This window comes from Schistocerca cancellata, chromosome 4 (genome assembly GCF_023864275.1).
Source record: "Schistocerca cancellata isolate TAMUIC-IGC-003103 chromosome 4, iqSchCanc2.1, whole genome shotgun sequence".
Lineage (NCBI taxonomy): Eukaryota > Metazoa > Arthropoda > Insecta > Orthoptera > Acrididae > Schistocerca > Schistocerca cancellata.
In genome coordinates, this window is record NC_064629.1 from 517,595,026 (window position 1) to 517,667,114 (window position 72,089).

The following is a 72,089-nucleotide window of genomic DNA, read 5'->3' on the forward strand; positions in this document are numbered from 1 at the left end:
AAAAAAATTAGCACAGGCGGTTATGAGGTACCAGGCATCGACCTGTGTTAAAGCACCCATATTAGTACGTTTAGCCGCCACAGGCGGCAATGCAGGCGCTGACTCTGGCCTCCAGTCGACCGACCTTACAGATTGCGAAAACTGTCGTGGGATACGTTATGCCAAGCGTGCTCGGCCTGTTCACGTAGATATGTAAGAACTGTTGGTTGACGAGTCTCACCAGTCACATCTCCTCACATCATACCCCACACATGCTCGACTCAAGACAAGTCAGGAGATCGCGCTGGCCAGGGAAATTGCTACACGTCTTGTAGGGCACGTCGTGTTTCACGGGCAGTGTATGGGCGAGCATTATCCTGTTGGAAGAACACAAAAGCTTCCTGTTGCAAGAACTTCAAAAGAACGGGTCTAACTACATTCTGCACGTACCGAGCGCTGGTTAGCCTCCCCTCTAGAAACACCAAAGGTGAACGAGAGTTGTAGCTTACTGTAGCACAGAGCAGAGGGCCTGGAATGGGGCCAAAGTGTGTTGGACGAATGCACTCTACGAGACAACGTACACCAGGTCTACGTTGTACCGCAAACGACTATCACTTCTGTACAGGCAGAATCTGCTTTCATCGCTGGAGACTACAGTGTGTCATTCCATCTTCCAAGTGATCCTCTGACAGCACCAGTCAGGCTGTACACGTGGATACTGTGGCGTGAGTGGAAGATGGGCTAGATGTATCCATATCCGTAGTCGACTGCTACTAACCAGTTCGCAACACTTCGTATTGAGACGTCTGTGCTCACAAGCCCTCTAATCCGTGCTGTGGTAGCTGTACGGTCTGCGACTACTGCCCTTACAATAAGACGATCCTGGCGCCCGCCTGTGCTGTGTGAAAATCCAGAATTTTGTCTACAGGTGTGAGAATGCTCACGTGACCACTGATACTAGCATTGTTGCAAAACTATTGCACCACGTCCAACTTGTCTGGCAATTCTGCAAAAAGGCCATCCCACCACTCGGAAGGCTACAATTTTGCCCCTTTCAAACACGCTCAGTTGACTATAGGAAACATGAGTGTGTCTCTGTGGCATTGTTGCCTGGTTGCTTCAGACGTTTGCACCACACTGAGCCTTCTGTCTGTGAGCAATCCCTATTAAGGGGTACACACAGGTGGCACTCTGGAAGCTATGCCGCTACACTGTACGATGACGGACAATGTTAAAACCATTATTAGTATACCTACTGTCCCCCAAGTGACACATGCCAACATCTGATCAAAATCGATGCTATTTTTCCAGGTGTAGTAATTTTTTTCCGGCAGTGTATTAGATAATGAAGATTTTGGGGAAAGAAAAGATAGTCAAGCGTAAGTCTGACGGAAAATTCTGTATGCAGGAGACAGGCAGAGGCGAGTATGAACTAAGTATAGATTGAATGTATGGAGAATTACGATGAGGTGCTATTTAGTAGCCATAAGTTTAATTATGTAGCTGTAGGGTCTGAATCAGAGGCTGAGACGGTTCTGCGACCGTGTGGGCTGCAGATTCCTAGACTTGCGCCATAGGGTGGTGGGGTTTCGGGTTCCGCTGGATAGGTCAGGAGTCCACTACACACAGTAGGTGGCTACACGGGTAGCAGGGGTTGTGTGGCGGGGACTGGGCGGTTTTTTAGGTTATATGGTCTCGGGCAAGTACAGAAACGGCAACAGCCTCAGAGGGTGCGGGGCAAATTCAGGACATGTGGGGACCAAGCAGCAATCGGTATTGTAATTGTAAACTGTCGAAGCTGCATTGGTAAAGTACCGGAACTTCAAGCGCTGATAGAAAGCACCGAAGCTGAAATCGTTATAGGTACAGAAAGCTGACTGAAGCCAGAGATAAATTCTGCCGAAATTTTTACAAAGGCACAGACGGTCTTTAGAAAGGATAGATTGCATGCAACCGGTGGTGGCGTGTTTGTCGCTGTTAGTAGTAGTTTATCCTGTAGTGAAGTAGAAGTGGATAGTTCCTGTGAATTATTATGGGTGGAGGTTACACTCAACAACCGAGCTAGGTATATAATTGGCTCCTTTTACCGACCTCCCGACTCAGTAGCATTAGTGGCAGAACAACTGAGAGAAAATCTGGAATATGTTTCACGTAAATTTCCTCAGCATGTTATAGCCTTACTTGGAGATTTCAATTTACCAGATATAGACTGGGACACTCAGATGTTTAGGACGGGTGGTAGGGACAGAGCATCGAGTGACATTATACTGAGTGCACAATTAGAAAATTACCTCGAACAATTAAACAGAGAACCGACTCGTGGAGATAACATCTTGGACCTACTGATAACAAACAGACCCGAACTTTTCGACTCTGTAAGCGCAGAACAAGGAATCAGTGATCATAAGGCCGTTGCAGCATCCCTGAATATGGAAGTTAATAGGAATATAAAAAAAGGGAGGAAGGTTTATCCGTTTAGTAAGAGTAATAGAAGGCAGATTTCAGACTACCTAACAGGTCAAAACGAACATTTCTGTTCCGACACTGACAATGTTGAGTGTTTATGGAAAAAGGTTCAAGGCAATCGTAAAATGCGTTTTAGACAGGTACCTGCCGAGTAAAACTGTGAGGGACGGAAAAAACCCACCGTGGTTCAACAACAAAGTTAGGAAGCTACTGCGGAAGCAAAGAGAGCTTCACTGGAAGTTTAAACGCAGCCAAAACTTCTCAGACAAACAGAAGCTAAACGATCTCAAAGTTAGCGTAAGGAGGGTTATGCGTGAAGCGTTCAGTGAATTCGAAAGTAAAATTCTGCCTAGCGACTTGACAGAAAATCCTAGGAAGTTCTGGTCTTACGTTAAATCAGTAAGTGGCTCGAAACAGCATATCCAGACACTCCGGGATGATGATGAAACAGAGGGTGACACGCATAAAGCTGAAATATTAAACACCTTTCTCCAAAACTGTTTCACAGAGGAAGACCGCACTGCAGTTCCTTTTCTAAATCCTCGCACAAACGAAAAAATGGCTGACATTGAAATAAGCGTCCAAGGAATAGAAAAGCAACTGGAATCACTCAACAGAGGAAAGTCCACTGGACCTGATTGGATACCAGTTAGATTCTACACAGAGTACCCCAAAGATCTTGCCCCCTTCTAACAGCCGTATACCGCAAGTCCCTAGAGGAACGGAAGGTTCCAAATGATTGGAAAAGAGCACAGGTAGTCCCAGTCTTCAAGAAGGGTCGTCAGGCAGATGCACAAAACTATAGACCTATATCTATGACATCGATCTGTTGTAGAATTTTAGAGCATGTTTTTTGCTCGCGTGTCATGTCGTTTCTGGAAACCCAGAATCTACTCTGTAGGAATCAACATGGATTCCGGAAACAGCGATCGTGTGAGACCTGACTCGCTTTATTTGTTCATGAGACCCAGAAAATGTTAGATACATGCTCCCAGGTAGATGCCATTTTCCTTGACTTGCGGAAGGCGTACGACACAGTTCCGCACTGTCGCCTGATAAATAAAGTAAGAGCCTACGGAATATCAGACCAGAAGTGTGGCTGGATTGAAGAGTTTTTAACAAACAGAACACAGCATGTTGTTCCCAATGGAGAGACGTCTACAGACGTTAAAGTAACCTCTGGCGTGCCACAGGGGAGTGTTATGGGACCATTGCTTTTCACAACATATATAAATGACCTAGTAGATAGTGTCGGAAGTTCCATGCGGCGTTTCGCAGATGATGCTGTAGTATACAGAGAAGTTGCAGCATTAGAAAATTTTAGCGAAATGCAGGAAGATCTGCAGTGGATAGGCACTTGGTGCAGGAAATGGCAACTGACCCTTAACATGTACAAATGTAATGTACTGCGAATACATAGAAAGAAGGATCCTTTATTGTATAATTATATGATAGCGGAACAAACACTGGTAGCAGTTACTTCTGTAAAATATCTGGAAGTATGCGTGCGGAACGATTTGAAGTGGAATGATCATATAAAATTAATTGTTGGTAAGGTGGGTACCAGGTTGGGATTCATTGGGAGAGTCCTTAGAAAATGTAGTCCATCAACAAAGCAGGTGGCTTACAAAACAGTATTCGACCTATACTTGGGTATTGCTCATCAGTGTGGGATCCGTACCCGGTCGGGTTGATAGAGGAGATAGAGAAGATCCAAAGAAGAGCAGCGCGTTTTGTCACATGGTTATTTGGTAAGCTTGATAGCGTTACAGAGATGTTTAGCAAACTCAAGTGGCAGACTCTGCAAGAGAGGCGCTCTGCATCGCGGTGTAGCTTGCGGCCCAGGTTTCGAGACAGGGCGTTTCTGGATGAGGTATCGAATATATTGTTTCCCCCTACTTATACCTCCCGAGGAGGTCACGAATGTAAAATTAGAGAGATTCGAGCGGGCACGGAGGCCTTCTGACAGTCGTTCTTCCTGCAAATCATACGTGACTGGAATACGAAAGGGAGGTAATGACAGTGGCACGTAAAGTGCCTTCCGCCACACACCGTTGGGTGGCTTGCGGAGTATAAATGTAAATGTAGATGTAGATGTAGATGTAAATATTAAGTGAAGATACCCCTGAAACTTTTTAGCGATAGTCCCGACAGCTGAAGATGGCTTTTATTTAGTATCAGCGGAAGTACGTGGATGCATCTGTGAAACCTTAATCGTGATCTCATCAGCTGGAGATAAAGTTTGTGAACGGTGGAAACTGGCGATTTAGTACTAAAAGAAGGTGAAAATTAAGTTTTAGATGATGAAATTGCGTAGAATGAAGCTACTAATATAGATATTTTGGCGAAAGGAATATGAGTGTTTACCTCTGAAAGACATGAGTATATGGTGGCTCTTCATTAGTTGATGTTTTTGAAAACTGTAGAAAAAACTTGTATAAAGTTCATAACTTAGACCCTTCTTGTTGTTTTACAGCTTCAGGCTCATCCCTCGTTTCCATGATAAAATAACAGGAAAATCACTTGAATTATTAGGTATTTATGCTATAATTTTAATGGTTGAAAAAGGTATAAGTGATGGTATATCAGAATGTCATAAAAGATACCTTGAAACAAAAATAAATATATGAAACATTGTTATAAAGCTATGATTCCGAAATTATTAAAATATTAAGCAGCAAGTAATTTGTATAGTTACACTGTGTGACAATATTTGCCTTATCAAGGTTTCGAATGCATTAAACCAAATTCGATTGATTCTAAAAAAATACCCATAATTTCATACACTTCTTCCATAGGCTCCACATTCTTTAAGTAGATATAGAATACCCAACAAATTTACATGATCCACATACAGATCTACTTCTTACTCCCAGAAACAAATTAGTGTTGAAATTTTGAAATGAAATTATTAACTACTTTAGATAGCAAATAAGATATGTTCTCACTATAGAAATCTTAAGCAATATTTATCTCAATGGATGAAATTAACAAAATATGTAAAGTTTTTAAAATTTAAAAAAATTGATTGGTTGAGAAGTATAAAAATGTAAATTCAGAAATGAGAACTAAGGCAAAAAAAGATTCTTAGAAAGATTTGTACAAACTGATGAATAATTTTGATTTTGGGAAAACAAAGGAAAATATAAGAATCAGAGTAGATGGAAAATTAGTTTCAAAATGAGATAAATGTGATAAATTAGTAGCGAAAGAGAATATAAAGGAATAACAATATTTAATGAAAATTTACTTGCTCTCTATATGAATAAATCTAAAATTCTATTTAGTTAACCTATTTATATTGGAATTGGTATAACTGATTCATCGAAAACAGATGGTATAGATTTCACTGTGATGTTATTCAAACAAAATATGGCGAAAATATTGAGCTTTGTATCAAGATACTGATAGTTATATGTATAAATTTAAAACTAAAGGTTATTTTGAAGCTATGAAATCAATGATTGATAAATTTGATAGTTATGCTTATTCAGCAGATAATATTTGTAATATACCTCAAGTAAATAGTAAAAAGTATTCGAAAAATGAAGGACCAATGTAATGGAAAAACAAGGAAGCATTTTGTGGTACAAGAACATATATGTACGATTATAAAGTTGATAAAAAGGAAGAAAAAAATCTAAACCAGTTAAGAAATATCATATTAAAATTTTTATATGTTTACAATATTATAAAACGTTGTTGGTTTAACACTAAAGAACAATATAGAACTAAGAAATTAGTAAGCAGCTTTAAAAAGAAAATTTATTTTATGAAGATTAGTAAAATGACTTTAAGTCCTCATGATAATAGTAGATACAATGTAGAAAATGAAATACATATATTACATATGGACATTATAAAAATCAGTTATCTGTCACTGATAGAATTTTTAATTTTATGACTTGTATAAAAATAAAAAAAATATAATTACAGATTATTATAATTTTCTTATTTTTGCTATTCAATTGGAATTCACTTTTTACATTTAAAGGAATATTTGTCGTTAGATGTTAGATTCTTATAACAACAATTTAAATATTTAATTCCTTGACAGTTTATATGTTGTTTGAATTTGTGTTTTACTCATTTTTGAATTGATGTTATCAACATTTTTAATTTATAATAATATTTTGAGTCTTTCTCAGTCATACTTCGTCTTAAATGTTCTTACTAGTAATACTTAATAACATATTTCCCATACTAAGAACACCTCTGTATCTTGTTATGTAGTTTCCTTTATGATTTTCATATAAACATGACCTACACATATTTCTGTAAAGTAAAATTATGATTTGACTCCTCAGCCCCATACTGTTTCCAAATGTTAGCTTCCATTTATACACAAAAATTTAATAGAAAAAAATAGAAGTGAAATTATAAAAAAAGACCTATATAATTAAAAAACAAGAACAAAAAAATAAAAAATTCAAATTAAAACTTTTCTAATTAATAAAAAAATTAAGGGCAATAAAATGCATTTAATAGTACAGAGTCCTTTTTAATTGAGGAAAAATTATCCTTGGTTTAAATCTAAACATTTTGCTGAAAAATTAGAGTATAAAACCACAAACCAAGCGATTACAAAAAGATTATTGATAAATATGAAATAGATATTTATAAAAATGAAATGGCATGTGTCAGGTGGGATTAAAGGTAATTAAACTAGTTGATACTGTTTAATTTTATCTTCTAAAAAAAGAGAAACTAAACAATTTATAACTGGCTTACTAAAGATAAGTCAACAATGTGAAAATAAAATTAGAAAGCAAGTTACAAATTCCACAGAAACCAAGTAGACCACAAAATTATTGTATAAACAACTTCCACAATTTAACATAAAAGCAGTAGTAAATAAAAATTATGAAGAAATAATGAAAGTGGAGAGAGCTGAACAGAAAATTTATGAGAAACAGTCAGTGTTGATTCAGATATAAGTAATGGAAAAATTATGAAAAAAGTAAGATAATATCACATACAATTGCTTGAAAAAATAATGAAGAATTAAGTTCAGCATTGCCAAAATTTGTTATTTTAAGATTGTATGATGACAACTTTTGAACACAGAAAAGACAAGAAAAACAATTACATGAAATTAGCAAGAGATATCCTAACTGTGAAAAAGTGTTAGAACTTGATTATTGCGCCTGTTCAATAACTTTTTTATCAAGTAACACAAAGAAATTTGAGCAATAAATATCATTGCAATTATTTTAATATATTAGGTTCTCCAGCACAGTATATTAATTATACTGTAAATCACTTCGTTTATAGTATTTACTTTTAGTTTTAGTAACTGTGGAAAATCAATTTTAAATTTTTTTATAGTATAATGTTATCTTTCCTCAAAACCAAACCAGTTAACAGAAGTTTTATTACCTGGAAAATTTGTTATCTGTAGTCCTTGTTAATAAAATTTTAATTTTGTATCTTTTGATTTATATGTAGCTAGATCTAAATATATAACATCTTCCAAATGAAACGTTTTTCTTGATAAGTAAGCAATACTTTTTATTTCAAAATTTCCTTTTTAATTACTGATTTCAGCTTTGTCACCCTTTTTATGTAATGGGTCATTATTATATACAGTGAGAAATTTCTACAATTTTTTAATTAACTTTTAGTTACTTTCAAACATAATTTTAATTTTTTTATATTGTAAAGATTTTTCCCCAAAACCAAGTCACTTAATAAAAATTGACTTCATCTTTATTGTTCAATGTTTTGTTTTTTAGCATTCATGTAATACTTGTTTAACTAAAACAGCTCATTTATAATTACCCTGAAGTGCAAATTCTTTCCACATTTTTCTGTTAGTGTTGCATTAACTCCTTCAATAACTGAAAGCTTTCATACTGAAAAAGTTGAGTAATAATTCATATTATATTTTTAATACAGACTTGCAAATCATAATTATAAAATTCTTTATGATTAACAGTCTGTAAATTTCTTTCGTGTCTAAGCATTAAAAGTTTTTCAAGAGTTTCACAACGTTCAGAAAACTAACAACCACAACCACCATTATTCACAACCTATCAAACCACCCATTGACACATAAGCAAGCAAAGATGAGTTTCATGCTACACAGATTAAACAGAACACCCATGAACAAACAGAACTACACACAAGAACTAAACAGAATACAACAAATAGCAGTAGAAAATGGTTATGGTACCCATATGACAGACAAGTTAAATCAAAATATATGTAAACAGTAGAAAAATGAACATACCACACACACACAGATCCTCATGCAAGACAAAACAACACAAAACACAAACAATGACCACACACAAGACACAACAGAGCAAAAATACACACACAAAAGGAAATGGCTCATACTCACTTACAGTGACAAGATTTTTCGCAGAATAGGCAACATATTAAAGAAACAGGGACTCCAAATAGGATACAGGATGGAGAACACAACACAGAAAAATATCAGAACACCATATCAAACCTGCACAGATGAACTCACATCCAACACTTGCCTGTCAGGGTACATAGGACCAACATACAGAAACTTCAAAACCAGGTATTCAGAGCATCTCAGAGCTTTATAAAGCACCAGCTGCTATAGTACATTTGCTAACCACCTTATAGCCCACGATCGCCATCCAACTATGATAGAAATAGAATGAAGAATACTAAAACCCAGCCACAGCCTTTACAGCAAACTCACAACTCAGGAAAACTTCCACATAAAGAACACAATAGCAGAAGTAAAATCGGTCATAAATGAATACACTACACTCTACAAGGGCACACCATTTGACACATTAAAGGAACATTACAAAAAAGACAACACAGATTTTACACACAAAAGGAACACCATGTAAAACATGGTTCAGATGGCTCTGTGCACTATGGGACTTAATTGCTGATGTCATCAGTCCCCTAGAACTTAGAACTACTTAAACCTAACTGACCTAAGTACAACACACACATCTATGCCCCAAGCAGGATTCGAACCTGTGACCATAGCGGTCGTGCGGTTCCAGATGAACACCATGTAAAAGACAACACAAACAGCTAAGAAGCGTACAGAAAACACTCATACAACAACACACATACACACACACACGAGATAAAATGTAAACAAAATTCAAATTTGGCACTGAACTCTCTGGTGAACTAATGAAAACTGACTACACTGCAACACACAACAACCACAATTCACTGTGTTTTGGTGAAGTGCAAAGTGCTTTTATGACCCTATTTGTGTTATATTTCCTTGTTCATCACGACACCTCATGACGATGCTGAGAATAAAACAGCTTGCTTGCCACATGGAAATGTAAGTAAAAACGAATAAAGGCGCGAAATATCGCAGCAAACTAAATTACGGATAGATGATAGGTTAACTTCCAGCAAAACTTCTCATCAACATCGTTTAGTTGCAGATCACATGCTCCATGTACTAAATAATACACAAGTAGTCCTGAAAAATCATGCACACCAAGAGTAAAGGTATTAACAAAAAAACCAATTAAATATCCACATAATTTTGTAAACATTCAGCAAAAATGTTCACATTACAGACTGAATAAAACAGAAACCTACTGATGATGGCACAGTGGTGCTGAAACATGTTTGGGTACTTGGAAGAAAATGGTGTTTTGCGAAACTGGTGAACCCACATCATACAGTTTTAACTGAAAACACAGTAAATACAAGGAGCTGCAATTTAAAATGATGAAGAAATAGTTTTATTAGTTTTATCTTTAACTGGGATAGCCAGAGGAAATTATAAAAAAGACATCAATAGTAGTTAATAAATGTTTTTATCATTTATTTATTCCTGAGCTACATTTCAAGTTCCCAGAATAGATTTCTACTAAATCTCCTTGCAATACATTGTATATACCAAAAGAAATAATATGTCCTCTTTTTAAATTTTTGCTTTGCACTTCTTATAGTTTGTTATTATTTCTTTGTAACATCTACAATTTTTTACCGATTTACTTTTTTATTTTTAGAAACTGTACAAATACCATCAATTCTTTATCTTCCACTTTTTGTTGTTAACATTTGTTATACACTTCAGACACCAAAAATGTCCATTCATTTTTTTTAAGATTAAATCTTACCAAATGATATTATATTTACATCTGCTGAAAAATTTTTAATTTTATCTTTTCATTTAGAGTTAGAAAATTTGATTTTTACCGATTGGTTAACAGTAATTATCTTACAAAATTAAAATAATATCTATATCTTTATTGCTTATAATATCTTCCTCAAGGATAAATTGATATTCAGATTTGTGTATTTTCAGGTACAAATCAAAATTCCTTTGTTTTTTATATACCTTACGTTTAAATCCATGAAACTCACCTACATCGTATTTATGTGTTGAATTGATGATATTTTTATGGTAATCTTCAATATCCTATGTTGATTAAAAATGATTAATTCTTATACAAAAATCTCAAAATGCCTGATTTAATAAATGTAATCCCTAACCACTTTCAGCAAGCACCACACCTTTTTGAAATCAAACATTATTCAAAAACTGCTGCTCCTCCTGCTGTAAATTATTCTCACAATGTTTAATCTTCAGAAAACATTTCTTTAGCAATTATTTGGAGCTCTTTAACTGATTCATGATTTTTTTTATAATTCTTTTGTTGTTTCTAAAAAATATTACGTTTTTACAAGCTTCAGCTAATTTGTTTATTTCTTGATCACCTCTAGCTAATCTTCAACCTGTTTTTGTTTGTGCACCCCAATAATTATAACCTGGGTAACGCTTTTCAAGTGGGTGTTTGTTAATTAACGTATTTATCAAACCTTCAACTTCTTTTTTCTGATTTTTATTCCAATATATTCATAATAGTAATTTTGAAATCCAGCTAGAAGATTTGATGGGTAGATTACATAACTAATGAAGATGTATTGAATAGATTTGGGGAGAAGAGGAGTTTGTGGCACAACTTGACTAAAAGAAGGAATCGCTTGGTAGGATATGTTATGAGGCATCAAGGGATCACCAATTTAGTATTGGAGGGCAGCATGGAGGGTAAAAATCGTAGAGGGAGACCAAGAGATGAATAAACTAAGCAGATTCAGAAGGATGTAGGCTGCAGTACGTACTGGGAGATGAAGCAGCTTGCACAGGATAGAGTAGCATGGAGAGCTGCATCAAACCAGTCTCAGGACTGAAGATCACAACAACAACAACAAATCCAGCTAATTCTTCTCTATGAGCAATAGTTTATATATCGATTAAAACTCTTACATCATTTGTAAAAATTTATTCAGTTGGACTTCTGTATTATTTTTGTATTAAGGCTTCTTGTGTTTTGTAATCTACACTTGAGTCTAAATCTATTTTGGGAAACATACATCAACAGTACTTTTACTAAATTATTGTATTTAATACAACTACTTGATTTGATTTTATTTAAAAAATTTTCAGAATATAATGCTCCTGACCGAAGTAATACATCCACATAATTTGATAAATTGGCACTATTAAATTTTGTACCCTTTACTTCCATTATAATCTGTTTCATAATTAAGGACTCACAAAACGATCTGTGCCCTAGTATGTCGTAATATGAAGTGTTATTTTATCTCCAAAAATTTCACTGGTATTTTAGCTCAGATTTAAATGTACCAACAGGCCATAATCCAAAACTTGATCTTCACAATGGTTGACATATTCCAGCTGTCTGTCACTTATGTTTATTTTTATAAGATTCTGTTCATTATTCACTTTTATCCTATTTTTAACCTCAACTTCACATTTATATTTTGCATCTTGTATTACTGCTCCACGTAATATACCATCATAGTGTGTAATTGGTGTATGTATAACATAGGATTCTTATAGATATTTATGATGAATATAAGGAACTATTTTTTCTACTTCTGTATTTTCGTCTATAGTTTTCTCTACATCATCACCTAAACCTTGAAATCGTTCTTTAAGTGTTTCTGTTGCATAAATAACAGATTGATCTTTTTTATATTTTCCACCATCAGTTCGAGGAAGTTTTTTCATTTTTTGAATTCCCCTTTTAATTCTTCCTTTACCTTTATATTTCGTTTAGCTTTTTGAACAACTTCAGAGTCAAAAAATTCAATAAATATAGCAAAATATTAATAATTTGTTTCTAATATTTTATGTATATTTTATATTTTTATATTTTTCAACTTTTAGAATTAAATACTTTTATGTTTTTATATTTAAATGTTTTTATAGATTTATGTTTTTATATTTTTATTTTTGTGGTTTAATGTTTTGGCTTTTCAATTTTTTATTTTTCTGTCTTACACTTTATATTATTAAAAATCTGTAACTTTTTTATAGTTACCGTCACTATTCCAACAGTTGCTACACATTTCTTTAAGATGATCAAATTTCAAATCATTGCCACAAACGTATGGTATATACCATTTAAATTCGTATCATCTCATCTAAAAAGTTTTACAAAGTTAGATTATTGATAACAAATTTTTTTGATGATATTGAAAATTTTAGGACTAAATGAAAGCATTTTGTTCCCTTATTTCTACCACTTTAAATATATTTAATAACTATAACTTGATTTGGAAGAATACATTCATCAATCAAAAGTACTGAATTACTTTCACATTCATATAATGGTTTAGTTTTTTCATAATTTTCATAAAAGTAGCAAATTCAAAGACCATATCTCTACTTTTTTATATTTTTTTCAAATTTTCGTTTATTATTGATGTTGTGTTTTATCTAAAATTTTATGATAATAATTTAAATATTAATATAATCTCTGTTTAACCACACTGGAGATACATTACAATTATCAATCATTTATGTTGCTTTACTACATCCACTTCGTCCTGTTATATTACATCAAATAGAATTTGATGAAAAGTTACTGTGTTTATTCTTTAATGCATTTTATGGTACTCTTACTTTTGGTACCCATTCAGTTTTCATTTAATTAAAAATTTTTAAATGGTTGAATAATTTTTATTAAATTAAATTAGTCACTTATTCCAACTGAAAAGTAATTCATCAGTTATCAAAGATACAGTATCTGCTCTTACAAGAGACAGTTATAAAAATGTGAGACCTTAACTTTTCCTGGCGAACTGAATGTTCATATAACTGATGGATTTGCTGCCGGGTGACATCGTCGAACACCGCCGATATTTCGACAGGAGCCACCCTGCCATTCTCAAGGCACAAACGCAAGGAAGAAGAAATGTGCAAGGAAATTTAATACCTTGGTTCACAGAGGAGAAGCAATGAAGACAGCACACACAGAACAGGTTTCAACACAAACAAAGATAACCAACATCAGAAATATCGATAGTTACTATTAATCAACAGGTGAGGTTGCACTAATTCTGTCCCTCTGTTTTTTGATGAGAGACAGAGCCGGATTCCAAGCAGCTTATAAACAAAATCCACCCTCTCCGTTAATAAGGTTGCTTGATAGTTTGATTCCAACAGCTTCCTTAATAACACTATCCCAATAGCTGGACGTGCAAGCCAGAATCTCCGTGTCGTTGTATTCCATAGGATGACTGGTGTCAAGGCAATGTTCTGTAATAGCGGATTTGCTCAGCTGTTGTAAGCGTGTGTGATGCTTATGTTCAATACACCGGTATCCACAGTCCAGATTGTCTGACCAATATATGACATGTCACAACTGGAAAGAACACGATAGACCCCAGCCTTACACAAACCGAGATCATCTTTTAAGGACGCCAGCAGGGCCTTAACCTTAGAAGGTGGTCGAAAAACACATTTCACATCATATTTCCGCAAAATACGGCCAATCCTGTTGGAAATGCTTCCTGCATAAGGCAAAAAGTGCCACTTCCTTGCTATCGTCACTCACCGGTTCCACAGAAGGCTGATGGCGCAACACACGTATGATCTGCCTCTCACTATAACCATTCTGACGAAAGGTGACTTCGAGATGTGATAGCTCAGGTGCCAAACTTTCAGGGTCTGAGATAACGTGGGCCCTGTGAACCAAGGTGCGAAGCACTCCTTCACGCTGAGCTGGATGGTGACAACTGGCAGCTTGCAAATACAAGTCAGTGTGGGTAGGCTTCCTATAAACAGAATGTCCCAACGAACCATCAGTCTTCCTTTTGACCAACACATCAAGAAAGGGAAGGCATCCATTCTTTTTCACCTATAAATATATATTTTAATTTAGCTGATAGGATGTTTGTAGAAAAAAATAAATTTTTTCATCGAGAAAGTAATATTAACTCTTCTTTTAAACCTGATTTTAGGATTTAGTGCTTCTATACTCTATGAACCTAAACATTTGTTCCAGTTCATGATACAAGAATTCAGGATTCTGAACTATATATTACTGATTAAAATAAAAATTTGTCAGATTGCAATGGTGCTGGCATAGCAGTTAATTTAGAAATTAAACTAAAAATTTAGTTTTTTAAAAAGTTTCAAATTTTAACCTTCTTAATTCAATAACATTGAAAACTGTTACTTTTAATCACTTCTAGTGAATGAGAAAAGTAGAAATAATTTAAATATTCCTAATAACAGTAGTGAAATTAATATGAACATTAGTGATGTCTGGGTTCATCCAAATCATGCTCAGTTATATATGGGTAGCAAAATTATTAAGGTTGATGGTTCAGATTACCCTAGATATGATAGAAACTCTAGGAAAAAACTGATTGATAGTTATGTTGCAAAAGTAATTTGATTTTGTAATTATAGAAAAGGCAATAATATTTTATCAATAGTACCACATGTCTTTATTTCTTCCTCAGTTTTGTTAAATTTAACGTTGTCTTTTTCTGATAAATTTATATGGGTGAACATTTACTTAATAGTGGTAAAATAAAATTTGAAACTATCAATGCTTTAGAACAGTGGTTCCCAACAGGTGGTCTGCTGACCCCCAGGGTTCCACGAGCTATGCCAGAGGGGTCCGCAAGATGCTATTAGAATAAAAAATATATGAAATATATTTCATATGATAACTGAGTTTTTATTTTGGCTGCTTCCTGCATGAACAGAGCTTTAGAAACCGCTAACTTCTGCGTCTAGTGTGTTCCTAGAGCCAACTGGCACTAGCACACTCTAGCACAAAAATAGAATTAGATAGAGCAAATAGTTCTACTGTATGCCATTAGACTGCACACGCTGCCTCTTTGCAGCTGACAACTGACAGTCACTTTGCACAGAAACTCGCATTCCAGACGACAACCGGCCACTGTTAATTTATTGCCGGTGCTTCCACAGACTGTTTTGTTTACATATTCAATATTTAGAGCGTTGTTTTTCGCAGAAGCTATAGTTTGCGTCGTTAAAAATGGACCGTTGGTTAGAAAGTTGTTCGTTTAAACGAGAAAGGCCTACAGATGAAGAAGAAGTTAATGCATCTGATGTTCAACGAATTAAGTCAGTGACTCTCGAACCAAAGTTGTCAGTGTCCATTGAACCTAACTCGTCAGCATTCCTTGAAACTAACCCTTCCAGGATCAATGTTCAGCTTACTGGAAAAGTTAGAAAATATAACTCTGATTACTTGGAAATCGGTTTTACGTTCACTGGACCTGAGCAACGGCTTAAACCTCAATATGTAATTTGCTATGAAAGTCTTTCGAATGAATGAATGAAACCAGCAAAACTCCAGCGCCATCTTGAAACAAAGCACCCAGAGTACAAAAAAAATTCATTAGGATTTTCGAAAAAATGTTAGGAGAGTTGAAAACATCTCGTACAACAATTATCAAACACTGTGGTGCAAATGTAAATGAAAATGCAACTCTTGCATCTTACGAGGTGGCTCAGCTTGTGGGAAAAACCACACAATTGCTGAGGAACTTATACTGCCATCAGCAATAATACTTTGCAAAAGAATGTTACGTGATGCAGTTGCTCAAGTAATAGGAACTGTTCCGCTTGCAGTAACACTGCTCAAAAACGTATTACTGATATTGCAGTTAACATCGAATAAACATTGCTGCCTACACTTTGCATGAGAGACATGTACACTCTACAATTGGATGAAAACACAGACATGTCAAAGAAAGGTATAATGTTGGTTTTCGCATGATTCTTATGGGAGGACCAAGTGTTCAAAGATTTTCTTTTTTCATGCAAACTACTGCATACAAAAGCAGACGATATTTTTACTGCATTAAATAATTATCTCAATGAACACGATGTCACCTGGACAAAATGTGTAGGCTTGTCGATGGATGGAGCAAAGTCAATAGCTGGCAAAAAAAACAGGACTTCAAGCTCATATCAAAGCAGTAGCCTCTGAGGTGAAACGGACTCGTGAATCTTTAGTAGCCAAAAGATTGCCTGAACCTTTGCAAAAGATACTTAACGAAGTAGTTCAAATCATCAACTACATTAAAACTCGACATCTGGAATCCAGATTATTTTCTTTGTTGTGTAAAGAGATTGGCAGTGAGCCTGAGCAAATTGTTATTCATACAGAAGTAAGATGGCTTTCTGGATGTAGGATCTTGTCAAGATTTTTGAACTTAGTTCAAAGTTGAAGATAAGATTAGTTCTATGGTCAAAAAGTGTCAGATCTGGGTGTCAAGCATAGAAAACGAGCCACTAACTAACTTTTCTACTTTAAAACAGTTCTTGGAGTCATCAGAGGAGAGTTTGGAATAGCAGATCAAGACGAATGTAGCTGAACATCACTTTTAGAGAGTATTTCCCTGAACCTGACTCTGATGACAGGACGGATTCTAAATCCCTTTGGCTTGGAAGACTTTGTGATGACCTCAACCCACAGGCAAAATAATTATCAAAATATGAACTGTGAAGTCATCCAAAATTCTAGTTGGAAAACCACACTCTTTCTTATACTTCTCAATTGGTCACGATCACACTTTGTTTATGAACTGAAACTCTAATATTCACAAGAAACTGCTCTAAAATTAACCTGAACCGACAAAATTGTGTATATATTCTCTGAAACTTCAGAGACATCTAAGACAATATCTGAAAGGAATTAGAAAAAGTGACAAAATTTCGTGAACCACACACAAGCATGAACACTGGGGGGTTACACCATACATTTACTCACTTTTGAGTATAACCAGTATCTCTTAATACTACGACTTGTAGCAATACAATATCAAAAACTTTTATTACTGGGTAAACAGTCCCTACGTAATTTGAAAGCTGACATTTATAATTCCTGCTCATGTCAGAAAATGCAGCAATATGGGAATAGCAGCTTTTATGTTACTGGTCAGAAAGCAAGCAATTATGGCAGTCGCCATAATTTTCGCGAGAAGCCATATTTCGCGACAAAATACTCTTATTAGTCACTGTCAAATATCTAGTCTCCTAGCAATACATAGAACTATATAAAATAACTACAATAATTTTGACATACAAGGAGAATTAGTTCTAATGAGAGGAAGAAGTTTATGTTTACTGGTGTTTCAACAATGACTACCAGGCAACTTTTAAATCACTGATTGTAATTTTATTTTCGTTAGCAGAAAGCAAACATAAACTAAACAAAGAATTTATTTAAATAGAGTCTGTAATTCTTATACTTTTAATAAAGAAAGAAAGTTTGTAGGTCAGAGGATAGCGTGCGGCGAAATCTCTTAACTTTTTGTTGCATACAAAGCGTTGCGTTGGGCAGCACGATGTCGGCGGGTTAAGATGATCAGAGCAGGATACAGGCAGTTCCGCTGGTTAACCTTCTCAGGTGAAACGCAAATAAAGTTCCAGCACAGCTGTATCATTAAACCCGTGGTGATTAACAAACCACAAGACGCCAGTATACGACCGTTGTTGACATGTCCCCTCTTTCAAAGCACATTACGTAGACATCGCTCATTTTTACACTTTATGTGCTGTCCGTGACGCTATCGTCCATAATTACACAGCTCGTCACATTCATATAGTCTTAGCCACAAATACGCATTTCATAGAATGGTTCTTGACTGTGAAGCACACCGTAATCAATGTCCACTCTGTTCTCGCATTTCAAACTTCGACAACGTCACTGAAAGTCATTTATATTGCACAGTTAATTAAAATCTTCGCTTTCACGGCTTGATAGAATGTGATAGACAACAGTTCCACCACCCAAAACCAATACCGGCAAAGTTCTTTCGCATAAAAGCACTGTTCGTGTCGGCCACAACAAAGTATTGTTAGTGGCACTTTCATAGTCTGGTTTATTTGCTCTTGAAGTTCGCTGGCGATGGCATTAGATACCGCAGTGGTAAAGAGAATTAACAATCTGATAGTTCGGCATCACTGTCCATACAATTACGTATGCTTTTTATAAAACACAGTACTATTTTCCCATGCATGCTTCACAGACACACCATCAACCGTCCCCTCTACTACACAACAACCTTTCGACTATCGATATCACTATCGCTGTCCCCTGTCTATATATGTTATATCGTTTCGTAAATTACATAAATCTTTGTAAATGTTAGTGACTGCATTTTTCACAATTAATAATATTCCAAAAGAGAATTTTACAAACTTTACCACAGGTACATAGCAAGAAACATATTTATCCATTAGCAAACGAAATAATCACAATTACATCTCTACATTTAAAAACCACAGTAAAATGTTACATAATCACAATTAGAAATGCCCATATGAACAGAAGAAAAAAGAATAGAAATCCAAAGAAAATCACGAAAAAAATTTTATATGCATAATTAGCAATGCCTTCACAACTTCTGGGCATCAGCAGGCAAGACTACAATAAACTTGGAGGCAATGAAAAAGATCCTTCCATTTGCAACCACATATCGGTGTGAGCAAGCTGTTTCTTCCATGTGTTTCATGGAAAACAAATGTAGGAATTGGCTCGACATGCAGTCAGATTTGAGAGTGAAAGTTTCAAGTTCGTAAACTAATATTTCAGAAATAATGGACTCAAAGGTCAGATTGAACTCATCTCATTAAGAACTGAAAATTAAAACTTTATACTGATGGAGTACTCTGTTGTAACTGTATTTTTCAAATAAATAATACCTTGTATGAAATGAGTGTTTTCTTATTTTTCACACATGTCTACTTAATGCAATCTCAAGTGTAGTACACTTGGAAGACCAATACTTTCAATTTTAATTTTTTTCTGTCATTTTCAGTTCGTACTCAATTTTTATTTTTAATGAGTTTGTTATACTAAACACCCAGATTTGAAGACAAAGATTTTGAGCAATAATCAAAAATTTTTTTTAAGTACCAAAAATAAAAAATGTATAAAGAGAATTTTGATTTTGCTTTTTTAGGTACTTGATACTGTGCTATGACAAGGTACCAATCATGCTCGATGAGGGGGTCCTCTAGAAAATTTTGTTGGGAACCCCTGCTTTAGAATATTAGGAGGATTTTTTAAACATTGTAAAGAAGTAATGTGGAAGGAGATATAACTCGAAATTTAACTTAGTCTTCAAACAACAAAGATCATTTACCGAGATGGCCTGATTAGAATGAAGCTGGCACTGAAATAAAAGATTCTATTTCAAATGAAAGCAAAACTGTTGTAGAATGCATGGAAATTACAGTACCTATTGTTAAATATGAACCTGAATATGAACGTAAATTGGAGCAAGAAAAATTAAAAAACCTAGAACACCAATATCTTCTTATGAATTGAAGCCTACTCAAATCACTGGGCTGAGTAGTAAAATCAATTTTGAGTCAGATATAACACATCATTATTATTCAACAATATATTATATGCTTTGTTTTATTGTTATTGTTTTTCAAGAACAGTGTAAAAATAATCATTTGTTTGATTCTTTATTTTTCGGTAATGTTAAATTACAAAATATTTATTTAAGAAAAGGAAAGAATGCAATTTTTCGTCAAGAGATGTGTAATTTAGACCATACAAACAACTTTTTAAAAGTTCATCGCCCCTTTTGTGATTTTAAAGAAGATACTGATACAAACCTACACAATTTTACTACAAATTATCCTATGTATGATACATACATGTATGCTATATTTTATAAATATATAAATATACACTATAAATACAGCTTTGAGAAAAAGTACTGTAGCAACACCAAAAAACTATTATAGAATTATATAAACTACTTTTAATTCTAAAATTTCTAGTGATAAAAAAACTTACATAATTTTCTTATGGAAAAAAGCATTGTACTTACAATGCTCAGTATAGAATATTATCTGACAATTTGAAATCAATATGAATATTTTATTTTTATACATTTTTGGTTTATATTTATGTTTTTTAGTTACTAAGTGAGAAATAATATTAATACATGAACATAATTTTGTAATATTTTTGGGAAATTATTTATTCAGCAACTGTAATTTGCTAATGCTTTTGTGAATCATTTAAAGGTAAGTTTAATTTTATAATAATTAATAAAGATATCTGTAATTTTTTTTACAGTAATGGATAAGAGAAGTTTGATTCTTCAGACTTTTCTCAAATATCAATATCTGTTTCCTTACAACCAGGCAAAAAAAATTCAAATATGTAGAATGCTTCTGTGCAATTTTTTAAAGTAACCAATGTGCATTTAATGTTTTATATTTCTCAAATGCTCTATAATTAAAAACAGTTTAAAATAATCTTTTGAAGTACTACATTTAATTTGTTTCTCACTTGTTTTATTATTTCTCTCAACAACTATATTTTTAAAATTTAATTTCCTCCCACAAATTAGTCATTTTTATTTGTTCCGATTTATAAGACAAAAAAATTATTAGACTTTAAAAATGAAAAATGAGGTAACATTTTATATATGGGCTGTCAATATTTGAATACAATATTTGGAGATCTAATTTATCAAATAAAAATTTTATTAGAGTTTAAAAATGGAAAAACGAGTATATATTTTATAAGGCTTATATTTTCTGAAATTCAGTTTATAACTGACTGGTTTTCAAATCATTTCATATTTGGTTATGTTCACAATTTAACTGATTTTTTCCTATCAGATTTGTTCATGTGATCGGTGTAATTTTCTTTTCTAGTACTCGGTGATATTTGGAGTTGTTAAAAAAATTATAGATTTTAATAGATTATATTAAAAAGCAGTGTAGTAGCTCCAAATATCACCTACTCTCAGAAAGATCAGTTTGGATTCTGGATATTTCACATGAGGCAATACTCGCCCTGTAACTTACCAAGGAAGAAACGTTAAAGTACAGCATATCTAAGCCTATAGCCTTAGTAAACACATAGAATACTTTTGACAATGTTGACTGCAGAGCTCTATTTCAAATTCTGCAGGTAGCAGGGGTAAAATGCTGCAAGAGAAAGGCTATTTACTGTTGGTACAGAAACCAACCAACATTTATAAGACTCAAGAGCCATAAAACGATAGCAGTGGTTGAAAAGGGAGTGAGACAGGCTTGCAGTCTGTCCCTGATGTTATTCTATTTGTACACTGAGCAAGCAGTGAAGGAAACCAAAGAAAAATCTGGAACAGGAATTAAAGTTCAGGGAGAAGGAATGAATTTTGAAGTTTGGCAGTGACATTGTCAATCTGTCAACGACACCAAAGACTTGGGAGAACATTTGAACAGAATGGACAGAGTCTTCAAAGAAGGGTATAAGATGAACATTAACAGAAGTGAAACATGGATCATGGAATGTAGTCAAATGAAATCAGATGATGCCGAGGGAATTGGATAAGGAAACTGGCCACCTAAAGTAGTAGATAAATTTTTTTATATGGTCAGAAAAACAACTGATGATGCCCAAAGTAGAAAGGATATAAAATGCAGAATGACAATGGAAATAAAACTTTTAATGAAGAAGAGAAATTTGTTAGTATCGAATATAGATGTAAGTGTTAGGAAGTCTTTTCTGATACTATATATATGTATGGTGAGTAGCCATGTATGAAATTCAAACATGGGCGGTAACTGTTTGAATAAGAAGAGAATAGCAGTTTCTGAAATGTTGTGCTGCAGCTGAATGCTGAAGATTAAATGGGTAAATCACATAACTAATAAGGAGCTACTGAACACAATAGGGGACAAAAGAAATCTGTGGCACAACCTTAACTAGAAGAAGGAATCGGTAGATAGGACAAATAAGGAGACATCAAACTATCACCAGTTTAGTATTGGAAGGAAGTATTGGGTGTAAAAATCGTAGAGGGAGATGAAGAGATTAATATGGCAAGCAGATTCAGAAATATGTAAGTTGCAGTAGTTATTTGGAGATGAGTCTCACACAGGTTAGAGTAGCATGAAGAGCAGCATCATACCAGCCTTTGGACTGTAGATCACATCAACAGGGCATCTCTGTTGGTGGTAGTTAGCTGATGGCTCTCGATGGAAACGTGAATGATGCCTGGATGTCGAACGATGAATATGAGGACAATGTGGAAGATGGGAGGTTAGCCATTGTAAGGCAGGAAGATTTTCGTTTTTGGTGGGAAAATAATAAATGTAAAGTATCACAGGAGTCTGAGAGGAGAAAAGGTAAAGTGGAGACACAGGTAGGTCAACACTTGGCGGAAATCGAGTTTATTGTGAAATCTGATGAGATGCGATTCAGTAGCGGCAAATTTTGTATTGTTAATGGCGGGATTATTGGAAATAAATGTCTGTGAAGGCGACGTAGCTATGATCTCGCCTGCTGGAGATAAAATAAAGAACGAACACTTTTTTGCATTCCTTTGATATTTTAATAATATTTAATCTTGGATAGATCTCTCTATCATTTTTGATTTGATATTGTGATTCCCTGTCGGTCCTTAATTTTCTGCACCTAAAACCACACCGATACTTGAAAGAAAATGGGAGCACAGCGTTTCTGTTTGATTTTCTTACAAACTGCAGTCACTCTCAAGTACTCCTTGCAGCACTAGATATTTTCTCATAGCCTACGGTCACAAGTCATCCATTTCCATTGGATGACCAGAGCGCCCTCAATTTCATTCTCTTAACTGTTCTACAAATTCGGGTTCGTTTCCCCTCGAGACAAATGTGTTACTGTTTCTGGTCCAGACGTGTCTGATTGCTTGCTTTTATAAACCCATCTCCAGACTCTGGGATTACAAGAACACATTTATTTCGTATGGTTTGCCATAATGTTACACCATTTTCACTGCACATCTCGATATCAAGCACACAGCAGTATCCTACCGACCACTCTTACAACATAATTCCGAAGATATAGACCCCAAATTATTTCTCTACAAACCCCAAACTTTTGCGAGTTGGAGCGTGCTGTAAACCACAGAGTAACTAGAAACTTATCCCCTCTGCGAAGACATTTACGTGAGGACTCGAAAAAAATTGATGAAACTGATATTTCCACTCACAAATACAGATGTCGGTGATGTAACAGATTCCAAATCATCCCTATAATTTACAAAGTCAAGTAAGGTGTTTCTCATGTCTAGAGAGAACCAGCAAACATGTCTTCCACCCATCTTTCACATGCTAGATGCACACACCACAGTCGATGTTACCTCAGCTAAATAATGGCGCGAAATACGCAGAAGCAGTCAACTGATCAATTTACATGGATGGGAATCATGGTCCAACACAAACACATGTCGATATTGAATCTTCTCAAAAATTTCCACACCATCACGAAAGCTATCCAACACATACTAAGTTATTCGGTCGTCTAGAGGACAACACAGTTAAGTCAGCTACATTCCTACACTCCAACAGGCCTCTTCATTTGGACGGCTCCTATAGTTGATGGGGAACGTGAATCATTCCCGCCACAGGTCACCAGCACTGCGCGCCAAGCACGCATAGACAGAATCGCCCTAGGAAAAAAACCGGACTCATATATACTTTATCCATGTACTTACAACTACCTACCTTCGAGCCAAAATCCGCCATTTAGGATGACATCCTACCGTCTTGCATACATCTGGCAACAATGAAAAGTGGGGTAGTACAAAGATAGCTCCACTACTGCTGTGCTCCTTAGCAACTAAAATTTTGACAGTGTATTGCTTTCAGTGTATTCTTCCAGTGTTAAATATTTCAGGATATGTTCCAACATGTCAGATTGGACCATGCTCTTGTTTGTTTCCAAATCTCTGATATTTAAAAAATTAAAGTCAAGACGATAAGTAGTTCTAATATATCTGCAAAGTAATCCTAATGGCGAGTACAAGTTTATATTCAATTATGAGAATTGTTTAACCAAGTTTATATTATTATGATTCCTAAATAGCAAAAGAGCAGAGGAAACTGCTTACCAGCTACTTGATATCTTCACATTTATAGGTGCTCCAAGTGTTACTCATTGAGATAAGGGAAGAAAATTTTTGGACCAAGTTATACATGAACTTATGAACATGTGGGTTGCCCTGAAACTGGTATACAGAAAACATAGACATCTCAAAAGCCAAAGTTCCATCGAATGTTCCTACAAGAATGTTTGGAATCAGATAATGACATGGATGCAGACGAAGGAGTCAGAAAATCTCCAGTTTATTCAATTCATGAAAAACCTTTCCTTTCATTGAGGCCTTTAACAGTCACCATATGAGGCCATGTTTGGCTGCGAAGAAGAAGGAAGCGTGAGTACCTCAACTCTGCCCAGAGAGGCTATGGTCAACATACAGATAGGTGAAGACCTTGAGAACGTTGGACAGGAAGTGGAGGATACTATAAATGCAGGATCATCCCTCAATAATGAAGCTCCCACCATGTGTGTGGTGTATCAGAGTGTAGAGAAGTCCCTTCTTGTGTATCCTGCTGCTAAGATGTCCACGGAAGGTGGAATAAGTAAAGGTGTGGGTGAAGGGCGTTGGATGAAAATTACTTGCAGACTATGGTAAAATAAATAAGAAATCAGGAGAAGGAAGTCAGGAGTTAATATCGTTTTTCAAACATAAGGTGCCAAAATGCTTAAAAATTCAAATGCAAAATTCCCACCAGCAAAAGTTGGAGACAATATTGGCGTCCATATACTAAATATTGACGGGGGTCGTGGTGGTCCCAGAAGCGATCTCGCACTCATGATTAGCGTGGTGGGTTCTTTCTAGAAGCCAGGTGGTATTCTGAAGCAACTGTATTCCAGACTTGAGTCTCCCGTTCTGCTTGAAAAACTGCTCACGCTGAAATCCGAGGTCACAGAAGAAAAATTGCTGCAAACCATCTCTTCTTCACACTCACTGATCGGCAGCCGAGGATACACTCGCTGCCCCTGAGCTAATAAATCCGCAAAAGACCGCTGCAAAATTTGAAATAACAAAACAAGTGTGCAATTCCAAATGACATAAACGTTCATATCATAGTTAAACTGATGACAGAGTGTAATAAGTGATATTGATAAAATGAACGTTTCTAATCGACTCTTTTTTTCTTCCAACATTTGTTGATAGGTCTACGCTATTTCATGAACTGGCTGGTCAAATCTCAAAATAGGGTGAGAATCAGACATTGACTGGTCGATTTATAGTGACACTGGCCATATTCTGATTTGGTCAGTACATCCCACTTTGACTAGTATCGCATTACAGCTGTCACATATATATTATGTTAAGTTTAAAATTTTTGGAGGGATACTTTACTGTGGGGCTTGTATACACTCCAAGAGAAAAAAAGAAGAAAAAACGACACAACATGATGAAAGATGACAGATGTTTACAGATTCAGAAAAAAATGGTTAATTATTCAAGAGAAAGAACATCAGAAACTGAGCGAGTCAACAATGCAGTGGTCCATCTTTGGCAGTTATAAAAGCAGTAATTCGGCTTGGCATTGTTTGATAGCGTTGTTGGCTGTCCCCCTGAGGCATATCATGCCAAATTCTGTCCAATTGATGTTCTGATAGTCAAAATCTTTGGATCGTTGAGGGCCCTGCCCAGCCCATAATGTTCCAAATGTTCTCAATTTAGGAGAGATCTGGCGACGTTGTTGGTGAAGGTAGGGTCTGGTGAGCATGAAGCAAGCAATACAAACTCTCACTGTTTGTCTGGGCATTATTTTGCTGAAATATAAGCCATAAAAAGCAACACAATAGTTTCTATGTTGTGGTGTTCAGGAAAATGAGAAACCCACAAAATTAGAGTAAATATGATGAAAATTGCTTGAAATTATGATGAAAAACTCATTTTTTCCCAAAATGTCACACAAATATTCCGAAAATGCTCAGTAGAGATTAATGAATGGAATTCACCGTTTTTTACCATTTTTCTCGAATATTTTCATCATTTTTTCGAATATTTGCGTTATGTTCAAGGTTTTTTAAAAGGTTGTACCGAAATCTTTGGAATTTATCTGTGATTTCCTTATCTTTTCACCAACTTTTTTGCCAATTTCCGTTATATTAGCTTGAAATTTCGTGATTCTCCATTTTCTTGGAAACTGTGCCAAAACATATCAACTATATTCACTTCAAATATTTACTTAAACAAAAATACATCAGAAATACTTCAAGAATAAAATCACACATCAAAGTTTCGAATCATATTCTTGATCCAAAGTCTTTTTTTCTTGAAAATGTGGATAAGAAAATGGAAAAATGTTAGTTAAAAAATTTTTTTCATCACTCTCACTCACCAATTTCCTTAAGAATTAGAAATTAGAAAATATTTTTCGATTGTAAATGGGACTCTTCAGTGTTTTGGAAGAATAAGAAAAATTTTAATGGTAAATATATTTTAAAACAAACATCAAAGGTGTTATTTGATAAATCTATGAAAATATTAATTATCACATAAAAATTCTATACTCAGAATTATGATATGAGAATGGATTTATATATGTTCCAGTTAAATGATCATGATGAGAAGCTGTTTGTTTTATTAAGAATAATGACATTTACATAAGGTATAGTTTTTATTTATTATGCCTTGATTGTTCTTCAGCTGTTATTGTTTTCATTTCTTGTATTTCAGAATATAATTTATGAATGTCTTGAACTTCTGTTTTCTCACATTTGACAAATTGAATATGACAATTTGGACCTCTCTACAGAATTTCATTTTTATAATGTCAATTAATTTATTTAATGTAATAACAAAAACTTACTGATTCATATTTTTGGTAATATACTGTAATCAGATTTTCTTGATCAGGCTCACAATTATTCATCTGTAACAGCAAAATTTCAAAATCAGTTCAAATACGAATGAAATTTTCACTGTATGTTGGTATTAACCTAAAGTATGAATATATACATATACATATATATATATATATATATATATATATATTTATTTATTTATTTATTTCTCGAAGTTTATTTACTGAACAACTCAGAAGGTGGCTGTCTAATTTTGAAATGCATTAAAAACATTTCAAAAATAAATTCCACCTCTACGCATCATGTTAATTTATCTGAAACAAGTGACTTACATGCTTTTGTGAAATAAGGGAGACTAATATGCCTGTCTTGCTCACATTTCGCTATTTTCACTAGACACACGAGGTATTTTTCATGAAATGAATAAACATTAATAGATACATTAATTTAAGTCTCAGCTTTTGGAACATTATCAATGTGAGTTCGAAATTCGTAATTTCAAAGTTTTCGATTAATAACAATGATAAAATTATTATATTTATGAATCGATTGTGGATCATTATTTACAGGAAACAATGCAGATTTTATAAACCACAGGAAAAATTTTTGATCATTATTTTTGAATTTAAAACAAGCTTTTTTATTTTGATTTTTTTTTGGAAATTCAATGTAAGATGAACTAGTTAGTGGAATATATTTATTAAATGCTAACTGTAATCCAGTAACTTGATATAGATTTTCCTTGTTCCTTTTTTCATAACATTTATTTAAATCACTTAGATGAATGATTGTATAATTATGTTTTCGATATTTAAATACTTACGTTTTTCAGAATCTGATGATTCCTTCTTATAATAACAGAAAAAAATTAAAAGATATTTTGGTTCATTATGTAATTTTTATTTGCTTTTACTATTTGTAAATTTTTTTATTTTTATGCACTCAAGAACAACTTTGGATCAAGCAATTTTAGATTTTTCTCAAATTTTATAGTTTGTAATCAGTTTTCAAATGCTTTATTAACTAGATAATGATTAACTGTTTTCCTGTTTTTATTTTCCCAAATATAATAATAGGAAAGGGAAATTTGTCTTTAAATTGTTTAGTTTCATCATTTTTAAGAATTTCATCATTTTCAGTTTCAAAATAAGATAGTTGTTGCATAAAATGAATGTTTATTTAATCTTAACATAAGTTACTGTCTCCAATAAATTTGTTATTCTTACAATCAACTTGAAGCTGAGAGTTTGTAAACTCTCTCAATATTCTCATGACTTATAAGAAATGTTATTTTTACCACCAACAGTAATTGTATCATCATTTATGTATATTTAAATACAATATGGACTGAATTTAAAAATTTATCAAAGCGAAATAATAAAATCAAGAGATGTAGAATAAAGCTATTTTACAAAATACAATCCTTTTTAACTTGGACATATTAAAAAGAAATGAAAAATCATCTAGATTTATCAGTGAATCACATCTTTACACTTTAATTTTATCATCTAAGGAAGACAAAGCCAAAAATTAAAAAATGGTAGCAACACATGTTTTGGCATCAATAATGATGAATATAAATTACTAAAATAAAAAACTACTTGCAATCGAATTTGAAAGTCAACCCAAATATCATTTCAGTGGGATACAAGCTAAAGCTCAAGAATTGCAAGAAGTATAAGAAGACATATAAAGTTAAGTTACATTAACGAAAAAAATCAAAAATAGAGCAGAATGACATCATCTACATTGTCAATACAAAACTGTTACAGAAAGATAATTTTATGTAGTTGGTGGCACAATTAAAAACTAAATTAAACAAAGATTGTCTGCAAATAATAATGGTAAACTTCCAAAATATAAATTTGAAAATTTTCACATAAATATTGTGTTAATTCTTATGTTATTCAAGAGCAGTTTAAATACGTTTTTAGATAATGTAGACAAGAAGAAAAAGACGTTTTTGACGAATTTTTCTAATTCTCTGTTTAAATTATTAATGTCTTCATTAAGAAGTGTTGTAGTTATATAATTATCACTGTGAGGCTCATTAATTTTTTCATTAAGATGTGTTACAGTGACATAGAACTAAAACTGTGTTAAAATACTGATGTATTCATCTTTTGCAACTAGAATATTTAATTCATTTTCGAAATATGTTTTGTTATCCACATCCTTTCATGGCAGCTCAATTATTTACATCTACTACACGTTTGTCAATAAATTCTGTATAACATCTCGTTCTTAAGGAATGTTGCACAGTTCACAACCAAATTCTATAAATATTTTTTTAAATTTTCTTTTTAACCTCATATTTGGTTTTCCTAATCCTTCTAATTTTATTTTTTATAGTTCTTTGCAGTATGATTTTATTTCTAAAATGTCCATTGGTTAGATACAAAATAACATTGAACTCATAGTTATATTACAATAGGTTTAGTACAAATAAACACAAATGATCACATAGAACATCATAAACTGGTATCCTTTCAGTACTGTAATGTAACTCATGTTTAAGTTTATTCTTTTTGACTAGATTTTCTAAGTCAAAAACTGATAATGCTCTATCATATTTCTTAACCGTTTCTTCTATTTTTTATTCCTTCACCTTAATTTTCCATTGCCAAATTGTGATTTATTGTTCTAATTTAACTTAATTTTTTATTTACTAGGAACTAATTTAGTTACAGCTGCTACTGTGGTAGCTAATAATCTAGGAGTTCCTAGTGCTGCAGATAAAACCAGAAAAACTCCTTCATACTTTCTTAAAACTGCTCCTTCTTCTGTTTTCGTTAAATAATCAATAACATTTTTCGTAAGAGTTATACCTAATGTTATGTGCAAAATTCCACCACTTATATGTGTGTCCCTCTTTCCTTTTTGAGCATCAGTTAAAAATTATCAGTTATACCTTATTGAACAATATTGAGTTTAATTGTAATTGATTTAGCTTTAGTTCAACAGCACAGATTAACTGATACAGAAATTATTCACTGATTAAAAAGCAGTTATATTATTCCCAACAATTAACATCAATCTCTAATTCTAGTCCTAATTTCCTTTTTTCATACATTATTCCTCTAACTGTGGCTGCAAGTAAATTTTCTCCAAATGACAGATTTTGAGAATATATTCCTTCTTTCATTAATGTCTGAAGTTGTTAATTTCCTTCATTTCTAGAGTCTGTATCTTTATAATCTCAGTGTATGGAAATTAATGTTTTTACATTCTTGACCTTACTGATTTACAACTTGATCTCTTTTCGCTAATCTTTCTTCTGATTTTGTTCCTGGACCACAATAATTATCATATGGAAGATGAATTTCGAATTTCAGTTTGTTACTTAAAGTGTTAATAAATCATTTTCCATATTTTTTATTTTTCCAAAATGTATGCATTAAATTGTTCAAAAATATTGTTAAGTAAGATATACCTTTGGATTATTGATGACAGAATCATTGAACTTACTAGTTAACATTTTTATGTAACAAATTTTCCATTATGATAATACCTGTTTTCTGCTAATTGTTCACCATGAATGACAGCTAATATGTCGATTAAATCTCTAACATCTTTGACCCAGAGATATTCAGCTGATTAGTCTGTGTATTTTCTGATTAAAATTCATCTCTTTTCTGACTTTCTGAATAATCTGTACTTGACTGTATTTCTTTTTGAAAATATACGTAAACAGTTTCTTTTATGTAATTATTCTATTTAATACCTTTACTTGATTTTATTTTGTCAGTTACCTTATCAGAATATGGAGTGTCTCAATCAAATAATATATATCCATAATTTGATGATTGATATAACAAAATTTTACATTTATATCATCTTCAGTAATATGTTTTTTAGTTAAAGATCCAAAATCCATCTGTAAGTTTGTGTTCTCTTTCACCAATAACTTATTTACTTTGTATTTTACCAGTAAGTATATATATATATATATATATATATATATATATAATCTTTGGAATAAGAGCAGATATTCAAAAACGTTTTTCACCAGCATGATAATACAGCTGGCGCTTAAGGAACCAAAGAGTATCCGAAATTTTACAATGTAAACAAATACTATTTTTATTATAAACTTGTGTATTTCTAAATTGAAACCTTCTATTATTTCGTGTGCAATCAATAGCATGAAAAATCACAAAATTGATGGTGTTGGTTGCATCAAAATATGTCAGTTACATCCGGGGAATTGCGAAGCGAAGTTGACACTTGTAATAAATGAAGCACACAGCTAGCCCACGTCCTGGGACTCAAGCGTGCACCTCATGCTGCCGGTAATCATGATGAGATTGGCGTACTATGTCAGTGGAGTGTCAATGTGTGGTGTGGTATTTTATGACAACACATCGTTGGCCCATATTCCCTTGATGGCACTCCTAAAGAGGGATAGTTTAGCCCCTTCTTCAGCCGTACCTTAGTTGAACCCTTCCACCTCTTATAATATGTCAAAGAATGCGGTATCAAAATGATAGATGTCCTGGACATAATGTTTGTTGCTGCAAAATGACAACTAGAGGTAAAAGTGGTGGTAACATACTTGGTTTCACGTTTATAAACATCGTAAGTTCTGAAATATGTGGCTTGTAAAGGATAGCAAAGGCGTCACAGTTTCTGACATAATGCATTGCATGTAGTACTGTGAACAGAGTTGGGGTTGAGTGCACTGGTGCCTGTATCCTGCCGTAAACATACCAATGTCACCATGCTGCGCTCTACTTTCAGTGTACAAGTGTCCCCTGATCTGGTGTGCTGAACTGCTCTCATACTGTAACGTAATTCACATACGTTGCCACATTAAAATTTGTTTTCTTGTGGTCTGTTACATTTGCCATATGCCAGCTTTCAGTAATGGAAAAAAGCTAGATATTATTTCAATTTATGGCGAATGTGACAGAAATGCAACCGCAGCTGTGACACTGTACGCTGAACGTTACCCAGATAGGCGCTGTCGGTCACATAAAACCATTGGCAACATCTGCAAGAAACTCACGGAAACAGGCAGCTGCGCTTCCACAAAACGACGACGTCCAACGCCAGCGACTGGCAATGGAAACAAAATTGCTGTTCTGGCTGCTGTAGTGCACAATCCTTCGGTTGGTATACGAGAATTTGCACAAGGTGTAGCTTTAAGACACAGTAGTGTGTGCTGAATCTTGCATTGGCATCAGTTTCTCCATTCCATATCTCACTGCACGAAGAACTTTGAATCCCGCATTGTATTCCGTCGTTTTGCACTTCAGCAGTTCCGAGGCAATCCAGTATTCCTAAGCAGTAAGTTGTTTACAGAGGAGGCTTCATTTACAGATCATGGTATTGTGAATCTGCGGAACATGCACTGCTGGTCCGTGCAGAATCCCCACTGGATTCGCCATCAACAGTCCACTATCAACGATAGTGGAGTGTCATTGTTTGGTGCGGTATCATTGGTAACCCTATTTTTACCGTGGACCATTGAATGGACAGCGATTTGCATCATTTCTTCAACACAAACTAGTGCTTCTCATGGAGAATGTAGAATTGGAAACTCATCTATCAATGTGGTTCCAACATGATGGATGTCCCACACACAATGCAAAATTTGCCAGAGACGTTCTAGATGCGACATTTCCAAATAGGTGGATGGGGCGGAGAGGTACTGTGTGATGGCCAGCACAGTTTCCCAACTTCACGCCATTAGACTTTTTTCTCTGGGGCACAGTGAGAGAACCCCTAACAACAATAGAGGATATACAACATCGTGTTACTGTGGTGTGTGTGGCAATGTCTGTAGAAACTCCACAATCTTTCCAACAGTCTCATGTAACCCGTCTGCAAATGTGTACTGATGCAAACGGGGGGCACTTCGAACATATGTTGACATGACACAGTTTCATTGGTCAAGATGTGGGTGTATTTTCGATGCTGGATGTAATGCACAACGATACAGTTTCTGTGGGTGACAGGGCACTAGTTAAAGTGTTTAGCAAAATCAATTCAAGTGTGTTATCTGTAACAGTAGCTCTAGTTGTAATTTCGCTAGAATAAACGTACATTTACATTTTGAAAAACGTAATTTTGCGTTGGACGTGTTACTAGTTTATTTTTGTGGATTGTGTATATCTTCCCATTGTGTGAGCCCCTGACAAAGGCAGTGTGAGGTGCATGTTTGAGTCTCAGGACGTGCGCTAGCTGTGCGCTTCATTTATTTCAAGTGTAAACTTAGTTTTGCAATTTCTCGGGATGTAACTGACGTTTTGCAATGCAATCAAACCCATTATTTTTGTGATTTTTCATGCTATTGATTTAAACGAAATAATAGAGAGTGTCCATTTAAAAGTACACAAGTTTATGTAAAAATAGTATTTGTTTATATTTTAAAATTTTGTATAGTATTTGGTTTCGTAATCCCCTGCCGTGCGTTCATGCTGGTGAAAACCGTTTTTGAATATCTATTGTTGTTCCAGAGAATTTGAGGTGGCAGAGTTAGATGAGACACTTCGTATATATATATATATATATATATATATATATATATATATATATATATATATATATATATATAAAAGATGTATTAAATAAATCTAAAATAGAGACTAAAATTATAAAACAAACAAAAATGTTAAGAAAATAAATATAAGCAAAAGAATCGTGAAATACGTTAATCATAGTGAAGTTAGAATTTTTGAATTAAGATCTGTTGGAAGATTTATATATATATATATATATTTATATATATATATATATTTATTTTCTTAACATTTTTGTTTGTTTTATAATTTTAGTCTCTATTTTAGATTTATTTAATACATCTTTTATTTTTGAATATTTAAATCGATAATCAGATTGTTTAAATGGATGTATATCTTCACATTTTTCTAAATGTTGATGAGCATAAGCTTAGCTATGATAGGGAATAATTTGTTCTCTACTTTCTTCAATTGCTTTTAACATAGTATCACCTAAGCTTTCAGTTGCTTCTTTAACCTTTCGATTGAATCAGTAACAATTTGATTATTTTTTATATTTTTCATTTTGCGTTATCTGTTGTTTCTTCTATTTGTTAAGTTCTTATTTTAATTCCTAAATTTTTTGTATTTCAGAGGAAGAGGAGGAGATTAGTGTTAAATGTCCTGTCGACAATTAAGTCGTTAGAAATGGATCACAAACTCAGATTAAGGAAGGATGGAGAAGGAAAGCAGCCATGCACTTTCGAAGGAAGCATCCTGGCATTTGCATTAAGCGATTTAGGGAAGTCATGCAAAACTATAATTAGAATGGCTGGACACTGGTTTCTGACATTATCCTCATGAATATGAGTCTAGTGTACTAACCATTGTGCCAACCTGTTTGGTCTTCCTATCTAGTTTAGCTTGTTTAACAACTTGTGGATCAAACAAAGTAAATTGCATATCATATTTTGCTAGCATTTAATTAAGATACAAACAAAGTAATTAATAAATTTGATCCATGATGAAATTTTCACTCTGCAGCGGAGTTTGCGCTGATATGAAACATCCTGGCAGATTAAAACTGTGTGGCAGACTGAGACGCGAACATGGGACCTTTGCCTTTTGCTAACAAGTGCTCTACCATATGAGCTACCCAAGCACGACTCACAATTCATCCTCACATCTTTAATTACGCCAGTACCTCATTCCGGAAACATCCTCCAGGCTGTGGCAAAGCCATATCTCCGCAATATCCTTTCTTCCAGGAATGCTAGTTCTGTATGGTTCGCAGGAGAGCTACTATGAAGTTTGTAAGGTTGGAGACGAGGTACTGGCGGTATTAAAGCTGTGAGGACTGGTCGTGAGTCATGCTTGGGTAGCTCAGATGGTAGAGCACATGCCTAGGAAAGGCAAAGGCCCTGAGTTCGAGTCTCTGCCTGGCACACAGTTTTAATCTGCCAGGATGTTTCAATAAATTTGATGTTTAACTTTCACGGTAATGTATATACACTCCTGGAAATGGAAAAAAGAACACATTGACACCAGTGTGTCAGACCCACCATACTTGCTCCGGACACTGCGAGAGGGCTGTACAAGCAATGATCACACGCACGGCACAGCAGACACACCAGGAACCGCGGTGTTGGCCGTCGAATGGCGCTAGCTGCGCAGTATTTGTGCACCGCCGCCGTCAGTGTCAGCCAGTTTGCCGTGGCATACGGAGCTCCATCGCAGTCTTTAACACTGGTAGCATGCCGCGACAGCGTGGACGTGAACCGTATGTGCAGTTGACAGACTTTGAGCGAGGGCGTATAGTGGGCATGCGGGAGGCCGGGTGGACGTACCGCCGAATTGCTCAACACGTGGGGCGTGAGGTCTCCACAGTACATCGATGTTGTCGCCAGAGGTCGGCGGAAGGTGCACGTGCCTGTCGACCTGGGACCGGACCGCAGCGATGCACGGATGCACGCCAAGACCGTAGGATCCTACGCAGTGCCGTAGGGGACCGCACCGCCACTTCCCAGCAAATTAGGGACACTGTTGCTCCTGGGGTATCGGCGAGGACCATTCGCAACCGTCTCCATGAAGCTGGGCTACGGTCCCGCACACCGGTAGGCCGTCTTCCGCTCACGCCCCAACATCGTGCAGCCCGCCTCCAGTGGTGTCGCGACAGGCGTGAATGGAGGGACGAATGGAGACGTGTCGTCTTCAGCGATGAGAGTCGCTTCTGCCTTGGTGCCAATGATGGTCGTATGCGTGTTTGGCGCCGTGCAGGTGAGCGCCACAATCAGGACTGCATACGACTGAGGCACACAGGGCCAACACCCGGCATCATGGTGTGGGGAGCGATCTCCTACACTGGCTGTACACCACTGGTGATCGTCGAGGGGACACTGAATAGTGCACGGTACATCCAAACCGTCATCGAACCCATCGTTCTACCATTCCTAGACCGGCAAGGGAACTTGCTGTTCCAACAGGACAACGCACGTCCGCATGTATCCCGTGTCACCCAACGTGCTCTAGAAGGTGTAAGTCAACTACCCTAGCCAGCAAGATCTCCGGATCTGTCCCCCATTGAGCATGTTTGGGACTGGATGAAGCGTCGTCTCACGCGGTCTGCACGTCCAGCACGAACGCTGGTTCAACTGAGGCACCAGGTGGAAATGGCATGGCAAGCCGTTCCACAGGACTACATCCAGCATCTCTACGATCGTCTCCATGGGAGAATAGCAGCCTGCATTGCTGCGAAAGGTGGATATACACTGTACTAGTGCCGACATTGTGCATGCTCTGTTGCCTGTGTCTATGTGCCTGTGGTTCTGTCAGTGTGATCATGTGATGTATCTGACCCCAGGAATGTGTCAATAAAGTTTCCCCTTCCTGGGACAATGAATTCATGGTGTTCTTATTTCAATTTCCAGGAGTGTATTTACATTTACGTTTATGTTTAATGACTGAATATTTTATAATATTAATTATTAAACTTATTTCGATAAAATTATAAAGAATTATTAAATGAGGGAGTAACATTTACTCTCATCAAAAAAATAAAAATCACACACATCTGTCCGACATCTAGCTTCATTATTGTATCACTGACAAATTGTATAACACAGACAAACTTTTCTAAATATTCATATTGCTCTAAATAATCAAGAACTTCTGTAAATTCCTTTTTACATTCATGTAAAATATAATTAGTGTGGTTTATTAACAGGTTTTGATATCTTTCTTAGGATCATTTAATTAAGATAATAAACATTAGTCATGTTGGTTGAAAATCTTTAAACTAATTTCGATATTTCCATGGTTCACATTTGCTGGCACATTATTGTGAAGTATCTACAGTGATCTTTACTCCATCATTTACTACATTTTTCTTCAAAATCATCAAAATTTGTTGTAAATTGCTGTAAATACCACATCAGTATCTTCTTGTCGAAATATATTTAGAAAGGTTAGATGATCTGTCATTAACTGGTATTTTCAAATACGTCTGAGCTCCTTAAAAACCAATAATTATTTTATGTCTATGTCTACTAAAACATTCTTTAACTATATTCTGATGTCTGAGAGTGAAATCATAAAAAACCGAATTATCTTCATATTCATCCAGTGGTATAAATTCATCATTATTTTCAATAAAAGTAACAATAATGTCTTCAACTTTTTTATTCATTTTCGTAAGCTCCTGACACTTAAGTTGATCTAAGCTTTGAGAATATAATTAAAATGATTCATATTATCCCAGTTTAACCATTGTGGTGCTAAAATATAATTTTCGATCATTAATGTTGTTTTTTCTCATCTGCTTGGACCACTTACTGTACATCAAACTCAATTCTGTGAAAGTTTTCCGTGTTTAATTGTTGATGTCTTCTACCAAATTCTTTTTTCTGGATCACAGTCTGATTTCATTTAATTAGTAATAACTTATTAGAAACAAATCAATTGATTACTTAAAATAAGTAATAATAGTTAGTTTTTATGCAAAATAATTAACTCTAAATATTACGATAAAGAATATCAAACTGCATTGTGATGGAGAAACAAAATAAATTCCTGTTTTTGAATTTAGTTTTTAAAAATTTAGAATAAGCTACTCATTCAAAAACCTAATATACATTAAAGCAGATTAATTTTTATTAAATATTATCAAAGTGATATTAAATTAAATGTGCACATAAAAGAAGTGTATTAGATTTAATAGTCAAATTATTAATGATAATAAGTAAATTATTGTAAATAACAGTACAAAATTTTAGCATTTCAATTAATTAATATTAATTTAAATTTTTCTGTGGAAGGTTTGTGTAAAAGATGATTATTTTCTTCATGAAAGTAATATCATTTTTTTATGTCAGCCTAATATAGAACTTGTTGCACCAATAATTTATGAACTAAAAGATCCTTTATTTACTCTAATTCATGATCAAACTAAGGATTTGGAAATAAATATTGCTGATAAACGATTATTTAATTTACTTCAATGGTAATACTGTAACAGTTATTTTAGTAGGGAATTTATAAATTACCATCCTTAATAAATGAACAAGATTGACTGCTATCAATTTTATTTGTTTTCTGTGAATGAGAATAGTAAAAATAATCTAAATATTCTGAATAAATTAATGTTGATATTGGTGATGTCTGGCTACATCCAAATAATGCTTAGTAGTACATGAGTTTTAAAATTATTACCACTGGTGGAGCAGATTATCCAAGATATGATGGTAAATCTAATAAAATTTTAATTGGTAATTATGTGGCACAGCTTTTTGATTTTGTCACCATAAAGAAAAGAAAAACTATTTTATCTAGAATCAAAGAACTGTTAACTTTTTCATCAGTTTTATTACATTTCACTTCATCTGCTGCTGATAAGATATGTATGGAAGAAGATGTAGTCAACAATGGAAAAAAGGAGAAAAAAAGATGCGATTTTATATTGAGATACAAAAGAAGGAAGAACAGGGTGATTATAATGCATGTCATGGTACTGAAGTTTTTAGTTTGAAACATTCTGTTCTTGAATTACTGTTGATACGTTTTGTTTTAATTAATTACCCAAGTAGATACAGTTTGTATTGTGTAGCAAAATTTCCCAGGAGACGAAAAAATCGCAATGTTGCAAGTAAATATCATGGAAAGTGATTTAAAAGATGATGAAATTACAGGGAAATAATTCTTAACAAAAAATACCGAAAAATTGGTGAAGGACCTGAAGAAAAATAGTGAAAAGATTCGAAAAATGATGGAAATAGGTGAAAAGGCAGGTAGTTTCATTCGATGACCTCTGTTGAGAATTTATTTATGTGATTTTGTGATATATTTGGGAAAAAGGTGTTTTTTGTCATAATTGCAAACAGCTTACATGATATTTAGTTGAAATTTCCTGATTTTTCATTTTCATGGAAATTGTGCCAAATATACAAACTATATCTGTTTGCAATGAAGGTGCTGTAGATGACAAACAAAGAGGTCCTCCTATGAAAAGAAATGGCACGTCCCAAACATCAGTCCTGGCTGTCATGGGTTATGGTGGGTGACAGTCAATTGGCATCCTACTTCTGTCCAGGGCACCTCAAGATAAATTATCCCTTGTCATTGAGACTCATTTCGAAGTGGGCCTCATCACTAAACACAATTGTACTCCAGTCAATGAGATTCCAACCTGAATACCTGTCTGGAGACACCCCAAACATTGGTGGGATTCTATCTCATCATTCACAATATGACCCTCAATCAGGAGTGCCATTTTTCGTAGCAGGATCCCTTTGATTGTCATTTGTGGTAACCTTAAATCATAGTGGTGCGTAGACGATATTATATGCCCGGTTTTGTTGCCCTTCATGGAAAGCCATCCTGGGCTTAACACTTCAGTAAGATAATGCCTACTCTTACACTCTTTTCACCAGGTTATAGTTAAAATATTCGATTAACATACTCTTCTATTACGAGTCTGTGTTAAGTTGGGAGAGTAGACTTATCCTGTTGGTTTTGACGACTTTTTTCCACCAATTCATTGTTAATTGAGGTGCGTAATATTAACAGCTTTACTGCAGAAATCCCAAGAGTCAATGTGAAAAGCCAATGATATTGAATAATTTACACTAAAACACAGTTTCCATTTTCTGTTAACGTTTATTTTGGTCCAAAAAATTCATATAATGCACAGCTGAAAGTAACCGTCTTTCAAGAATATGTACTCGAACTAACTGAAAAAAACTGCCCTTCTGCTGCCACTCTACTTCCACCCCTGAGCTCTTAGGCTCACTACTTATGTAGTTTCTTATCAATGCAAGTTCTTTGAAAGTATTATTCAAAAAAGTCACATTAATTGACTTACAATTCCAATCGGTTTTTTCATAAGAAATTACAGTTATAATGTTGAAGATAATAATGACTGATTATAACAAATGTGATTTATAAAATTGTTATTCAAATTTAGTATCGAAATTCTGCTTCAGAAATATGATTAACAATACTTAATAAAAATAATTAATATCTCATTAATTAAAACAGTAATTTCGATGTAGACATATTTTGGAGTACTTTACGTAATACCTAAATAGATTTTTAGGTTCAAATTTTACATAATAATCTCGTTTCAACAAAATGATGGAAATAACAGTTTGTTTATAACAAGAAGTTCTAGAACTAGTAATTACAGAATTAATTACCATGAATCTGATTTGAGTTTTTATAGAAACATCATGTCTTGAGTGTGAATGTAACTTTCAGTGCATTAATTTGCCAGAAATCTACCCAAAACATTAAATTTCATTTTTTATGAAATAATTGAATTTTCACAACTTTTTTGCCATTTAATGAGTGAACTGATTTTAACACTAATGTTTACATTTGATTATTGTCTGATAGCTGTACAAATTAAATAATTAGTTTTTCTGTAAATTCCAAAAAATTGACAATTACAATAAAATACTTTTCACTAATTAAAGATTTCTGTTAATTGTAGTTAAATGAACTGTAGTTGACTAAATTGGTGTGTTACATTCTCTCCTCTCCTCTCTATCCAAACAGGCCTCAAAGAGTCCTATGGTACTGACCAACTACCATATCATCCTAAGAAGATAGGAGTCACTGGATGCAGATAGGGAGGGCATGTGCTGAGCACACCTCTCTTCTGGCCATTGTCAGTTTTCATGACCAAAAAATATGAGATGTCAAGGGGTTTTTATTTAGGCATAAGTTATTGTGGGATTGTTTATTCATTGGGGTTTGATTAATTTCCTGAATATTGTTTTGGTTTTTGTAATTCATTACACTGAGCTTGAGGTGAAGTAATAGAGTACAGCAGTAAATTCTGGTTTCGTTTAAAGGAAGAATTAGTTCGTTTGCATGGTGTCATGCTGGTAGAGGAATGGAATGTCCTACTACAAGAACTCTTTAACAACCTCGTGGCCAATATAAGAGCACGTTGCAGAGCATGCATTGCCATCTGTGGTGATGAAGCACCCTGTTAAGGGCCATGTCGCTGGCCGGAGTGGCCGAGCGGTTTTAGACGCTACAGTATGGAACCGAGCGACCGCTACGGTAGCAGGTTCGAATCCTGCTTCGGGCATGGATGTGTGTGACCTAAGTAACCTTAGGTTACTTAGGTTTAATTAGTTCTAAGTTCTAGGCGACTGATGACCTCAGAAGTTAAGTAGCATAGTGCTCAGAGCCATTTGAACCATTTAGCCAAGGGCCGTGTCCCACCTTTTGCAATGTACAAGGGACCATCATAAATCGTGGTGAATTCAGTGTAATTAGTGTCTTTGAATAATTCGTCTCATTGCGTATTTATTCCAGTTACCCTGGGTAGTGTACTGTACGGCAGCAGTTGTTCCTATGTATGGTCCAAGTTTCATCGTGCTATGTTACTTGGCAGTGACAGCATGTAAAAGTTACTTTCGTCCTTATGTTTTGCACACCAGTGTATTACAGACAAGTCATAAACAATTGCACTAGTCACCCTAACAAAATAATAATTATTTGTACGCAGTGTTGCGGTTTTCGTAAAGTTTTATTATAGCTTATTCCATCTTTTCCAAAAGAAAAATAGGTACAGGAGGCATCATTTACACTGAAACTAACAGCTATAGTTGTGCATCAGTAGTGTCCCCTAAGTATTGTTTATTATGATCTTCTCTTCGAATGGTAACGGATATTATTTAAAATCACTATCAGATTAGTAAGATTAAAAGAGAAATATCTAGTTGTGTTCAAATGAAGTATCACAGACAATGAAAGTAGCAAGAGGTTTAGGATTGTAAGGGCCCTCTTGGGGCTGCTGCACGGACTTGAGAAACGTCATCTGAATAATTGTGCCTGTGTGGTGGTGGCCTCTCGAGGAATCTGTTGTGTAACTCTTGTCTAGTACACAACATTGCTCCCCTGATAGCGGGGTAGGGAGACGGTGGTGGGAATGTTAATGAAGCCAGCTGTCTTCATTGACATCGTCCGCTCTTACTTGAGGATATATGTATTTGGTGCATGCTCGTATGATCCTCCCCACGGCATTTGCCCACAGCACCATGACAAACACAAGCAAAACCACGGTGAGCGAGCATCATTGAAGGGTTCGCCATTTCGACATCTGTAGGCTGGTCTGAGGTGGGAGGCGTGATACCCACCTCCTTCAGTGCAGCTGGCGCCCAGTGTTGGTGGAGCTGGTGGGGATGACTACTGGCTTCAACACAATATCCTTTAGACAGATGGCCTATAAGCCCTATCATTCTGTAAAGAGAAACAGCCTAGGAGTTCTGCCCATGTGAATGTGAGCGTGGTGAGGCCTGATTTAATTTTTATGTGGCGTTGTTTCTCCTTGAGAACTTTTAATCTTAAACATAAAGTTGTTGAGCTGCGCTAAGACTATGCCTGGTACCCATCTATTTTCCCCATTCTTTTACATCGAAATGAGAACCAGATAATTCAGTTTAAAAATATTATTGATCGAATGTTGTTGATGATCGCCGGGTAGATGCATGAGTGGCTTTAAAATTGACATTAAAGTTTGATGCGGTTTTCCATTGACTTTCTCAGCTGGAACCTGCATCTTGTAGAGTGGCTCTGTAGTGTGAGAGAAAGATCCATAAAGTATTGTATTTATTGCACTGTTGTTCCAGCTTCGGAATGCGCGATTTAAAAGTTCATACTAATATTTTAGCGTGTCCATTGACCTCAGGATTAAATGGAGCAGTCTAGAAGTGAGGAATGCCGTTGGTTTCACAAAATAATTTAAATATTTGAGAAGAAAATCTTGTACCGTTGTCAGTGACAAAAGTTTTTCGGCATTCCTTCTCTAGAGAAGAGGGACAGAATACTCAATAGACATCGATGACATATGTGCCACAAATGGAAATCTGGAGAAACCATCGATGAGGATGAGCCATTCCCTTCAGACGAACAGTCCTGCAATATCAATGTGCAGACGTAACCAGGGTTTCGATACCTGCGGTCACGGAGAATAGTTTCAAGACAGAGATGGCTGGTAGTTTTGACTTAAGTGATATTTAGCCAACATCACTTCAATGTCTTTGTCAGCATTTTTCCAGCATCAGTGCTCTCTGGCATTGTGTTCGGTACGAACTATGCCCCAATGGCACAGCTGTAGCATGTGTAGAACATTAGATTTAAATACTAAGGAATAACCACTCGTGTTTTCCTTGATTCTGTACGTACCAGACTGCTACCTTTGTACACTGTCAATGTATACTTCATATTCCAGTAAGATTGATTACGTACCTTCTTATCATTGGCCGCTCCCTTTGAATATACTGTTTTATCTTGACCAAACAGGATATTTATGCACAACTTCAGGTGTTAAATTAGAGTTTACTGAGAAATGTTTCACAGCGCCTTTACTCCTGATATGTACTAGAAAACTAACATCAACTGGTGAGCCAAAATTTTTGTCTTGCCCCGCTGCCAAATCTGATTGCAAACCTGCGTTTGCGTGTTGTGCTGTGGACCATAATATTATTTCAAAATCGTAATTCGACAGAAGTAGCGCCCGGAACATCAAACGTTGAGCTGTCCTTTTAGGGACGGAATTGTTCTGTCCAAATACAGCCACTAAAGGCTTGTGTTCGGTGAGAATGATGAATTTACGTCCGTAAATGTAGTCACGAAATTTATTAACTGAAATATAATCTCGAGAACATCCTTCTCGATCTGACGGTTATTACTTTTTCTCGCGGTCAATCTTTCAAGCAAATGCAAGTGGTCGTTCAGAATCATGATGTCAATATGACAGAACTGCACGTGTGCCATAATCTGAATCATCTGTAGCACTTGCCAGAATTTTGATTGGATTATAAGTCGTAAGACCTCGGCGTCAAATAAACATTGTTTTAATTTGATAAATGCACATTAGCATTCAGTGCTTCAGTTCCATTTCGTGCCTTTTAGTAACAACTTGTGCAGTGGTTCCCTGACTGACGCTACATGACGGAGAAACTTCCGATAGTAATTTATTTGTGCCAATTCAGAAAATAACTGTTTGACTTCTTTGGAATGAGAAAGGCTTTCATTGGCATCAGTATGCTTGATGCCATGTTCAGACAGTATGTGACCTAAGTATTGCACTCCATGAAAGAAGGTGCACTTGTCTTTGTTGCATTTCAAATTTGCCGTATATAGTATTCTGAAAAAAGGTTCCAAATTCTGTAAGAAGTCCTGTCGAGTATTGTCTGGGATAATTATTTTGTCAAGGTAGTTCACAGCATTTGGAGCCTTCCGAATTAATTGTTGTAAATAGAACTGGAACACACTCGGTGTACTGTTCAGTCCGAAGGATAATCTTTTATAACGGCAGAGACCGATTGGAGTATTTGTCACCAGAAACCACTGTGCGTCTTCATCGAAAGGAGTTTGCAAATATTCTTCTTTAAGATCTAGTTTGGCACAGTACGCGCAGCTAGCTAATCTTGATACCAGTTGTTCTGGCTTGAGAAGAGCATAGGAATCAGTAAGAGATTGCGAAGTAATATCTGTAGATGAGAAGTGACCCTTAGGATTCTGTACAACTACTATTGGTATTTTTCATTGGATAATGGTCATGCCTTCGATAATCGCGTTCTGTTCAAGATGGTATAGTCCCTGTTTCGCTCTATCTTTCAATCATGGGAGACTACGGGGTTTCATCTCATAAGGGGTAAAATATTTTCCCCAGACATGACATTTAGTAATTTTGAGGACAGTGTTATCTGCTCGTCACTTTCTCCTATTGGTTTCTACAGTGCACTTTTAGCACCTGATCCGGATTGAACTGTTACTCTCTCACTCGCTTCGTTGGCATCTTTGGGTCGTGACGACCCTCTCCCACTCCACTATCTCCCTCCAGTTCTTCCTGTCTAACCCCGTTTCCTTCCACTCTGCAGTCTGAGTTCACATCATCTTCTTCTTTATCGTTCAGAGGGTCTGGAGCCTTTCATTTTACTCTCCTATATCTGGCAGACTATTTTGTCAGGTCCATTGTGACAACATGGCAACGTCTCGCTTTGCCGATGCTCGCTAGCGTGTTTTTTTCAGCCAGCTTAGCTAGTTCTCCATTGGATCTCAAAACCAATCTTTGTCTTGCTTGTCACATGTTGATTCAGAATCCTTCTGTACACTTTCTTTCCGAAGACTAAGAGTTGGTGCTCTTCTCTTTTGCCCGTGCTCTACGTTTCTGCTCTATACAGCAGCAGTGACCAGGTGATTGTGTTGTAGCGTTTTAGCTTGGTTTTCCCAGTCAGGAGTTTGTAAGATAGAAGTTTTTGGAAGGAAAAGTAAATTTTGTTTGCTTTCCATAGTCTAATTTGGTATCGTCATGTCTGCTATTACATTTATTTATATTTACGTACACCAAGGTATTTGAAACTGGAAGTTTTTTCTCGTTTATTTTTTTAAACTTATTTTCATGACAATTTCATTTAGTGTCTTGATCAGCGTTTCCTATAAAAACTATGTCATTTACATAGGCGACTACATTTGGTTCTTTGTCTGTAACATTTCCATTTGTTGATTGTTTAGTTTCTCTTACCACTTTCTCCATGACATGGTTGATTCTAAATAGGGATAGAGCATCACTTTGCTTCTGCCCAGTTTGGTTCTCAAAACAGTCCGATAACGAGCGGCAGTATGTCATCCTCCTTACCGCTTTTTCCATACGGAATTTGACTAGGCTGATGAGCTACTTAGGGACTCCGTATTTGCTAAGATTTCCCATACCATTTCACTGTGCACTCACTCATAGGCCTTTTCAAAGTCAAAGAACATATAATGGATATTCCTTTCATTGACGGTCTTGATGCAAAATGTTCCATCTATGATAGATCTATTTTTTCGAAAAGTATTCTGGTAGTCCCTATTATGTCGTCGGTATAAGGGGTGAATTTTTGCAGTATTATACGTGAAAGTGATTTGTATGCTGTTACTAGAAGGAAAATTCCTTTGATTTTCATTGTTTCGTTATCTCGTTTTTTGTGTATGGGGATCAGTTGATTCCTTCCATTCATCCGGATTGGTAATTAAAAAAGAAAAAAGATGAAACAACTTTTCGTGAAGTTTATGGGCTGCCATATTTCTGAAATTCTGCTGTTCCAACTGCCTTGTGGTTTCTTAATTTTCCAAACTGCTGGTTACCTCTTCCTATGTTAGGTCAGTTACGTGAGGTTCAGCTATTGGGGGGAAAGTTGTCTTCCAGTTTGTTTTCTGTTCCAGCGCAGTTCGATAGGTCGTCAGAACATCCTTTCGAATCCTGTACTACATCATTTTAACCAGCAATAAGTTACGATTGATGTGAAGAGCTGCTGTCTACGATTGATACCACTTCCTGATATTATTTACGGTGCCACATACTTTGGAACGTTCTTAGATTCCTGGTAATTTGCATGTATCGTTGAACCATTACTTCTTCTTTCGTTCACTTCTGCTAATGTGTTTTCGGCTGCCGTTTGAAACACTTTCATGAAGTCCGTCTACAGCTCGTTTATGTCTTTCGTTTCACTGTCCTTAACTTCTTATGTTGTTTTGTCAGGTATTTCAAATCTGTTGGTCACCTCCACTTGACACTGACGAGTTTCTGGGTTGTCTCTCAGTGACTGAACTCCATATTGCATTGTGCATCCTTGGTGTTTTCTGTGATTTGTTTTCAATTTGGCTTTCATAGATGCAACTACCATGTTACGCTTGGAGCCTATGTCGGCTCGTCGGCCATGTTACACCCAAATTAGCAGCATAATTACAGTAAAACCTGTTATTACATTCCAAGACGTCACGTTTTTCAGCAATTTCGGTTATTTTCTGTTGGTTCCGTCGAAAACTCCTACTATATCAATTAAATATTTTCCTTCTATTAAAAATTTCATATGGATAACATTTCCCACTTTTTGTGCGTTTGAACCACTGCCGAAGCTTCAGAATCGATTTTCAAGTCGATTAATGTGGAGACTACATCGTGTTCTCGCACGCACATAACGTGTGGGATAATGCACAATATTTTGCTTCAGAATCTGAATCGTTTTGTATTTTACATGAAATATTGGTGACTTTTTAGGGGTACTCTCAAAATGTTTCGTCACCTGACTGTACTCTGAGCTGCAGTAACCCATCAAAAACAGAATATTAATTTTTTTTTCTCTTAATGGCAATTCATGGAATTTACAAAACAAGAGGCATTAAACACTTGATTTCAAAATAGCGTAGTAGTGTGTCCTAATTATGCAATATTCTCACTGACAAGTTCTTCAGTACACTTAGTTTTATTTGTCATCTTGTTAACAAAGTAACTGGACTTTTCAACTTCATCTTTATGTCATTCAAGATTCATATAAAGTTTTGCACATTCATGAAACGTTTTCAAACTGCTGAATTATGTATGCACCATGAGGATTGCCTTGCGTTATACCTGACCTAAAAAGCACACATAGCTCCCAAAGCACACTTTTAACAGCTTTAGAATACATCAACAATGGATAAAACGACAGTCAGTCTACTTGAAATATTCTCTTTATGCTATCTACATCAATCAATTTTTGTCAGGTTGCCGTGAATTCAGTAGAGTCTTATACTTTCTATCTCAGCCTTGTCCTGCCTCCCCACGTACTTTCCAACATCAGATACTGAGCAGGATAGTACTATTGTAAGGTTTTGCAGGTCAGAACAACAACTGTGTAAGCAGTAAATATTTTTGATTTAATGCTGCCATGTTATCATAGAAATACACGCATTTACACAGTTTACAATGTGGCAATGTTATGACAGCCGTCAAACGAATGCATCTCGTCCTCAGAAAGTGAAATAATTCTAAGCACAACAATGGTAAATTATAACTTGAAGTTGCTTTTCAAAATTATTCTTACGACTGTGTCATGATGTTGGCAAGTACTACAATACATCATCCGATTCTGGTTCAAAGTTCGGTTCTATTTAGAATGACAAGTCTACAGAGGATGGTTAGTTTTGTGACAAGGTGAGCAAAAGATTACTCAAGGTCGCTCGAGTTTACAGTGGACAAAAGTTGGTGAACCAACAAGTGTACACCTCTGCTCGCGGTATTTACCTTTGCTGCGATGAGCTGTCATCTGCATGGCTGCTCTTGCCCACTAAAATCCCTAAATAAACTAATTAAGCCTTTGCTGATTTTTTCAGCAGAAACTTTCCCTATGTTTCTCGTGCAAGAAAACATGTACTCATCCCTAGTCTTGGAATATGGCGATATGCACGCTCATGGCTGGAGCGGCGTACATATTGAAATGCCCTCTCAGTCCTCGCAAGAACAATTAACTAATTGGCTGATTCGTTTCTCCACAGTTGGAGCTTAATGATGCTTCAGCTAATATCTAGCTGAATGTCAGCCGCAGTGAATGCAGTGTTCACACAAATTTCTCGTCTGCCTTGTACAGAGCGTTATGCACCTCATTCTGCGCATTACGCCAGTTCAGAGAAGAGTCCTCGAAAACTTTGCTCTCGTCTTTCTCGTAGCCGAACTGTCTACCCACCTGGGTTCTTTTGTTCTCCACATCAAGGCTTTTTTCGACCAATAGGAGCATCCCTCTTATCTTGTGGAAACTCTCTCTGCCAGTCGCAAGTGTCCTGCCGTTGAAATCTCTTTCCTAGTTCGTTTCCGCCAATCGGACGTTTTGTGCCCGCTCCAGACACCTAAAAGTTACATGCATACATCACATGTGTACCATTCGCTGGTCACGTGATCAACTGCATCGCTAGTTTTGTTCGTATCCATTTGGAATTCCAAAATGCAGTTTTCTAAAGCTTCTTTCTGTCCTACTTCTGGTAGTCTGTTACTTGTTCTCCAGTATGCGTCACCTTTCCGGTCGCTGACTCCCGCCGCGGGGCACCCCCGAAGACCTTTTCGTGGTGCCTCCCATGGTGCGGCTTCTGCTTCTGCCTGCGCTTGCTTCCACACAAAATGTTTCCTCTCGCTGTGTGTTTCATCTTCTACTCATTGACATGCATTATATAGGAGCGGTGTGCTAATACTGTCAGTTGAGTCTCATCCCTTTTGCATTACATACTTATAGACAGATCTGCTCATTACCACCAAAGTGAATTAGTAGGTGTCATATTCACCTTCCCGTTACGATGTATAAAACTTTTATGTAAGGTACAAAATTGAGCTTCATTTATTCTGCCACCTTACACTATCCTTCCCATCGAAGCACCTGAAGCAAGAATATTTAATACAGATATTTGAGTTTGATTCACCCTTATCTTGTGATGCAATGTGCAATCAAAAAGTTTCAGTTCGAAGGCCGTAAAGTTCAGAATCATTATGCCAATTAGGCAAAATCGTCATGACCGTTGGAGCAATCATCTCATCAACGTATGAGGCTGAAGATGTTCGTTTGGTAAAACACTGTGTCCTGCTGCTTGAAGAAGTCCGTAACTGCCTGCTGCACTTCCTCGACCGACAGGAATCACTGAATCATCGAGATGTTCTTTAAGGGATCGAAGGCGTGATAATGGCATGGGAGGTTCAAACGTTCAAATGTGTGTGAATACCTAAGGGACCAAACTGCTGAGGTCATCGATCCCTAGACTTACACACTATTTAAACTAACTTACGCTGAGAACAACATACACACACACACACACACACACACACACACACACACACACACACACAACACACCCATGCCCGAGGGAGGACTCGAACCTCCGACGGAAGGGGCTGCACAATCCGTGACATGGCGCCTCAAACCACGCGGTCACTCCGCGTGGCCATTGGAGGTGATCTGAACTATAGAGCGAGCGCTCCAATGTGTTCCACTTGATCTGGCATAACTTTTGGGTTAAGACATTTGTTATATGGATACGTGCATTATCATGAAGCACCATGGAACCTGGTGCACCATTCCACAACGGCGGTTTCCGACTGACATGCTGCCCCACACACATTCTTCATTCTCTGACGGGTGTTGTGGTGCGGCGAGTATATAATCTAACTGGTTATTACTTTTTGTTATGCCGTTAATGTGAAACGACATTTACATTTTCTGTGTGAACTTTACACCTACCTTCGCCACTTAAAACGGCCTGATAACTATTTTTGCGTTCAGCCAGAAAGCGATGGAGAACTTACTGACCATAATTTCCAGTCTGCAAGTTCACATTACTCATTGTGCTCACTGAAAGGAAATTTTCCTTCTTTCTACATACCAAGCAGAATCAGAAACAATGACTGTAAATAAAAGTTTTGAGGTTTAACTGATTGATATATTCAGTAATGGTTCACACACACAAAATATAATAAAATTCCAGATAATAATATAAATATCTAGGATACAGGCAAAAAAGGAATAGATAATACAAATATTAAAGAAGAACTAAAAGAAAAATATAGACAAAGACTAACAAAAATACTGAAAACAGAATTGACAGCAAGAAAAAAGACAAAAGCTATAAATACCTACGCTATACCAATATTGACCTACTCATTTGGAGTAGTGAAATGGAGTAACACAGACCTAGAAGCACTCAATACACTTACACGATCACAATGCCACAAATATAGAATATATCACACACATTCAGCAACAGAAAGATTCACATTAAGCAGAAAGGAAGGAGGAAGGGGATTTATCGACATAAAAAACCTACATTATGGACAGGTAGACAATTTAAGAAAATTCTTCCTAGAACGAGCAGAAACTAGAAAAATACACAAAGCAATCACTCATATAAATACATCGGCTACACCATTGCAATTTCATAACCACTTCTACAACCCTTTAGATCACATAACATCAACAGATACGAAGAAAGTAAATTGGAAAAAGAAAACACTACATGACAAGCACCCGTATCATCTAAGACAGCCACACATCGATCAAGACGCATCCAACACATGGCTAAGAAAAGGCAATATATACAGTGAGACGGAAGGATTCATGATTGCAATACAGGATCAAACAATAAACACCAGATATTACAGCAAGCATATTATTAAAGATCCCAATACCACAACAGATATATGCAGACTTTGCAAACAACAAATAGAAACAGTAGATCACATCACAAGCGGATGTACAATACTAGCAAATACAGAATACCTCAGAAGACATGACAATGTAGCAAACATAATACATCAACAACTTGCCATACAACATAAACCAATAAAACAACACGTTCCCACATACAAGTATGCACCACAAAATGTACTGGAGAATGATGAATACAAATTATACTGGACCATAACCATTATAACACATAAAACAACACCACATAACAAACCTGACATCATACTCACCAATAAAAAGAAGAAATTAACACAACTAATCGAAATATCCATACCCAATACAACAAATATACAGAAGAAAACAGGAGAAAAAATTGAAAAATACATCCAACTGGGTGAGGAAGTCAAGGACATGTGGCATCAGGATAAAGTTGACATTGTACCAATTATACTATCAACTACAGGAATCATACCACACAATATCCACCAGTACATCAACGCAATACAGCTACATCCAAACGTATATATACAACTACAGAAATCTGTAATTATTGGTACATGTTCAATTACCCGAAAGTTCCTAAATGCAATGTAACATATACCGTACAGTTAAAAGGAAGTCACGCTTGACCAAGGTCCGCGTCACTTTCCATTTTTAATCAGACATAACGTCTGAGACAGGAAAGAGAAATAATAATAATAATACTAACAATAATAATGTAAGAAAAGTCGGCCGCTGTGGCCGAACGGCTCTAGGTGCTTCAGTCCAGAACCACGCTGCTGCTACGGTCGCAGGTTCGAATCCTCCCTCGGGCATGGATGTGTGTGATGTCCTTAGGTTAGTTAGGTTTAGGTAGTTCTAAGTCTAGGGGACTGATGACCTCAGATGTTAAGTCTCATAGTGCTAAGAGCCATTTGAACCATTTTGTAAGAAAATGAAACACCTACAGCCGACCTTATGATGTTATTTATTGTATGGCTGTACCAGTTTCGGTGCTGCAATGCACCGTCTTCAGGCCTAAAGGGACAGATTAAAAACAGAGTAAGAATCAAGGACAATAATGTACAAGTGGATTTATAGTAATCATTTGATAAAACCAACAGATACATCCATTGTCACATACCTAAAGTATACAACAACGAATTTCCACTGTATACACTGTACAAATATACTATTTATTAATAACTTCATTAATTAAATATTCCATGACTTTTATTGGCGAGTTGGACAATACATATCTGCACAGTCCTGAAATAAACGACAAAAATAACTGTAGAAAATGACAAATGTGTGAAAAAATGACATCATAAGGACGGATGTAGGTGTTTCATTTTCTTGCATATTGAACGGCCCAAGTTCCCAGACCTCTAATCACAAGGGTGGACATACAAAAATAATAATAATGTCCCTATCGGGAACAGCACGATTAACAGTTCAGAGGCGACCTCTACGGGAAGTTCCAGGTGAAAAGGTCTATCGCCCTGACTACTAAACACCAAAAGTTAATTGCACTTCTTAAAGCGAAAAATAATCTCGCCACTTGCCACGCGGTTTCATCAGCATTAGGGACGGCATACAAACAGTTACTTCTATGAAATCGAAGCGATCCAAGACGGTGTACAGTCCTTGTGAGTTCATTTCCTACTTTTACCGAAAACACTTTTGGTAGCTGGCTGGCTGTGACGTCATCCGTGGCACATCACACGCAAGAGTTTCAGAGACGCAGACAGATTGATATCTCGGTGCGACGTGTCTCTTCTTACTGCCTCTCTGGCCGAATTTGTGCACGGGTGCAGAGGATCTCCAAACAGAAGATTTGTTTCAAATGGTTCAAACGGCTCTGAGCACTATTGGGCTTAACATCGGAAGTCATCAGTCCCCTAGAACTTAGAACCACTTAAACCTAACTAACCTAAGGACATCACACACATCCATGCTCGAGGCAGGATTCGAACTTGCGACCGTAGCGGTCAGGCGATTCCAGACTGAAGCGCCTAGAACCGCTCGGCCCCAGCGGCCGGGGAAGATTTGCTATCAACCGCTCTAGGCTCAGGTAGCAGCATCTAAGTTGCCCCTTTCTAAGACACGTATTTATTTACATCTCTGTCACTTAATAATTTACAATCTTCTAATTTTTTTTTATAAATAGAGTTAAGTTTGCTTCAGTAACTGAAAAAAATTTAACTCGGCTACATTTAAACTACGCCGGCTAGAATTTTTAGAACGGAACTCACAGTATAACATGACCTCTGAACTGCCTCTTTAACATTCCTTGTAACCATGTTATTTGGAACACAATCTTCAAACTTGGTACAGCTGTAGTATTGCATAAATGTAATGGTGTGCTGTAATTAGACCTTTCTATATCAAATACAGATGATATTTAATCTTTTATGAATAAGAACATTTTCGTTTCAAATTTGGGTTTAGTAAATAACTTGAAAACTAATAGAGGTAACTTACTGGTGTTACAGATACAAGGTTTTTACATGTAACTGAGGCAACAAACGAATTTTCATCTTTCTGAGTCTAATATTTAGAGCCTTATTTTTCATAAAAACGCCGATTTTGACCAAAATATTGCTCTGATCAAGTTGAGACTTGTAACTATTGTTTGTGAGATACATTTGCACATTCTGAACAGTTTTCAGCTTTCTAATGTCATTATTTAGCGCCACATATTTTTCTTCTTAAAATAATATATTTAGCGAGACTTCACAATGTTAACATTAATATACTGAAGCATACATTGGCAATGTTTGGGAAAGTTGTTTCAATTTTTAATTTTAGTCTTACATTATGGTGCTATCCCTTGTGTGTTAAGCACAGGCGCATTATGATGACGTGGAGCTAGTAGTAGTGAAATGCTCGCTCACCTCTGTACCTCTTACAGTGGTACACTGCTTGTTTCGCCTCAGTGTCTACCGATTTTTAACTTTCAGTAACCAAGAAAAGAATAATAGCACGCTGGTCCTACTTGGACGCATTTGGTAACAACTTCGCCATAGTTAAAGTTTCCTCATTTACTGCACACACGCCGGAAGGACATGAATGCCACACTAAACCCTTTCCTGTTTACCCATATCGAAATCCCGCCATGTCGCATATACGCTGCAGTAATGATGTCAAACGGAAACTTTTTGATTGTCCCTTATATTTCATCTCCGGTGGTATGTCTTTCTATTTCCTCACTTTCAATTCCGGTTTTCACTCGTTTATGAGGTGCAAAAACTTACGAATATTGATCTTTTTTATCGCCCTATTCACTATGTTTTTACATCTCTCAATGCATAAAATTCTAACTTAACGACATTCATTCATTACTGTTCACATATAACTCACTGTTACTATGCAACTATTGACAGTTATCTTCATCAGCGGAAGAATTCTCCTATCGGAGCACAAAATGGGCGACTGTGCTCTTGTTTAAAAAACTCTGACTGAAAAGTTGGGTACTGGATGTCTCATTCCAGCTTCCTCGGCACCTTTAAAAAATGTTCCAAAAATTTTGGCATGCGAACCATTAGCGCTCATTTTAACATACAATTCACCTCTCACTCGCACAAGCTCCTCTAACTGTAATTTGCTCACACTCATTAGTCGATCACTGTAAGTCGCTCATACCCATCCATTCCCAGTTGACCATTCTCGCTTGTTCAGTCAGCCCAACTCATTGTTGTTATCTCTTCGTATCTTACTGTCACTGTCTCCTGTCTCACAACCACAGTGTCGTTCGTTCTGTCCTGCTACTACTCTGTCCTCTCACTGTCCCTATATTCCTCTTGCTGTCTCTTACTACTACAATTATCTCATTATTTCCTTCTCGCTGCTGCTGTCTCTTCTCACTATCACAATCTTTCTCTTCCTCGTTGTCACTGTCATAGACTCTGCCTCTCATTATATCTGGCTCTCATCCACTTCTACTTTCTCCTTCTCCTTATTACTCTCCTACTGTCACCGTCTCCTTCATTCTTTTTCAGGTTCTTTCCTGTCACTGTCAACTATATTCCACTGCTACTGCGTCCCTCTCTTTCTCTCACATTGCCACTGCTTCCATCATTTTTCTATTGCAGAAACACTGTCTACTACCTTCCAGTATTTAAGACTATTCTGTATCTTTCCCACTGCCACTGCCTCCTTTTATTTCAGCATAAAAAAGTGCGAATATGTTCGCATGCCAATTTTAAAGGTGCTTAACAAGATGGAATAAGGCAGCCGGTATCCCGCTGTTCAATCAGAGCCTTTTCATAAACAGGAGCGTATTCGCCTTTTTTTTTTGCTCTGATAGGGACATTTTTCCGCTGGCTCCCATCTTCTCCTCCTGCAGCAGGGCATGCCACTTACATGTGAAGAACGTTATCGGTCAGCAACATTTTGACTGTTTTCTTGAGAGAAATCGAAGCAACGCAAAACTATTTTTACACCTCACCTGGATTTTACGTGCACAAAAACTTTTGCTTGTGCTTCAGTGCTGCAACGTGGGGTTTCCATAACCCTTCTGAAGATAATAGCAGTTTGCAGCATATTTCTCCGTGCTGCGTTAATTTACAAACTACGTTTTTGCCTCACTAAGGATTATATGCGTGTATCTTGCGTGAAGATGTAGGATAACTTTGAACCTCTGTATCTCGGAAGTGTAAAATGATATGAAATAAATTTTCAAGGTTGTTCGAGATAGGGATTTTATGAAAATGTCGTATATTTCAGCCATTTGCTATGCATAGCTGTCTTGGAATCGGTGACTCGATTTTGGTACGAAGAATATGGTAAAAAACACTTTTTTTTAGATTTCTAAGGAACTGCCCACGAATTAATGGTGCCTCCATAAGCCCCTTAAGGCCCACCGTAGACCACATCAAATGCAAAAGGAACGAACCGATTTGTACCATTTGCCTAAGCAGAAGGAAGTGTGTAACATTCATACTTTGAACCTGCATTGTACGATAGTGACACTGAAACGATCCTGATGTTGGGTATACAAATGGTCCCTAGCCCAATGGCTATCCAAAACACTTGACTCTACCTTTCTATCATCAACAGATCTCGAGATATGAGCCTCGGAGGAATCCCGTTTCTTATGCACGGCATTTGAGAACAAATTAGGCAGAACATGTCGTCGCATGCATACCGATTCACTGTCACCAACACGATGGCGTACCGGTCAGCTGAGTTTTGTGACAGTGCATTATAGAGACGTTTATGCTCAAATATCGTCGTTATTTGCTGTAGTGATCCTGAAATTAATTAAATGAAACATGTTGTACAGCAGTTACTTACTGAGTGCCACACACTGTTAGGTTGCATAGGATTTCAGAAGTTCCAACGAAGAAGCCTTCTTACTCCTATTGACTAGTACCGAATTAGCTGCCGCACAGTACAAAATAATGAACATCCCTTCAGCAAGTGAAAGATGTATAACACAATATGCCATTATAAATTAGAACCTTACATTTCGTAGACATTAGTGATTTTATGCTGAGTGTGTTTTGTCATGGAACTGTTTTGCTACTCCAATCGCCATTTGAGGCATATACAGATATGTGCACCTATTGATATGGAAACTGAATAGATAACTTTCTCGCTCCCTAGAAAGCAAACACTCAGTCGATCGGCAATTTCATTTCGTTTTATTATAGCTTATTACTAATGCTGTAATTGTATTTTCCATCATCTGCAAAACACTTTGTCATTCCTGCATTAACCCAAGGAACTCTAGCCCAGCCGCTACTTCAGGCCCCTGCAAGCGTGTCTCCGTCGCTATTCTACAATGTCGGCGTCTGGAAAGCATTCACTTGATTCCCTCACACCCGTCAGCTTACCCTTTCAAGATCAGCAGAGCCCGCCTGTCACCGGACCACCCAGGTGATGAGAGACTCTGCGTGGGAAGTCCGCGTGTGAAGGAATAGCAACTTTTCACCGCATGCAATTAGAGAGGAAAATCGTAAGATAGAAATGTGAGAGGGGGCTCATGCCACCTCTCAACACCTATCAGAGCAGCAGCTTGATTCACTGCTAAAGTATTTAATTCAGTCCTCTTGTCTTGGAACTGCTGTTCATCTTGAGTCGAAATGTTCTCATTTTTAAACAGCTTCCTTTGATATTTTACTACTCTACCTGATAAATTGTTAACAGATTTGGTGGATATTTTCTCAAGTTTATTTTTTCTCAGCACTGAATTCTTAACATCGCCAAGCAGCTCGTCCTTTATCTTTTCCAACTTCTCCCCGGAATCTTTTTCTGTTGCAATGACTCTGGTGCCTATCATGCCAACATCCTCAGAAATCTTGCTCATGTCTGACTTTAAATGTTCTAATTTTGTATGAACAACCCCCTGAATTAGATTTTTCCATCTAAGCTTTTACGCTTTCAGTATCTGAATCGAGGTTAGAATTTCGCTGTTCCATCATTGTTCTCAATGGCCCTATACTAGATTGCATTTCTGGCAAAACTAACGTTAAGTGTGACGGTATATTGTCTGAAAGCTTACTCCTCCTCCCTAATTTTGGACTACCTGCCCCATCAGCAAGTTCCATTTCGACACTGCCACGTTCAGATTGAGGACTAACACACCCACTAGCAATATCTGAACCACTCAGGATAGGTGGTTGTTCATTCGCTGCATACTCAATCACTGACAATGAAGCTGCGGGTTCACACATATTAATGTTGAAATGTGTGTGAAATCTTATGGGACTTAACTGCTAAGGTCATCAGCCCCTGAGCTTACACACTACTTAACCTAAATTATCCTAAAGACAAACACACAGACCCATGCCCGAGGGAGGACTCGATCCTCCGCCGGGAACAGCCGCACAGTCCGTGACTGCAGCGCCTTAGACCACTCGGTTAATTCCGTGCGGCCCACACATATTGATACTACCGGCGCATCTATTTAACTTATCGGTCATGGTGGCTGCTTCTGCTTTGGTACTGTTGAAGAACGTGTAGATGCTGCCGACACTGAAGAACGAAGTCGCCGCCGGTGGCCCGTGCTCCTGTTAACGCCCGTCAGTCTCCGCTGCTGTTGGCCACAGCAAACTCGAACTCAGACCGCTTCTGTACAGCCTTCTTCTTTCTTGAAGCTCCACACATAACTTCTCCATATCTAACTTTTACTATCAACTCTCGTGGATGCAACTGCTGCAAAATCTTATGTTCGCAGTCCCTATGCAAACTGTCTGTCATGCAGTAGATATGGGAACTGGATTACAGCCTACAGTAAAGTGTTAGAGTTATAGTTCTAATTCTAAAGAGATTAAATTGATATCCCGGACGAGAAACCCCAATTTCGGCAGTAACTAACTGTTACTGCTGAGTAGTTGCTCTTTCAAACAGCATCCATGCGATCAAACCAGTCGCATGTTTACCTACGGTTATTCATACTTCAGGTACTTGAGCTATGCACGCCTCTGTTTAAAAATAACAGCGCTATGTAGTCGTAGGGTCGACCCACACACGTCTGATTTCATGCCCAACAGCTAATTACCTGCAAAAACTAGCCTGTAGCTGTGAGTCTGCCATCAAATATTCTATGCATTGGTTAGAATTGCGAGCAAATAAAACACACAGAAATACCAAATAAAAGTTAAAAGAATAACTTAGTAACAAGGATTCTATTATAACGTCTGTAACTGATGTAGATGACAGAGAATTACGTTGAATAATGTTTGTTCAAGAAAGGACACCTCAAGTAAACGAGAAGTGGTCTTGCGATATTCACTTAAAATATAAATATAAAATGCCCTTTTTCAAATGCAGGAAAGTTACGTTGAGGACGTTTCGAGGATGGTAACAAAATTCCCAAACTAAATAGTCATCAAATATACGCTAAAACAAAGTCCATTTCATAACCACAATACACAAATTATTCGTCAAAACAGTTCAACATGATGATTTACAAATTAAGACACATGACACAAAGAATAGCAACTTATACTCAGTCTAGTCTCAGTTCCATAATGCAAGTGGAAAAGTTAGAGCCCTAAACAGGAGCAAATTCAGACTTCTCGGAATATAAAGTTTCTACAGAAGTTAAGGTATGATAGTGGCAGTTCACTGCTCAGAATCTATCACACACTCTATCAAAGCGCACACAATACCACAGAGAGGTCTGCCTTCTTCCAGAACGAACATCCAAGTGTCCCATTCAAGATCTAAACGAATAGTGTCCTCAAAAGTTAAAATCTAATAGCGACTTCTCACCGCCCAGAATCTAACACCTATACGTCTGAATCACCCACGTTACCACAGGCAGGCCTTTCTTCTTCCAGCACAAACGTAGTAGTGTCCGGAATCCCTCCCTTAAACTCTTCACTCGTCAAGTCCCAGCCCCTACTTGACTGCTTTTCCCTTGACTGAAGACCGTCCCCAACAAAAATGTTCTACAGACATGATTGGACTGAAAATCCCGGACTAAACTAATATATTACAACAATTTTAAATAAGGAAATATTATAAATATTCAGTTATATTCATGTCACTCACAATAATTACAAGTAAGGTTTTTTCATAAATAAATAAGCTAGTATTCTTGCACAAGTGCGCTCATGTTAAGTCAAAACGAATTCTCTTTGAGAGGGGTAGGACGTCAAACGGGCCGACTTGGAGCAGGAGAGGCACCACAAGACATTTTAATTTCCACTGTCTATACTTTTACAAATAAATTCATAAAACTTTGTCAGCATGACCAGGAAGGAGTGAGGACTCACACTCATAGCAGTGTAAGTTCAAAAACGTGGCAAAATACCTCTCCTTACATGTGTAATTTCATCATTTTTTCACTTACTACTGGCTGCATTTGTTGCTGTAGGTACACTTTTCTTCCTAAGTAAGAGAGATTCTTCGATGAATTTTACACAGCATACAAACAGTACTTACAGGTGTATGAAACTCTAGAATTTTCCAAATCTACTAAAAAACAGAGATAATTAAGTATAAAATTTGAGTTTTTTCTAAACATAAAGTTTAAAATGTAACAGTTCATTCATGTATTCATAAATTAAATAAATTCTAGGTTTCATACACCTGTAACTATGGTTTGTATGCTGTGCAAAATTCATCGAAGAATCTCTCTCACTTAGGAAGAAAAGTGTACCTATAGCAACAAATGCAGCCAGTAGTAAGTGAAAAAAATGTATTTTGCTACGTTTTTGAGCTTCCACTGCTATGAGTATGAATTCTGAATCCGTCCTGATCTTGCTTTCAAAGTTTTATGAATTTATTTGTAAAAGTGTAGACAATGGAAATTAAAATGTCCTGTGGAGCCTCTCCTGCTCCAAGTCCGCCCGTTTGAGGTCCTAGCCCCCTTAAACATTATTTAAACAATTATTTACACCTTCTTGATAGAAGCATCTTTTGGTTCTCTTGTCAATGGTGTGTCCACTAACACAGGTGATTGACCATTTTTAAATTAGTACAGTTTTTAAAAGCTATTGCAATAAACATTTAAATAAAGTTTCTGGCAAAATTGTAAACTGTTCATTAACTAAATACACAAGCATGACAAAATATGAGGCGTTATTCATCTGCTGTGTTATTGTGGAGAATACAGTTTTCTCACAAACATTTGAGTAATAAAAAGATATAAAAGACGTCATAAGTCAGTAAATACAGTAGATAATAGGTGAGTGGATTTCAGGGATGATAATTTTCGTGCAATGCTATCACCGGAGATATTACATGTAGGAAAGCGCATGAAGCGGTGAAAAGTTGTTATTTCAGAATTTCATTGTGAAAATGTTTATTCACTGTGAAATACAAACTTCTGCGGTTTTAAATATATTGAAAATGTTGTTGTGTCACTCGATACAACTCATTTTTCTGAGATCGCAGAGGTATTCAGATTTGCACTAGCATTAGACTGTAAATTATTATAGATTCTCCAAGAGCTGTATGAAGCCGTCTTTCAGCTAGACTGACACTCCGCTATTTCATGGAGCATCTCCTGCACGAAGGCCATGTGAGCATCAGCCGTCCAAATTCCCACCCTTGGGGGTTTAGCCGTTTCTGGCGATGCGCCGCTTGTCTCTGCTCGTGAGGGCGCCTGAGGTGGCAGCACAACGTCCTCGTCCCACCGACTCGCATTTATCGCAGCATTTAAAGTCATCTCTCCTCAATACCAGCCCTAGGTGGACAAATAACTCACCCACATATTCGTAACCGTAGAATCTATGAAAGTTTCTGAATGTGCAGATGATCGTTATCAACATTACGTGACTTTTTTTTTTTACCATTTCAGTTTGCTTGACATCTGCTGTTTTTGTCGGTTGTGCTGCATTCTGCACAGCTCTGTCCTATGTCTGGTCTTTTGGCAGTAATTACAATGTGCATAGCGATGCAAACAGCTATCCCTTTCGCATTTTACACCACTGTTCCAATCGAGCAACACGCACGCCCTGTATTTGTCGGATCTGACCATCCTATTTGCTCGGCCATGCCGGCTTTGACGTTTAATGAATACGTCAGCATCTTCACACTGTATTGCTTCAGCAGATACGTACGTTTGTTTGTAAGCCTAAATCAATGGCAAACAATCTTGTAAAGACAGGTTTATTAGACTAAGCAGGTCGTTCTTTAAGTTATTGTCAGGAGCGTGCATGATAAACATCTCACAAATTAGTGACTGCATAAGATTTCTTCCATTGATGATTTTCACTACGAAATGTACATTTCCGAGTCGAGCCCTATAATTACGTAAGCCCCTCTTTCTATCTTTGATTTGTCTTCTTGGAACACTGAAAAAATCTACGTTTGTTAGTAGCGATACGAACTTGCGAGTCAAAATAAGTCGCAAGCCATTCTTTAATATCAGAATATGAGAGAGTCACTGGTTTCACAAGTAGTTAATTTCTGAAGAAGTTGAAATACAGTGAGGCCGGCATGTGCTAATAAAAATTAATTTCATTCCACGTCACCTGATATACGATACATAGCGTGATGTTGCTCGAGTTGGTGGATATACGAGGATGGTTTGAAAAGTTCTCGAAACGGAATAGAAAAAAGTACCTACATCACTGAAACGTTTATTTTTCAACGTAGTCTCCTTGTAGATTAATGCACTTGGTCCAACGATGTTCCAGAGACTTGATCCCATCTCTGAAATGAGTTCCCTCCAGGCCTGCAAAATAGTTGTCAACTCCGGCTATCAGTTCTTTTTTTTTAAGTGAATCTTCGCCACCAAGAAAAATTTTCAGTTTTGGGAAGAGATGGAAGTCTGACGGAGCCATATCAGGTGAATAAGGCTGGTTTGGAACAATTCATAACTTAGTTCGCGTAACTTTGCCATGGCGACGGCACGTGTGCGGGCATGCATTGTCTTGATGGAAGATGACTTTCTTCCTTGCTAAACCTGGCCTTTTTTCCCGTGCCTTTTGCTGCAATTTGTCCAGGAGGTTAGCATAGTATTCTAAAGTAAATGTTTGCCCAGTGGGGACATAATCTACAAACAGAATCCCCTTCACATCCCAGAACTCTCATGCAATGATCTTTCCCGACGAAGGAATTGTCTTTGCTTTCTTTGGTGGTGGACAATCAGCATGTTTGCACTGCTCTCACAGTTGTTTTGTCTCTGGGGTATAGTAATGCACCCAAGTTTCATCTGCGGTCACAAACCGGCGCAAAAAATCTTGTTCGTTTCTCCTAAAACGGGCCAAACGTTGTTCTGATATGTCCATTCTCATGCGTTTTTGATCCAGCGTCAAGCGTCGCGGCACCCATCTTGCAGATAATTTTTTCATTTATAATTCTTCAGTTAAAATGTGATATACCCTTTCTGATGACATCTGGCAAGCGTGAGAAATTTCACACACTTTCAATCGGCGATCTTCCATGAGCATTTTGTGCACTTTTACAATGGTTTCTGGAGTAGTGACACATCTTGGCCGACCACTGCGCTGATCATCACCTAATCTCTCCCGAAGAAATTCAAATTCATTTGCCCTCTTAGCAACAGTTGAATATCAAGGAGCAAAGTCCCTCAGTGTATTCTGGAAATCGGCATGAATGTGTCTCTTCCAAGAGCACTGACGTGGCACGTGTTTACAGGCAACAGTGCAATGAATATCACGAATATCACGTGAACAACTCGTTGCACTAGCGCTGACCTCTCGTGGTGATTCCGAGAACTTTTCAAAACACCCTCGTAGTTGTTCTAGGACTGCACTTTTAAATCGAATGCTGGAAAGGGATTTTGAATTGCAGTGGTTGTTGTTGTTCGGTCTTGTTTTCTTCAAGTCGGACAAGTGCACCACCAAGAGCCCCTACCCCCCTCCGCCTGAGTTACTGACACTGAAAGGGTACAGTACCGCCCGACATTGAAAATAGGTACAACATACTTCATTATTCTTGTCAGAACAACATATTTTTTCTAATAATAACTCAATTTCAATTAATACAGCGAAGCCGGATACCAGTGTGGGAAAGAATGACAATTTATTTATTTAATTGATCACATGTGCACTCCCACAAAATAAATCCCTACATCCAGTTTGGTGAGATCTGTGAAATGAATGAATGTATGGTTGTCTGCTAACCGCAGATAGTGAATGTGAATATATGATCATCTTTGAGACGATCCTTTGGCCACCTTTGGTGGAACCAAAGAGATGAAACTTACCGGAGCTTTGAGCGCCTGAAATGTGGCTGACCAATACGGTAGCATGGTCTTCCCCCACCTCGACAGAGGTGCGAGATGACCTGAAGAACGGCCATGTTTCAGCACCCCGCCGCTGGATCTAGTGTTGGTAAGACCTGTCTTAGGCATGCTCCGTAAGGACAAAAGAGTGGAGACATGGTATGCATGTGAAATACTTAAGAGTAGTTTAGAATAATAATTTCTCTATTTCAGGAACTTTTGTGGGGAGAATTAAATGTCAGGCAGGTAATACTAATGGGATCGTAGTAATCTTCGGAAGTGACCAACGGTCACAATGAAACCACGTGTAGCAATAAGTTGAAATACTTCCGAGTGCTTAAGTTAAGCTGAATTACTAGCGTGTGTACTATAAGTTGGAAATATTTAAGAAATGGCGTGTGCAGGACTTGAAATTAGAGACGAGTACTTCCACGTGGTGAGTACTGTGTGAGTCTCAATCTGTGTATGAGACAAAGGATAAAGAGAAGTACTCGTTCATGGTATCAGTTGAGGACTCGCGTGTGTGATGAATATGTTCTTAATATTACTTTGCGTGTTGTTTCCGTGTGACGCTTGATTCAAACTATAATACTCTGACAGAGAAGCAAGGTGAGTCAGCCGTCTATCCAGCAACGCCACTTGGCTTGCATTGCACAGGAAGACGTGCATATATCGTCCAGAGTTGGTAGTGGGAAAGAAAAGTTACGAAGTGGGGCAGTGTCGTGTGAAACTGGGATGAATACTAATTGAAGTGGGAAAGCTGAAAGTGATGTGATTATAATGTTGTGACTATTCCTTATGTTGTATTCCATGCTGCAGTGTGGTGTATGTCATGTAATTTAAGTATGTGTGGTTTGCATGGGAGAGTAGCAAGGTAGTTTCAGAGGTAGTGGGTTATGCATGTTCCTTTTGTACCGCTCGGCCTGGAGGAAAGTTTCGTGATGATGGTTGTGAGAGCCGAAGTGTGAGATATAGCAAAAGATCCACCATCCTATCCAGAAAGTGCACTGTAGCATTAAATTATTACGAGACCATAAGATAGAGAATCACCAATGTAAAGCCATGCCCACTGGGCGGAATTTCTAATGTGTTATTGTTGTAGGTTATGGAATTTGTGTGTTTAGGTTATAGAATTTATCGGAATAAATAAGATAGTGAAAAGAAAAAGATTGGTTGCCTTTTCCTTCGAATTGTATGTTGTCATGATATCCAGAATTTATAATGTGTGCGCCATTCATATTCAGTGCGATGGCCACGTGTTGATCAAAGCCGTTAAATAAGAAAGAAAATGTGGTATTGCCAGTGCGTAGTGAACAGTCAGAGTTCTGTAAATTACTGATAGTCAGATGTGCGTTTCCGTTGCGTAATATTCATACAGGAGGGTAATTTGTAACTTAACTGTGAGTACGAGAGTTCATGTTACTCGATAAATAAGAATGAATCCACTCGCTTGGCAGACCACTCATCTTGCAGGCCTGACTGCTTGATGTCACAGTATGAGCAAGGCATGTGGGTGCCCCTCAACACTTGTTGCAGTAAGTTCAGGACTGGTTGGAGGACAAGTTCTGGTCGGGCCATGTCTGAAAAATATGCTCAGAACAGTTTAAAATATTCACAAAAATACTAAACTTTTCCTGGAAAGGAAACAAATTAATAATACTAAACTGTATCAATCGCTGAATAAAGCCAATCTTCTCGCTAAAATTAATAAAATAATCAAGTAAAAATAAAAATTGTCCATTTCAGTAACTCTTTTCCTCTTTTCTCAAGTATTGTTTCCTTCCTACCCCCATGAATCATGGACCGTGCCGTTGGTGGGGAAGCTTGCGTGCCTCAGCGATACAGATGGCCGTACCGTAGGTGCATCCACAACGGAGGGGTATCTGTTGAGAGGCCAGACAAACGTGTGGTTCCTGAAGAGGGGCAGCAGCCTTTTCAGTAGTTGCAGGGGCAACAGTCTGGATGATTGACTGATCTGGCCTTGCAACACTAACCAAAACGGCCTTGCTGTGCTAGTACTGCGAACGGCTGAAAGCAAGGGGAAACTACAGCCGTAATTTTTCCCGAGGGCATGCAGCTTTACTGTATGGTTAAATGATGATGGCGTCCTCTTGGGTAAAATATTCCGGAGGTAAAATAGTCTCCCATTCGGATCTCCGGGCGGGGACTACTCAGGAGGACGTCGTTATCAGGAGCAAGAAAACTGGCGTTCTACAGATCGGAGCATGGAATGTCAGATCCCTTAATCGGGCAGGTAGGTTAGAAAATTTAAAAAGGGAAATGGATAGGTTGAAGTTAGATATAGTGGGAATTAGGGAAGTTCGGTGGCAGGAGGAACAAAACTTTTGGTCAGGTGAATACAGGGTTATAAATACAAAATCAAATAGGGGTAATGCAGGAGTAGGTTTAATAACGAATAAAAGAATTGGAGGGCGGGTAAGCTACTACCAACAGTATAGTAAACGCATTATTGCGGCCAAGATAGACACAAAGCCCATGCCTACTACAGTAGTACAAGTTTATATGCCAACTAGCTCTGCTGATGATGAAGAAATTGATGAAATGTATGATGAGATAAAAGAAATTATTCAGGTAGTCAAGGGAGACGAAAATTTAATAGTCATGGGTGACTGGAATTCGAGAGTAGGAAAAGGGAGAGAAGGAAACATAGTAGGTGAATATTGATTGGGGCTAAGAAATGAAAGAGGAAGCCGTCTGCTAGAATTTTGCACAGAGCATAACTTAATTACAGCTAACACTTGGTTCAAGAATCATAAAAGAAGGTTGTATACGTGGAAGAATCCTGGAGATACTAGAAGGTATCATATCGATTATATAATGATAAGACAGAGATTTAGGAACCAGGTTTTAAACTGTAAGACATTTCCAGGAGCAGATGTGGACTCTGACCACAATCTATTGGTTATGAACTGTAGATTAAAATTGAAGAAACTGCAAAAAGGTGGGAAATTAAGGAGATGGGACCTGGATAAACTGACTAAACCAGGGGTTTTACAGAGTTTCAGGGAGAGCATAAGGGAACAATTGACAGGAATGGGGGAAAGAAGTACAGTAGAAGAAGAATGGGTAGCTCTGAGGGATGAAGTAGTGAAGGCAGCAGAAGATCAAGTAGGTAAAAAGACGAGGGCCAGTAGAAATCCTTGGGTAACAGAAGAAATATTGAATTTAATTGATGAAAGGAGAAAACATAAAAACGCAGTAAATGAAGCAGGTAAAAGGGAATACAAACGTCTCAAAAATGAGATCGACAGGAAGTGCAAAATGGCTAAGCAGGGATGGCTAGAGGACAAATGTAAGGATGTAGAGGCTTATCTCACTAGGGGTAAGGTAGATACTGCCTACAGGAAAATTAAAGAGACCTTTGGAGAAAAGAGAGCCACTTGCATGAATATCAAGAGCTCAGATGGAAACCCAGTTCTAAGCAAAGAAGGGAAAGCAGAAAGGTGGAAGGAGTATATAGAGGGTCTATACAAGGGCGATGTACTTGACAATATTATGGAAATGGAAGAGGATGTAGATGAAGATGAAATGGGAGATACGATACTGCGTGAAGAATTTGACAGAGCACTGAAAGACCTGAGTCGAAACAAGGCCCCCGGAGTAGACAACATTCCATTGGAACTACTGACGGCCTTGGGAGAGCCAGTCCTGACAAAACTCTACCATCTGGTGAGCAAGATGTATGAAACAGGTGAAATACCCTCAGACTTCAAGAAGAATATAATAATTCCAATCCCAAAGAAAGCAGGTGTTGACAGATGTGAAATACTAACGCGTATTATTTACAGACGAATGGAAAAACTGGTAGAAGCCGACCTCGGCGAAGATCAGTTTGGATTCCGCAGAAATGTTGGAACACGTGAGGCAATACTGACCCTACGACTTATCTTAGAAAATAGATTAAGGAAAGACAAACCTACATTTCTAGCATTTGTGGACTTCGAGAAAGCTTTTGACAATGTTGACTGGAATACTCTCTTTCAAATTCTGAAGGTGGCAGTGGTAAAATACAGGGAGCGAAAGGCTATTTACAATTTGTACAGAAACCAGATGGCAGTTATAAGAGTCGAGGTGCATGAAAGGGAAGCAGCGGTTGGGAAGGGAGTGAGACAGGGTTGTAGCCTCTCCCGTTCAATTTGTATATTGAGCAAGCAGTAAAAGAAACAAAAGAAAAATTCGAAGTAGGTTTAAAATCCATGGAGAAGGAATAAAAAATTTAAGGTTCGCCGATGACATTGTAATTCTGTCAGAGACAGCAAAGGACTTGGAAGAGAAGTTGAACGGAATGGATAGTGTCTTGAAAGGAGAATGTAAGATGAACATCAACAATAGCAAAACGAGGATAATGGAATGTAGTCGAATTAAGTCGGGTGATGCTGAGGGAATTAGATTAGGAAATGAGACACTTAAAGTAGTAAAGGAGTTTTGCTATTTGCGGAGCAAAATAACGGATGATGGTCAAAGTAGAGAGGATATAAAATGTAGACTGGCAATGGCAAGGAAAGCGTTTCTGAAGAAGAGAAATTTGTTAACATCGAGTATAAATTTAAGTGTCAGGAAGTCGTTTCTGAAAGTATTTGTATGGAGTGTATGCATGTATGGAAGTGAAACATGGACGATAAATAGTTTGGACAAGAAGAGAATAGAAGCTTTCGAAATGTGGTGCTACAGAAGAATGCTGAAGATTAGATGGGCAGATCACATAACTAATGAGGAGGTATTGAGTAGAATTGGGGAGAAGAGGAGTTTGTGGTACAACTTGACAAGAAGGGACCGGTTGGTAGGACATGTTCTGAGGCATCAAGGGATCACAAATTTAGCACTGGAGGGCAGCGTGGAGGGTAAAAATCGTAGAGGGAGACCAAGAGATGAATACACTAAGCAGATTCAGAAGGATGTAGGTTGCAGTAAGTACTGGGAGATGAAGAAGCTTGCACAGGATAGAGTAGCATGGAGAGCTGCATCAAACCAGTCTCAGGACTGAAGACAACAACAACAATTGTTTCCTTTAACTCGTTGCCTAATGTTGACGAGAATTGTGTGGGTTTGCACTGATCAACAATTTCCAGTTTTTCTCTGGGCTGAAATACTTACTGGTGAAACTCGTTATCAACAACATGGAATTTTTGTCCTCGTAGTTAAAATGTTGAGGATGTAGGAACTGAATGCTGCTATTAATTCACCAAAAATATGCACAGAAGCAGAAAAATATTTCCGTGCTAAGGTTCCTTAAATGGAAGCCATTGCATGCAATGATAATTAACACTTGTTTGACATATGCTCTAGAACAGAAATGTTTCAAGACAATAACAAAGAATAAATAACATTTTTTCAGAGTATGTTAGAGAATCATACTTGCCTATGGTGTAGTTTGATGCATGGCACGTGATGTCTTAAACCTAATCCAATGATATCTAAATAACTTCCCTGTCTCTTGGCACTCTATGATATATAACTGATAATAATGTTACAGACATTCTCGATAGTCCAATTACTCTGTAAACAACGAGTGCTAAGTTGGAAGGGAGTCGTCAGAGTACTGTACTGAGTTGGTTTTCTTTTTTCTTTATTGTAATTTTAACACCTTTTACAAAAAAGGTAGGCTGGCAGCAGCCTAATTATGCCGCTCTTCGGCCACAGAATATAAACACACAGAAAACAAGAAGACACATAAACAATCATACATGAAAGACACAAACAGGAGACAGACATATTAAAATAAATGAAGGCGTTCATGGATACACTGTTTGTATAAAAACGTTCAGCACGGTACACAACGGAGACACAGATTTTCACACGTTAATGGAAGAGCACTGAATGAGAGACACTGAGTAACAGATGGGTAGACAAACACTATCACTGTGGCGACGATCTCCGGCGCACTAAAAACTTGCTGTGTACATGTAAAAGCCGGGGGCCTGACAGAGCGAAGAGGTAGGGGAGGAGGGAGGGGGGGAAGATGCCAGTAGGAGAGATTAAGGGAGGGGGAGGGGAGAGGGTAGGGGGGTGTGCGGAAGCCCAGGGAGGGTGGGAGGGGAGGGAGGGGTTGCGAGGAAGTGAGGAGGGAGAGAAGGAAAGGAGCATGCCCTGGAGGAAAAACACAGGAGGAGGAAGGGAGGATCAAAGCTGGTAGGAGAGGTAGATAGAGGGGACGAGGGCATCGTCCAGGAGGGGGAGTTGACGGAAGCCACCTTGGGAAAGGGTATGGAGTGTGGTAAGATGGAGAGCAGATGGAATACAGGTACACAGGCACGACAGTGGACAGGGGTGGGAAAGGATGGGAGAGACAAGTGGGTGTGAGGGATCAAGTTTATGGGAGGTGTAAAGGATCTGAGTCTGTTCAAGGAAGAGGAGGAGTTGTGGGAAAGGGATTATGTTGTAGAGGATCCATGTGGGGGAAAGGGAGGCACATGCCATAGGTGAGGCGGACCGCATGACGTTCCAGGATTTGAAGGGACTTATAGAAGGTAGGAGGTGCAGAGATCCAGGTGGGATGGGCATAACAGAGGCTGGGGCGGATCAGAGATTTATAGGTGTGGAGAATTGTGGAGGGGTACAGACCCCATGTGCAGCCAGAAAGGAGCTTGAGGAGGCGGAGGAGGGAGAATGCCTTGGCTTGGATTGTCTGGAGATGGGGGGTCCAGGGGAGGCGATGGTCAAAGATGATGCCAAGGTACTTGAGGGTAGGGGTAAGGTTAATAGGACGACCATAAATGGTGAGATAAAAATCAAGGAGGCGAAAGGAAGGTTTGGTTTTTTCTAAATGATCACCTGGGTTTTGGAAGGGTTGACCTTGAGTAGCCACTGGTTACACCAAGTGGTGAACCGGTCCAGATGGGATTTGAGAAGGTGCTGGGAGCATTGCAGGGTGGGGGCGAGGGCAAGGAAGGCGGTGTCATCGGCAAATTGGTGTAGGAGGGGGTGAAGACGGTATCATGTCCACCGTGTAAAAAAGGTAGAGAAGACGGGAGGGGACGCAACCTTGGGGCACATCTGCAGAGGGGTGAAAGGTGTAGGAATCCGTGTTATGGATGGTGACATAGGAAGGACGCTGGGAAAGGAAGGTGGTGATCAGACGGACGTAGTTGATTGGAAGGATGAAGATTTGGAGCTTGAAGAGGAGACCGGAATGCCATACACGTTCATAGGCACGCTCAAGGTCGAGAGAGAGGAAGATGGCGGAGCGACGGGAATTTAACTGGTTGGAGAGGAGGTGAATGAGGTGAAGGATAAGGTCATTGGTAGAGAAGGATGGCCGAAAGCCACACTGGGTAGAGGGAAGGAGGCGGTGGTGGTGGAGGTGCTGGTGGATGTGTCGGGTGAGGATGGATTTCAGAACCTTGCTGACGACCGAGGTAAGGCTGATGGGACGGTAGGAGGAGACAGCCAAAGGCGATTTGTCAGGTTTTAGGAACATCAGGATCCGGGAGGTTTTCCACAGGTCGGGGTAGAAGCTGGTGGACAAGACCACATTATATAGCCTGGCCAGGGTGGAGAGGAAGGAGGCAGGAGCTTCATGAAGGTGACGGTAGGTAACACGGTCGTGACCGGGAGCGGTGTTGTGTTTTGTGCGTAATGTAGCGATGATATCTTGAGTGGTGATCGGGATGTTGAGTTCAGTGTGTGTAAAGTTGTCCAAGTACTGGAAGCGAGGAGCATGTGGAGGGGCAGAGGTGTCAGTTCAATCACGGACATCAGGGAAGAGGGAGTAATCGAACTGGGGATCGTCAGGGATGATAAAGATATTGGAAAGGTAAGAAGCAAAATGGTTGGCCTTACTTAGGTTATCGAGAAAGGGGTGGTCATAATGAAGGAGAGGGTAGAAGGGGGGGGGGGTTGAGACTCAGTAAGGCGGCGGAAGGCTGTCTGAGTGGATGCAGGCACTACACTTAACTGTCTAACTGCTGGTTTCTGCCTCTGTGTGTGTCGTAGGTCCATTGTGTTTCAGTGTTGTTGGTGGAAGAATTTCCATGTGCACCAGGGTGAGGCAAAGTAGTCCACAGTCGACAGCATTTCCTATTAGCTGCTGACCACTCTATCGGCGGACATATACGATGCTCTGGAGGAAGTGGCGCAGAAGCAGAAAGAGGTCCAGGATTGTGAGTGGCATCTGGAGGCACTGCATGCACTT

At 37.3% G+C, this 72,089-nt stretch overlaps 2 protein-coding genes across 2 annotated transcripts; one reads left to right on the forward strand and one right to left on the reverse strand.

Moving 5' to 3' along the window:
* Positions 1-15,743: 15,743 nt before the first annotated feature.
* LOC126184301 (uncharacterized) lies at positions 15,744-16,046 on the forward strand. The gene has a single exon (XM_049926678.1). It carries the CDS (start codon positions 15,744-15,746, stop codon positions 16,044-16,046), a length of 303 nt encoding a protein of 100 aa, XP_049782635.1.
* A 27,437-nt stretch (positions 16,047-43,483) lies between these two features.
* LOC126184302 (uncharacterized) lies at positions 43,484-45,637 on the reverse strand. Its single transcript, XM_049926679.1, has 6 exons — positions 45,527-45,637; positions 45,129-45,272; positions 44,291-44,863; positions 44,032-44,173; positions 43,734-43,984; positions 43,484-43,609 (listed from the first exon to the last, which is right to left on the reverse strand). Exons 1-6 carry the CDS (start codon positions 45,635-45,637, stop codon positions 43,484-43,486), a joined length of 1,347 nt encoding a protein of 448 aa, XP_049782636.1.
* Positions 45,638-72,089: the final 26,452 nt, after the last annotated feature.

Excerpts from the sequence above, each read along its gene's own strand:
- LOC126184301 (XM_049926678.1), top strand. The coding sequence starts at position 15,744 with ATGGACCGTTGGTTAGAAAGTTGTTCGTTTAAACGAGAAAGGCCTACA.
- LOC126184302 (XM_049926679.1), bottom strand. The coding sequence starts at position 45,637 with ATGGAAAGCAAACAAAATTTACTTTTCCTTCCAAAAACTTCTATCTTA. Across the intron at positions 45,273-45,526 it reads ATCACCTGGTCACTGCTGCT|GCTCCAGACCCTCTGAACGA; the intron begins GTATAGAGCAGA and ends GTAAAATGAAAG. Across the intron at positions 44,174-44,290 it reads ATCGGAAGTTTCTCCGTCAT|GTCTTACGACTTATAATCCA; the intron begins GTAGCGTCAGTC and ends TTTGACGCCGAG.